General features: G+C 43.4%; 1 protein-coding gene across 1 annotated transcript; it reads left to right on the top strand.

Annotated features, from left to right (window-relative positions):
* Nucleotides 1-3,753: 3,753 nt before the first annotated feature.
* Nucleotides 3,754-51,864, top strand: KIF18B (kinesin family member 18B). The gene is made up of 16 exons (XM_075840159.1): nt 3,754-3,910; nt 8,269-8,610; nt 12,953-13,110; nt 13,798-13,902; nt 16,549-16,659; nt 16,774-16,971; nt 17,984-18,160; nt 18,885-18,959; nt 19,045-19,151; nt 22,758-22,884; nt 40,701-40,786; nt 45,275-45,507; nt 47,649-48,237; nt 49,556-49,666; nt 49,842-49,945; nt 51,064-51,864. Exons 2-16 carry the CDS (start codon nt 8,298-8,300, stop codon nt 51,189-51,191), a joined length of 2,622 nt encoding a protein of 873 aa, XP_075696274.1. The 5' UTR covers nt 3,754-3,910; nt 8,269-8,297; the 3' UTR covers nt 51,192-51,864.
* Nucleotides 51,865-72,089: the final 20,225 nt, after the last annotated feature.

Below are 72,089 nucleotides of genomic sequence, written 5' to 3' on the forward strand. Positions count from 1 at the left end.
CCGTGAACAAAAAATAATCGCGCAAAATGGCCTGGTCATTAAGGGGCAGGGGTGTAACTAGGAAAGACTGGGCCCCATAGCAAACTTTTGACTGGGGCCCCCCCTCCCCTGGGTATCACACAACCCTCCCTTGTAGATAGTACCTCCCTATATATTCCGCCACACAGCGCCCCCTATAGATAGCACCATACAGCCCCCTGTAGATAACGTCATACAGCCCCCTTGTAGATAACGCCATACAGGCCTCCCCCTGTAGATTACGCCATACAGCCCTCCCCCTGTAGATAACGTCATACAGCCCTCCCCCTGTAGATAACGCCATACAGACCCCCCCTGTAGATAACGCCATACAGCCCTCCCCCTGTAGATAACGCCATACAGACCCCCCCTGTAGATAACGCCATACAGCCCCCCTGTAGATAATGCAATACAGCCTCCCCCTGTAGATAACGCCATACAGTCCCCCCCTGTAGATAACGCCATACAGCCCTCCCCCTGTAGATAACGCCATACAGCCCTCCCTGTAGATAACGCCATACAGCCTCCCCCTGTAGATAACGCCATACAGACCCACCCTGTAGATAACGCCATACAGCCCCCCTGTAGATAATGCCATACAGCCTCCCCCTGTAGATAACGCCATACAGTCCCCCCTGTAGATAGCGCCATACAGCCCTCCCCCTGTAGATAATGCCATACAGCCCTCCCCTGTAGATAATGCCATACAGCCCTCCCCTGTAGATAACGCCATACAGCCCTCCCCCTGTAGATAACGCCATACAGCCCTCCCCCTGTAGATAACGCCATACAGCCCTCCCCCTGTAGATAATGCCATACAGCCCTCCCCTGTAGATAACGCCATACAGCCCTCCCCTGTAGATAACGCCATACAGCCCTCCCCCTGTAGATAATGCCATACAGCCCTCCCCCTGTAGATAATGCCATACAGCCCTCCCCTGTAGATAACGCCATACAGCCCTCCCCCTGTAGATAACACCATACAGCCCTCCCCCTGTAGATAACGCCATACAGCCCTCCCCCTGTAGATAATGCCATACAGCCCTCCCCTGTAGATAACGCCATACTGCCCTCCCCCTGCAGATAATGCCATACAGCCCCCCCCCTGTAGATAACGCCATACAGCCCTCCCCCTGTAGATAATGCCATACAGCCCTCCCCCTGTAGATAACGCCATACAGCCCTCCCCCTGTAGATAATGCCATACTGCCCTCCCCCTGTAGATAATGCCATACAGCCCCCCCTGTAGATAACACCATACAGCCCTCCCCCTGTAGATAATGCCATACAGCCCTCCCCCTGTAGATAACGCCATACAGCCCTCCCCCTGTAGATAACGCCATACAGCCCTCCCCCTGTAGATGCCATACTGCCCTCCCCCTGTAGATAAAGCCATACAGCCCTCCCCCTGTAGATAATGCCATACAGCCCTCCCCCTGTAGATAACGCCATACAGCCCTCCCCCTGTAGATAACGCCATACAGCCCCCCCCTGTAGATAACGCCATACAGCCCTCCCCCTGTAGGGAATGCCATACTGCCCTCCCCCTGTAGATAATGCCATACAGCCCCCCCCTGTAGATAACGCCATACAGCCCTCCCCCTGTAGATAATTCCAGACAGCCCTCCCCCTGTAGATAACGTCATACAGCCCCAAACCCTCCCTTGAGATAACGCCATACAGCCCTAAACCCTCCCTGTAGGTAGCGCCATGCAGCCCCAAACCCCCCCTTGAGATAACGCCATACAGCCCTAAACCCCCCTGTAAGTAACGCCATGCAGCCCCCCCCCCCCCAAAAAAAACGGCCTAGAGTTTGTCCTACAAAAGACATGCATCCACTAGGATACATGTGTGATCGCTGGCAGCGATAAGGAGAACAGGGGACCGAAAATCCCCCCAAGTTCTCCATGACAAACCTCGGACTTCCGGGGTCTGCGCAGTTGCATAAAAATGAAAGGAGCGCTGGTCACGCATGCGCACAAGCGCGACCGGTGCACAATTAATTTCTATGGAGCTGCCGACTGACTCCGGTAGTCCGGGGTCTGTCAAGGAGTACTTCGAGGGACTTTCGGTCCCCTGTTCTCCTTATCGCTGGGCGTCCCAGCAATCCCACATGTATCCCCTATCCTGTGGATAGGGGATGCATGTCTTTTGTAGGAACAACCCCTTCAGTGGCGTCGCGCTGTAGCAGCCATAGCAGCTGCTAGCGGAGCCTCCGGCCATGGGCCTGTGCCTCATGCTGCAGGCCCCGTAGCAGCCACTGTGGCTGCTACAGCGGTAGTTACGCCACTGTTAAGGGGTCAATAGCGTTTTTCCAAAATAATCTTTTTTTTTGTTTTTTTTAAATGTCTATAAAAAGCTATACAAAAAGTGTGTGTGAAGGAAGCTTACTTCATGTAATTTTTAATGGTTTTCCGGATTATTTAAAGGGTAAGTAAACATTCGACAAACTTCTGACATGCCATAGTGACGTCAGAAGTTTCGATTGGTGGGGGTCCGAGCACTGAGACCCCCACACATAGCTAAAACGAAGCGGCAGAATCGCTCGTGTGAGCGCTCAGCCACTTCGTACCTTTTCGGCTTTTTATGGAAATCAAGATCGGAGAAAGTCTATGAGCCCGTACTCCGATACATCTGCTTTTCCAGAAACTAAGCGGCTGAGAGCTCACGCGAGCGCTTCTGCTGTATCGTTTTAGCGATTGGTGGCGGTCTCAGTGCTCGGACCCCCACCGGGGTAAAACTTCTGACATGTCACTATGACATGTCAGAAGTTTGTCGAACGTTTAGTTACCCTATAAATGAGGAATGTTCCTAGAGCTGCTTCTAAGGAAAACCCAATCAAAGTACAGGTTATTACTCGCGGTTGGTTTTAAATGCCTTGATGATTAGGGAACGCTGCGTTTATCAGTCCCAATGCATGAACAGCATTTTAACAAATCTGTTTTCCGGTAATGTTAAATTTGGCCAGCAAAACCATTGTATGAGCGCATATTCTTATGTTTCGGATGGAAATACTATGCATAAAACCCCTTCGGGCGTGCAGCGTTATTCTTCCCATCAAATCTTACAGAATCTCCTACGAATTTTGGGACGCAGATGTGATCAGAGCCTTATAATGAGGTCTGTTGGGGCTTCTGTGGTTTTGACAGCAAGAATAGCACTGCATGCAGGTGTGAACATAGCCGTACTTGGCGAGTGGTCAGTATTTGAAGGCAGATTTAATTTTATTTTTTAATTGAATCCTTCAGACAGACTTTCTTCTAAATCCCAATCCAATCAAGGACAACATCTGTATGGAGTTTGCAAGTTCTCCCCGGGTTTCCTCAAGTACTCCTGTTTCATGCCATACTCCAGAAATCATACAGATAGGGAATTTACATTGTGAGACTGTGAATGATTGTTTAGAATCATGATGTCAGCTTCTGCACAGCACCCCGGAATATGTTGGCGCTCTGTAAGTAACAGAAATAAATAATAATAATAAATAATAATAATAATAAATGGAAACAAATTTATGAAGCACAGACTTCATGCATAAGGGCAGCATAGATACATGATTCAGCATGATATATACAATATACCGCACTGCGATGCTTTCTATCAACATTCTTGTGCGCTACAGCTTCCTCATCAACTTTGACATATGCCTAACACATTAAGACTACAACTCCCGACATACACCGCGCAGTTAAATTACGTCACATCCTCACCTATCAGCGTAATGGACTGGCTGTCCAATCAGCGTCCGCGTCTGGAAGAGCCCGCTTGATTTGAACTTGGTATGACGGATGTCTGAAGAGATGGGGGCGGGGCTGGCATTAGGAAATAATCGTAATTGTACAGAAGATCTATGCACATTGGAGACGATTGTTATCGGCGCTATTTATACTAGGTGAGTGGTCACATGATGCGTGGAGCTGCGATCACTCTGCTCAGTGAGCGGGCGCAGGGCTCCATCACCTGACGTGACAGTGATCTCATCCTGCAGGGCTGTAGAGCCTCCTGTGCCAGGGTTTACCCACTCAGGGCAAGGGTATCCCTTGATCTCAAGTCTTAACACTTTACTATAATCTCCATAGAAGTCAATGGAAATGTCAGGCAACCGCTTCTATTGACTTCTATGAAGTGTGACATGTTTGGGCTATACGGTGTAGTAGAGGGGTATGGTAAAGTTCCTCTAGGTTGCTATGGAGGAAACTCTCTTGGATACGTCTGACCCGTTTACATCCGGTTACTGGTCCCCATGAGACGACTAATCCATCCCCAAATAAGTGAATTGCGCATGACAGAAAAGACGCCATCATACGGATTTTCTATATTTTACATGTGTAGGAGATCTCTAGCTGTCGCCGCTGGATGTGCTGTGGTTTCCTCCCGCCACGACGTGATTGGCTGCAGTGGTCACGTGCGGTGATGTTATGACAGTACTGCCTGGCCTTCTAGACAGAGGACCTCAGTCTTTAGTCTGGATGATCAATGGTGTGCAATAAAGTCTGGTACTATGTGTAGCTCCGCTGCTTTCAAGTCAACGCAGGTGAGCTGCAGTACCAGACGCCGCTGCATGGACGAGAGTGGCGCTGTGCGGGGATGGAACTCCTATTAATCACACACCGATGGCTTGTCTGCACGGCCGCTATGGCCATGACGTGGGCAATGTGTCGCCCTTCCTACGTTGCAGGAAATGAAAGTAAATGTGGTCTTTGGCTGCGCGACCCGTGTCGTGGCTAAAGTCGCCGTGTAGCCCTGGCTTTATTGTTAAGGTGGCCAAACCCCTTAGGAAGTTGTTGAGTGACAGCTATTCCTCCTGAGTCCACCTCACACATGCACGTTTGGCTGGGTGGGGAGACGGGTATAAGCCACAGCGAGATACAAATGATGCTGAGCGTTGCAATCCAATCTGCCATCAGGGAAGAGTTGTGATAGCCCCGTAAACATTAGATCGTCGGCCGTTCCCAGCTAGTATGGCTGATGTTCCTCTGGTGGGTATGGGCACCTTTAGTCTCAGTGTCACTATAGGGCTCATGTCATGCAGCATCACTAGTCCACCCTAAGGCCTCATGCACATGACGTAGCCGTGTGCAAGGTCCGTGATTACGGCACGGGTGGCCCGAGGAGTGTCATCCGCGGTCCGTCCACAATCACTGACCGTGCACGTACAAGATGTGCATTGACTTTAAGGAGCCCGTCAAATGACTTGGCTTATTTTTCTGCGGTCCGGGCTCCCAGGCAATGCACGTACCTTGGAAGCCACGGTCCTGTGCATTGGCCCATGGGATACAATATGTCCTATACTATCAGAAATTGCAGAGAGTATGCGGACCGTAATGCATAGAGGCCTAACACCTCGTTCACACAAGTGTTTTGAAGTCCAGATATGTTCGTTGTGTATTTATGGGAATATTTATTTTTAAAAGGGTTGTTACACCAGGAAAGGGCAAATGGTCATCATGGTGTGGGGTTCGGGACCCACTTTATTAGCCAGAGGGGAGGGACACTTGATTGTGTTCTTTGGCAGCCTGAGCGCAACATATGTTACATGGACGGTCATACAGTACTACGTTTCTCCTGCAGCACACGGACCTATGCAATTCCATGGGGCTATTCAGACGACCGTGATTTTTCACACCGCGTATTTCCGTTGCGTAAAACTCGCTGCATGGCTTATTCTTGTCCTTTTTTGTAGACCACATCACCCATTCAAGGCGATGGGTGCGTAAAAATCACGGACAGCACACAGACGTCATCCGTGTGCTGTCTGTTTCACGCAACAGTTGCTAAAGAAATTCTGAGGAAAAAAAAGGTGCACCAACGCTGACATCAAAAACTCATGCCACACGGAACGCACACTGATGGCACACGGAACTGAAATGCATTAAATACGTGGACGCAAAACAGGCACGCTCGTCTGAATCCAGCCTTAGAAGGATCTGGCAAGTCAGTGGAACCGCATTAGAAAATATTCTGTTATAAGTTTTAGGCCTCATACACACGAACGTGCTTTTGCGGCCGCAATTCCCCCGAAAATCCATGGGAGAATTGCGACCCCATTCATTTCTATGGGCCCATGCACACGACCATGGTTTCCACAGTCTGTGCATGGCTCAGGAGCCCGGACCGCAGAAAGAACGGACATGTCTTATTACGGCCGTGTTCTGCGGTCCAGGCTCATAGGAAATAATGGACGTGGCCCGCGGGTGTCACGACACGGCCAGCCAACCCGAAAATCACGGCTGTGCACATGGCTACGGTCGTGTGCATGAGGCCTAACTGAATGTATTATCTAGTTAGTTTGCTTCCATTTTTTTTTTTTTTTGTTTTAAAGCGGCTCTGTCTCCACATTATAAGTGGCCTATCTTGTACATGATGTGATCGGCGCTGTAATGTAGATTACAGCAGTGTTTTTTATTTAGAAAAACGATCATTTTTGACGGAGTTATGACCTATATTAGCTTTATGCTAATGAGTTTCTTAATCCACAACTGGGCGTGTTTTACTTTAGACCAAGTGGGCGTTGTACAGAGGAGTGTATGACGCTGACCAGTGACCAATCCGCGTCATACACTTCTCTCCATTAATTTATACCGCACATAGCGATATAGCTATATAGATATGTGCAGCCACATACACACACATTAACGATACTGCAGTGTCCTGACAGTGAATATACGTCACTACCAGCCAGGACGTGATATTTATTCAGAATCCTGACACTTCTGTAGCGTCTGTGTGAGATTTAGGCTGAGTTCACACGTCGCGGATTTGACGCAGATTTTCATCGCAGATTTTACACTTTGCCATGCAAAAGGGTGAGATATGCGTCAAAACCGCAACAAAATCTGCTACAAATCCGCAACGTGTGAACTCGGCCTTACAGCAAGGCAAACGTACTCTCGCGAGATTACGATGTAACCTGTCATTTAAAACAAGATTACGTTTGCCTTGCTGGAAATCTCACAGAAAAGAGTCAGAATTCTGAATACACATCCCGTCCTGGCTGGAGGTAATGTATATTCATTCTCAGGACACTGCAGTAACGTTATAGTGTGTTTATGTAGCTGCACATAGTGATATAGCTATATCGCTATCTGCAGAGTAAATGAATGGGGAGAAGTGTATGACAAGGATTGGTCACTGATTGGTCAGCATCATACACTCCTCTGTACAACGCCCACTTGGTCTAAAGTAAAACACGCCCACTTGGGCATTAAGAAACTCATTAGCATAAAGCTAATATAGGTCATAACCCCGTCAAAAATGATCGTTTTTCTAAATAAAAACTACTGCTGTAATCTACATTACAGCGCCGATCACGTTATGTACAAGATAGGCCACTTATAATGTGGTGACAGAGCCTCTCTCATCCATAGTGACGTAATGACCTAATATCTCACCACCTCGCTACGGCTTAGATTATAACACTGGACTGAGAAATAATCGCTGAGGGAGAAGTCCGGCCCCATGCACACGACCGTATTTTTCGACAGTAATTACAGACCAATTCATTTCTATTGGCCACGGACACCTTTCAGTATTTTTACGGATGGGTGTCCGTGCTCAAAAAATTATAGAACCGGTCCTTTTCTTGTCCGTAATTACGGCAAGGACTCTCCCATAGAAGCCTATGGGTACTTACGTAAATACGGACGGCCACGGATGTTCATCCGTATTTACGGAAGCGTTGCAATGCAGCATGCTGATAACATCATTTGCATCCTCCCTTTTTACGGATCCGTATATACGGGTGGAATATGAATGCAATACGGACCGTATTTCCGGACACCCTTCTGTATATACAGATGAAATACAGATGTCTACGGATCTGTATTAACGGATAGTATTTCGGGATAGATGAAAATACGTTCGTGTCCATGGGGCCTCAGACAGTAAAGGGCTCTGTTCACATCTGCATCGGAGCCTCGGTTCCAGATTCCGTTTCTTCCCATCAATACGACGGACACTCGGAAGGCTCCCGTTATAAGTCAATAGGATTCGTCAGGCGCTGGTGGAATCCATCGTACCATGGATCTTGCTGTAGTTTTTATTATATTTGGAAAACCATGATGGAAATCTGAACAGAGCCTAAGTATGTTAAAAGGTTTTTATTCGTATTAAGTCACGAAAGACTGGACAATGTCAGCAATGTGTAAACGAGGCCTTGGGCCAGGGATAAGGACTTCCATAGATATCAGTAGAAGGCAGTGTAATAATCGGGCAGAAATAAACAGCGACTTTTGTTTTTTGCCCCCGCAGGAGAGTCTTAACAGTCAGATCTCTGTAGTATGGCTTCTCCTGAAGAAGGGAACGTCTCTGTGGTGGTCCGTGTCCGTCCTCCTAACTCAAGGGAGCAGGAAGGAGTCCAGTACCCCGTGGTGCAAGTAGTGGATCACAATATTCTGGTATTTGACCCAGATGAGCCTGAGACGTCCGGCGTCTTCTCCAACCTTCGAGGTCACGAGGGAACGAAGCGCAAAGGAAAAGATCTGAAATTTATATTTGACCGTATCTTTGGTGAACAAAGCTGCCAACAAGATGTATTTGAGCACACGACTAAGCAGATCCTCAATGGAGTCCTGAATGGCTACAACTGTTCTGGTAAAAAAATAAAACAAATCAAGTTAACATTTATTTGGCTTCGCAAACAATTTCTTTAAATATTTAAAGGGTTATTCCCATCTCGCCCTTTTTTTTTTTTTTTTAATTTTTGGTCCACCTCAAGTCCCTATTAAAAAAAATAAACCTATTGATCTGCTCCTTGGATCACGTGTGGTGCTAATGGCGTTGTGATGACTCCAAAATGAGCGATTTGCTTTTTCTTGCGTGCTCCCGATGCTACACAACATCTACGTGCCGTCACTGCAGTATAGAACGGATCCACTGCTACATCGCATGCACGGGAGACGCCTTATACACCTGTTTAGAGCTGCCGGACAGGGAGATACTGCGCACACCGTAGCATGTGCGCTCCCCGTTGCCCAGCCGTTCTTAGTGAAGGGCTCAGTAGGAAGTGAGCAAGCGTAGCCACTGCTGACGGACTGTGGCCACAACCAATGGCAACAGCCAGAATACACAGATAGAGAAACGGGGTGAAGAAGCAGCAAGATCTACAGAACGGTACACTTTTAAAAAAAAAAGTTAATGCAAAAATCATTATTTACACGTTAACTTAGATAGCTAAGATGGAAAAACCCTTTAATTAAAATACTTGCCCTGTTGTAAATGGCAAAAAAACAGTCAATCAACTTAGATGTGATCGTATTTATTGTGATCCTATGTGTTAAAAACACACAGGCTTCACACGTCACTGATGGACTCAATTGATAGCGAACAATACAGCTTCTTTGTATAGAGGATACATAAAAGCTGTATCATAAAAACAAAATTTCTATATATATATATATATTATACACAGAGGAGGAAATAAGTATTTGATCCCTTGCTGATTTTGTACGTTTGCACACTGTCAAAGACATGAACAGTCTAGAATTTTTAGGCTAGGTTAATTTTACCAGTGAGAGATAGATTATATTTAAAAAAAAAAAAAAATCACATTGTCAAAATTATATAGATTTATTTGCATTTTGCACAGAGAAATAAGTATTTGATCCCCTACCAACCATTAAGAGCTCAGCCTCCTCCAGACCAGTTACACGCTCCAAATCAACTTGGTGCCTGCATTAAAGACAGCTGTCTTACATGGTCACCTGTATAAAAGACTCCTGTCCACAGACTCAATTAATCAGTCTGACTCTAACCTCTACAACATGGGCAAGACCAAAGAGCTTTCTAAGGATGTCAGGGACAAGATCATTGACCTGCAGAAGGCTGGAATGGGCTACAAAACCATAAGTAAGACGCTGGGTGAGAAGGAGACAACTGTTGGTGCAATAGTAAGAAAATGGAAGACATACAAAATGACTGCCTCAAGAAGGCACATGTACAGGCCCGTCTGAAGTTTGCAAATGAACATCTGGATGATTCTGAGAGTGATTGGGAGAAGGTGCTGTGGTCAGATGAGACTAAAATTGAGCTCTTTGGCATTAACTCAACTCGCCGTGTTTGGAGGAAGAGAAATGCTGCCTATGACCCAAAGAACACCGTCCCCACTGTCAAGCATGGAGGTGGAAACATTATATTTTGGGGGTGTTTCTCTGCTAAGGGCACAGGACTACTTCACCGCATCAATGGGAGAATGGATGGAGCCATGTACCGTCAAATCCTGAGTGACAACCTCCTTCCCTCCACCAGGACATTAAAAATGGCTCGTGGCTGGGTCTTCCAGCACGACAATGACCTGAAACATACAGCCAAGGCAACAAAGGAGTGGCTCAAAAAGAAGCACTTTAAGGTCATGGAGTGGCCTAGCCAGTCTCCAGACCTTAATCCCATCGAAAACTTATGGGGGGAGCTGAAGATCCGAGTTGCCAAGCGACAGCCTCGAAATCTTAATGATTTACAGATGATCTGCAAAGAGGAGTGGGCCAAAATTCCATCTAACATGTGTGCAAACCTCATCATCAACTACAAAAAACGTCTGACTGCTGTGCTTGCCAACAAGGGTTTTGCCACCAAGTATTAAGTCTTGTTTGCCAAAGGGATCAAATACTTATTTCTCTGTGCACAATGCAAATAAATATATATAATTTTGACAATGTGATTTTCTTTTTTTTTTTTATATAATCTATCTCTCACTGGTAAAATTAACCTAGCCTAAAAATTCTAGACTGTTCAAGTCTTTGACAGTGGGCAAACTTACAAAATCAGCAAGGGATCAAATACTTATTTCCTTCACTGTGTGTGTGTGTGTGTGTGTGTGTGTGTGTGTGTGTGTGTGTGTATGTATATATATATGTATATATATATATATGTGTGTATATGTATTTTTTATTTTTTTATATAAAAGTCAATTAAAAAAAATGACAATCATTTAAAATAGATTTGATTAAAAAAATGCCTTTAATAGCCTTTAAATTATTTTTCTAATGAACATTTATTAAAAATTGTATTTTCGTTTTTGCCCTGCAGCTTCTATGTTTCCACTATACATACAAGCTGCATAATGGCGCTATAGGCCGAATCTGTCAGTGAGCTGGACTGGCGGCTCAGCTTACAGCGGCTCCAGTGTGCCTCTGACACACAATCTAACACCATTCTTTTAGTTAGATCTCATGGGACTGCTGACAGAGGTACGGAACAGAGCCTCTGATGACAGTGTGAACACAGCTTAAGGCCTCTTCCTCATGGCAGTATTTGTAAGCCAAAACCTGGAGTGGATTAAAAACGGGATCAACTAATGGAAAGATTTGTAACTCTTCCCTGTTTTAGACCCACTGCTCGTTTTTTGACTTAGGTCTTGTCCACACACAACGGAATTGCTGCGAATTATTGACATGCTGCGGTCCAAAAAATACACACGACCGGTCCTTTTTGGCTCGGAAATTTTTACGCAGCTGCTACTGTATTCCACTGCGTTTTTTCCGGTCGGAATTCCAGCCGGAAAAAACGCGGCATTTCCATTACGTGTGGACGAACCTGAACAAGTACAGATCCAAAATTCTGCCGTCTGAAAGAGGATTAAGATTGTAAATCTTGACGAATATCAGGAGAGCGCGGTGTTAATGGTGTAAATGTCATTGACTGCGCTCCAGCGGTTCAGCGTGCAGGGACTGGTATTGAATTCATGTGAGCGATAATCCACAACAATGGATTTATCTTGAGCAATCGGACGTATAACGAATATGTCTGCTTGTTCCCGGCTGCGCCTCATTAACACTTTAGTAAATAATCCCTGCTGTCTATTATTCATTTTATTGCATCTATTGGTACATTGTGGCGTCTGCTTAGTGATCACATGGAGGCAGAGTGAAAGGAGTTTGTTGCTTGTCAAACATAAAATCGTACAGGAAAATGTTATTTAGGCCTTGTTTACACAGTGCAGATTTTGCATGTATATTTTAAGACCTATATTTAAATTAAAAGTTCTGTACTACATAGTGCGGTTCAAACCTGATGAATTATTTAGGAAGTGCTGGAGCTTTTCTAATAGTGATGACGCTCCGACACGGCCCCATGTGACTGAGCTCTTGCTTCATGTGCTGTTCGTGAACATGACCGCAAGGGGCTGTCACATTGCCTATAGCGCTTTGCTCGGGACTCCAGGACTTCTGCCCACGTGACTGTCACTATCCATATATGGGCAGTGACCGCAACCGTACTGGAGTCCCGGAGCAGAGCACCAGCTGATATTCTACCCGGGGACTCCAGTACTGCTACCCACGTCATTGTCCATATATGGACAGTGACAATGACGTGGGCAGCAGTTGTGGAGTCCCCAGGCAGAGCACCAGTTGATGCTCTGCCCGGGGACTCAAGTACTGCTGCTGACGTCATTGTCCATATATGGACAGTGACCTTGACATCGGCAGAAGTTGTGGAGTCCCCAGGCAGAGCATCAGCTGGTGCTTTGCACGGGGACTCCACGATCGGAAACCCCTGAATTGACCAAATATGGAAGTCGGGAGCAGTGCTGGAGTCCAGAGCAAAGTGCTAGCTGATGCTCTGCTCGGGACTCCCAGCAATAGACAATGTGACAGCCCTTTGCGCTCATGTTCACGAACAGCACATGAAGCAAGAGCTCAATCACATGGGGCCGTGTCGGAGCGTCATCATTATTAGAAAAAGCTCCAGCACTTCCTGAATAATTCATCAGGTTTGAATGGCACTATTAATTTTTAATTAAAGTATATTAGTAAGTTACTTCGTTTCACATAAATATATTATTACAGTGCAATTTTTGGTCCCCGGATAACCCCTTTAACTTCAGTGGAGATTCCTGCAGTGTGAGAGACATGTTAGACGTGGCTTCAGTCCATACACGAGTTCCTATGTACGAGGTGCATTAATCCATCACTATAACCATTGACTTCTTACCTTCTAGTTTTTGCCTATGGAGCTACTGGAGCAGGGAAGACGCATACAATGTTGGGTAGTGAGACGGACCCTGGAGTCATGTATCTCACCATGGTTGAACTATATCAGCGAATAGAAGCAATCAAGAAGGAGAAGTCGTGTGAGGTGCTCATCTCCTACCTGGAGGTATGGACTGTGTGATCCTTCTTAGGAAGTGATCTGGAAACATATTTATATAAGACCCCATACACACGACCGTGCCCGTAATCGCGGTCTGTGATTACGGGCACGGACGGCCTCGGACACTCACCCGCATTTCCGGGCCGTGCTCACATTATAAAGTATGGGAGCACGGTCCGTAAAATAAAAAAATAGGACGTCCTAATTTTTATGGAAGCTTTCTACGGCCCGGACACCGTCATGTAAATAGGCGGGAAGGTTTCCATCGGCCATAGAAATCAATGGGTCCATAACCCCCACTGATCATATACTGATGACCTATCCTGTGGACAGTTGTCTGTGCGTGGACAACCTTTAATGGCCAGCTAAAAAATTTTCGTTTCCTGTCTGAAGTGAAAACTCCGCTAATAATTAATGTAAGTTTCTGGCGTAAATTATGGTAAATTTGTCAGGCCGCGACACACCAAGCCCCCATTCGCTAAGCCATGTGCTTAAATTGGGACTTTTGATGCATCTGCAACTTTTCTACACCATAAAACTGCCGTAGAGTAGATAATAAATCCCCCCCCCTATGTTTCTATGTTTTGTTCCACCCTACGTTGAGTTTGTGCTTTATTTTCAGAATTGTCATGTCACCCCCAGAATATTGGAGCAGAATTTTATTTTCACAAAACAAATCCCTCGTTTTTTCAGGTCTACAATGAACAGATCCAGGACTTGCTGGAACCCAAAGGCTCTTTGGCAATCAGGGAAGATCCCCAGAAAGGGGTTGTAGTTCAGGGTCTCTCCTTTCATCAGGTAAGTGTCTTTGCTTTCATCCTTAGGCTGAGTGCAAACAATGCGTATTACGTGCGGTTTTGCTGAGTGTATTTGCGTCCGTCAAATCCGCAGCGTAATACACTACCAGCAAAGTAAATGAGACTCCAGGAAATCTCATATACATGCTGCGTTTTTTTCTGGGCACGTAAATTGACCCACGGTGCGTATTTTAAAATCCGCAGCATATCAATTTATCTTGTGTTTCCGCTTGCGAATTGTATCTGCTTAGTTATAAGGAAAAACGCACCAAAACCCGCAGCATGAACACGCACCGATTTACGCATCAAAATGTAAAAACCGCATCGTAAAATGCGCAATTAAGTGTGTTTTTGGGGGGGGGGGGGGGGTTTTATATCTGCGAATTTCCTGCGGTTTTGATGCGTATATTCCACGGTAAAATACGTAACGTGTGCATATAGCCGTAAAGTACAAGTCTGAGGTGTTCATGCCATTTATTAGCAGCACTGCTGGAAGTGGACTGGGTTGAATACGTAGTATAGTCCCTGCTGGGGATGTGGACCGATGACCTCATGTAAGTGACAAACAGGAGTGTAGCATGTAAGCTTCATTGGGATATAAAATGATTCCGCTTGTCTGAGTAAGCACATATTTAAAGAGGTTTTCCAGTTGTAAGAAATTGATGGATAGGCCTTATACATGATCGATGGGGGGTCCCTCTCCCGGCACACCCACGATCAGCTGTTTTGAAGGGCCCGCGATGCTCGTACGAGCGCTGCTTCCCCTTCATTCCTTACCTGCTCATACTGTGAATCGCCGATACACCTGTGTCGGTAGTTCACAGTATTACAGCCTTCTCCCATTTAAGTGAATGGGAGAATTGTGCAATACTGTGAACTGGCGCTACAAGTGTGTCAGCAATTTCAACCTCCTCGTAGTGTGAGGGGGAAGAAGCGCTCGTAGAAGTGTCGTGGCCTCTTCAAAACAGCTGATCAGCGGAGGTGCCGGGAGTCGGACCCCTACTGATTAGGTATTGATGGCCTATCCTGAGGATAGGCCGTCCATTTGTAGGACTGGAGAACCCGTTTTAGGTGTCGTTTACACATATCGGTGGTATAACCGCAGAGGACTGCACAACTATTCCGTTGGTTTTGCTGCAGCTGCACTTTTTGTTTAAGGTTGTCTGCGATTACATTTTTTGTTCTATTGAGTATTAGTGGCCATTTTAACACAAATATATTAACTTTCTAATAAATGTATGTAAACATTTTGCTGCCTTTATGATAAAGCCATTGCCCCTTTGCTAACCCACATGTAATCAATGTAGCTTTCGCTCAGACCATACATTGCGCCCACCCAACTACCCTCAGGCCTGCTGCGCACAGCTGTGTTCGGTCCGTGACATACAGACCACATGTCGGCCGCATTTCCTGGGCCGAACACCGTTCAGGGATCCGGACTGCCAGCATTATAGTCATCCATTCTGCTGGGAGTCACTGCCTCCCCGCGGGAATACTGTCCCATATTGTAATTATGTTTTCAGTACGGGACAGTTGTCTTGCGGGAGGCAGGGACTCCTAGCATCATGGATGACTATGATGCTAGGAGTCCATTTCCCTAAACTGTGTTCGGTCCAGTCCGTATGTCACAGACCGAATGCGGAGGTGTGCAGCAGTCCTTACATTGTTTATATCTCCGTAGCCACATGACCTATTTATTAGACCTGGTGCTGTATTTGTACAGTACCATGTCTATTACCAGTAGCAGCCATGTTACGGGGTCATGTGACTGCTGTACGGTGTTGTGCTGCGTATAATATACAGGTGAAGGTGGCAATGTATGGTCTGCCCCTTCAGGCCGTGCACTAGGTATAAAATTCGGACAGAACTGCTCCTTTTTCTAAATCCAGACCGTCTGGATATCTGCTGTACTCGGTAAGGGAAGCTGCATGTGGCCCTGCAGGGGAAATGTGGTATTACAAGGCGTCTGTACATTGAATGGGCGCCTGGGTCTGCCAGATTGGGCATCATTGTTTGAAGCGGTTAATGGAGAGGGTACCGAGCTTGACGTCCATATGCCCTAATAGTGCATATGGAAAGGGTTTGTCTTAATAGACCAAGTGAATATGGAAAAAAATAATATAGAACCGGTAAAGATTGGGATGATGGTAAATGTCTCCACTGCCCCTATGCAATGCTATAATGAACACTCCTCCGTGTCGTCCTTGAGAAGCCCCTGTTTCATAATTTTGCTCCCCTATATTTGTACTATGGTTTTTTTCCATGGGAAATAAATTTGGTTGTTGGGCATCAAACACATGGTGTTCTGTGTTTTATTTATAACCATCTGCAAATACTTAAATATTCGCCGCTATTTCTACGCAGCATTACACCAATGAGTTCCACTTCTCTTATCTGATGACCGGATTGGTTCTGGGCAGATATTCATCTGTACACGGGGAAATTAGACCAAACCCGGATCTTTCACATTCCAATAGTTACTCTTGCTTTAACCTCTCCTATACATAAATATGATTGCGGGTGATCTTATGATACATTTTGGATTCCTGCACGTTAAATAGACTGATATGTAACACACACGGCATATTTCCGGACATATTAACAGACAAATTGAATTATACGCTTTTTTTCCCCCTTCTATTCAAAGCCCAAATCCGCAGAGCAGCTACTGCAAATGTTGGCCAGTGGTAACCTGAACCGCACGCAGCATCCAACAGACGCCAACGCGACGTCTTCCAGATCACACGCTGTTTTCCAGGTAAACTTTACGTGTGACTTTTTAAATTTGGCTACGCATTTTTTTTTATTTACTTTTTGGCCATCTGACCGGTATAGGAAGTCACACCTCTCCTTTGTCTTTTCACTTTTTTAGATTTATGTCAAGCAGCAAGATCGTACGGCCAGTATCAGCCAGGACGTTCACGTGGCTAAGATGAGCCTGATTGATTTAGCCGGGTCTGAGCGAGCTTCGTCCACCAATGCTAAAGGCGAGCGCCTCCGAGAGGGCGCAAACATCAATCGTTCCCTGTTGGCGCTTATAAATGTCATCAACGCGCTGGCTGATGCCAAGGTACCCGGTGTCCTTTGATCTTTTATGCCTTTGGTGCTCAGCGCTGATTCTTTTCATATGAACACAATTCCTGATTACTTTCTTGTTGTGTTTTGAGCCTCATGAAAAGCCTTCGGTGTCTGTTGTGTATTAATTTAATTTGCAGTTCCTGGGCACGGAGCAAACATAAAGTAATCTTTTCCTTGCGTACACCACTCGGACACTTGGCCCAGATTTCTTGTGTTTACGTTGGGATGTTCCACAACTGAAGGGACAACATAACATCGTTTGTAACACATGGTTCATGTTTGTCATTTTTTATTTCCTTCAGAACTCCCAAGAATTATGTTTTTGGAGATTTCCCATACAAACCATTATTCTATAAATATTTCTTCTTACTGCAATGTAAATACATCTGGTGTTGCATGGCCTACACGTGTACTTCATTCATGTATTAAAGAGGTCAGGCCCTACCGATCACAAGGTTATGGCATATCTTAGGGATTTGCCATAACCTTCTATGATGGGAATACCCTTTTAAAGTGTCGCTAAATGTTTGACAAACTTCTAACATGCCAGAAGTTTGGATTGGTGGGAGTCTGAGCACTGCGACCCCCACCAATCGCTAGAACGAAGCAGCTGAAGCGTTCGTGTGAGCGCTCAGCCGTTTCGGTTCGGCTTTTTCCGGAAAGCTGATGTTTCAGATTACGGGCTCATAGACTTTCTATTGTGTCCGTACACCAATACGTTTATTTCCGGAAAAAGCCGAACAGACACGAAGCGGCTGAGCGTTCACACGAGCGCTTCAGCTTCTTCGTTCTAGCGATTGGTGGGGGTCTCCGTGCTCGGACCCCCCACCAATCCAAACTTATGACATGACAGAAGTTTGTCAAACGTTTAGCTACACTTTAACAGTCTGATCACATATGTCACAAATGACATTGAAGTGAATGCGGTTATCTTGTTTTTAGGTCCGTCCGTGACTTGTCTATGGCACTACAGTATGTCTAATTCGCAAATTGTGTTCCTGTAGAATAAGAAGGCGCACATCCCCTATAGAGACAGTAAACTCACCCGGCTTCTGAAAGACTCCATTGGAGGCAACTGTAGGACCGTCATGATTGCAGCAATCAGCCCTTCATGTCTAAGTTATGATGACACCTATAACACTCTTAAATATGCCAATCGTGCCAAAGAAATAAAACTGTCGGTGAGTACCTATTCTATCTATCTAATACATTTCATTTTATGAACCCTTTTAATTGCCATAGGGCTTCTCAAAGAAGTCCTAGGATGACCAAGCAGTGCTGGAAAACCTGAAAGGCTTATTAGCATAGCATAATTTGGTGATCTGTGGTAATGGACACGGAAAAGGAAATGCCAGTAAGGGCCTGGCAGACACCCAAATGGAGTGACGGGCTCCGCTTCGGGCTGGTTTACAAACTTCTATCATACGGTTCTATGGAGATCTATGTTTAGTTCTGTAGAGCTGAGAGGGTTCAAGGCTTGCAGTCGCAAAACATGTTAATATACGGCTGTAGAGCAGTCATCTGTACCAAGGCTGAATATGACGATCCGTAATAAAGAGTGCCACAGGCAGGTAGCGGGCTATGTCCGTTCTGCAGCGCCCTTAGGCCGGGTTCACACGAGCATGTTCGGTCCGTAAAGGACGCAACGTATTTCGGCCGCAAGTCCCGGACCGAACACACTGCCGGGCTCCTAGCATCATAGTTATGTACGACGCTAGGAGTCCCTGCCTCTCCGTGGAACTACTGTCCCGTACTGAAAACATGATTACAGTACGGGACAATTGTCCTGCAGAGAGGCAGGGACACCTAGCGTCGTACATAACTATGATGCTAGGAGCCCAAAAAAGTTAAAACAGTCCAGACATCTCCTTTTCAGTTACATTTTTTTTTTTTTTTAATATGTAGCTGAAGAGCAATGTCATCAACTTGGACTGTCATATCAGCAAATACGCCGCCGTGTGTGAAGAGCTGAAAGCGGAGGTGAGTGTCTGGTAAATCTGCCCTCAGCCTGGTGCAGGTAACTGGCCAGTAGTCAACCCTAAAGCATTGTCTTTGTATTGACTAGGTAGCGGAACTAAAGGCCAAGCTGCGCTCCTACGAAATGAAAGAATCCAACCACGACGCTAAAGTCTTGTCTCGCTCCTCCAGCCCTGTGCAGAGGAAATCCCCCAGGTAATCTGCCTATTACATACACGCCTGAGGGTAAGACTCGGATCTATGTTTTTTCTAGTAAGGTACTTGTTTTAGAATCTAAATGCAATTGTAATTGCGTAATACAGAGGCAAAAATGGCGCATGGCTTGTTTATATTGTTTTTAAGAGCAAATGCTGTGTCACCTCGACAAGTTCAGAACAGGTCAGCAGCCTCCGGATGTAAACAAGAATGTTTCTATTCACTGACAGTAAGCAAAGATCTTGAAACTGCTAAGAAACTAATACACCACTTATATGAGAAAGTGGAAGAACTTTTCATTATTCGCTGAATATCTATTTGCATATGACTGGTAAACGCTTTAACCCTTTGTAGCAGGGACAGTTATTTATGACTAAGCACAGCATAATCTATTCATCCTCAATAAGGAAAGTGTTCGGACTAGGGCTGCACAGCGACAAAATCGTGGAATCAACGCAATGCAATTTCATTGTGGCAAAACATTTTCCTGGTAGCCCCAGCCTAAATATTCACTAGATCATCTAGATTTGCAGTCGGCAGGCGGATACATGGGATATATTCCTGGGCCTGGTCCTGTGTGTCCAGCTGTCCGCAGTAGTTCCGTTCTCATTACCCGTTATCTTGTCCGCCGCTCACATGTTTGCACTCAACTCGGCGCTCCTCTCCAATCCATTGTTCCTCTTAATGACCGTTACATTCCACCCATCGGATCTGGGACCATTTAGCGAAAATGTGTTACATCTGCAACTGCAGGGCTTGGGAAACATTTCTCCTTTAAGTTATGTTTTTTTATTTCCTCTCCCTTTTATTTCTGGCCATTAACGTAGAATCCGGAACAAGTAAAATGAGAAAAATGTATGAAATAACACGGAGTAAGCAGCGGCGCGTAGCTATTTGCTTTGTTCTTTTTTTTAAAGTTAATTTGCTTTTTTTTAATTTCTTATTATTTCATGGAAAGTAGATTCCCGGCTGAGTCATTTTGCTCCCTCCCTTTCATGCCCGTCTTAAAATGTTTCTGTAACTTTTTAAAGTTCCTCTCATAACCGTGGTTACGCATTGAGCGGTTATTTGGAAGTTGTTCAATTACCTAATAATGTAGCAATATCAACATATTACTTTTGCCTTCATCCGCGACGACCATGTTTTTTTTGTTTTTGGGACCTTCCCTCTTTGTATTGTTTAGATACAGAAGTGTGTGTGTGTGTGTCACATTGTGCGTCACATTGTGCGTCACATTGTGCTGTTTGTTTTTGTCAGTTTTAGGGGTTGTCCGGGCACAGGGTGCTTGTTCATACTGATGACCGGATAGGTGATCAGTGAAGGCCCGACATCCAGACCCTGCACTGATCAGCTGTTCCGGCTGCCTCCTGGCACCAGATATTCTAAATAACAATAAATAAACAGCCCCGTGCCTGGACAAACCCTTAATGACCAGCTCAATTTTTCTGGTTTTGGCTCTCTGCGTTTCAGCAGCCATAACGTTTTTATTTTTTCATTGACGTGTCTGTATGAGGCCTTGTTTTATGCGAGAGAAATAGTATTTTTTTTTTCCCACAGTTTGGGGGTAAAAAATTTTTTTTTTACGGCGTGAATATAGGAAAAAGCGATTCTCGGAATAGTTTTTTTTTGTTTATTTTTTATCCCGTTCACGTTTCACGCTAAATAACCCATTAGATTAATTCTTCAGGTTATTACGGTCGTGTAGATACCTAATATGCGTAGGTTTTTTGTTTTTATTTAGTGTAGGGGCAATAAAATGTATTTAATGCAAAATAAAGACTCTTTTTGGGACTTTTTTTTATTTATTTATTTGTTTTGTTACTTTTTTTTTTTTTTTTTTTAATCCCATCAAGGGATAACTTTATTTTTTACTTGCAATGTATTAGCATACTCCTGTACGCCAATACATTACACTGTGTCACTATGACACAGGCTGCTGATCGGGCAGCACATAGTGTGCCCGAACAGCAGGCAGACGGAACAGACAGCCCTGGGGTCCTTTCTAGGTCCCCAGGGCTGACTGCAGAGGGATTCCCCATTGTTTGATCGCATCACTGGAATCCCGGTGATGCGATCAAAGAGGGGAATTCCCTTTGATCATGCCGCGGTCACAGACCGCGGTAATCAAAGGGTTAAACAGCTCACACGAGCGCTCATCAGCCTGATCTACAGCGACGCCAAAAGACGTCTCTGTAGACTAAGCACCCGCACCGCCTGACGTCAAAAGACAGTGGGCGGTCGGGAAGGAGTTAATGTCATGCGAGTAGTTGTATTCTGAAGTACAGCCCTGGATTTGGGTATCGGCGTGAAATGACTGGTGCACGATACAAATAGGTCCAGATGTTCGTACTTTTGGAATCTGTTCATGGAGCAGGAAGACTGGCAGTTTTATCAGGTGCAGACATATGTTTTTTGTATACAGTGTATCGCTATACTGGCTAGAAACATCGCTATAAGGGATTAAAAGAAAAAATACGTAGCTATAGATTAGATGTCCAGGCTATGCCTCTCCACTACAGTACCACTTTTAAAGGGGTTGACGTTTTTACATTTTTATTATTTCTTGCCTAGTATCCTTGTTCTTTTTTTAGGCAATTCTTCCTTTAGCTGCTGACATGAGTGATTTGAGACGCTATTGTATGGGACGTGTTACCTGTCAACTCCATGGAAAAGACAGTGATAATTAGGCAAAGTATCCTTAACAACTAGACGGTCAGACTCCTCTATCCAGCGCAAAGCTGGATCGGCACCACGCCGATGACGGAGGGAAAAGCTGCAGGGTCAGATCATGTAGGTTTGCATAGGAGCTGTGTACACTAGACGGTAGGATGTTTTCAATCCATGCTATTTGCTCTGGAGCAGTAAAGTATGGTTGAAAAATGGCACAAATCCTTTTAAATAAAGAGTTGTTACTTTACAGATGTTTTTGGCCAATTATATAATTTCATATATTCTTATACATAGTTCATTTCAAAATCCTGCTGGTTGCATTAGAAAGCCATTTATCTTTATTCCGCTATCAGACGTGATCTAGCTGCTGAGCTCTAATGCCATAGGCAAATCTGACGTGATTATTACAGGATCCACGGCAGAAATCTGAGGCTAAAGGCTCTTTTACACCGGTCGATAAGCGTCAGGTGCAGCGAGCGCCGATCAATGCCAGTTTTCTAGTACATTATATGGTACAACAACTTGTCCCCGCAAAAGATGGGACCTCAAACGACTATATAGATGGAAAAATAAAAAAAGTTATGGCTTTTGAACGGTGGAGAGGAAAAAATGAAAATCCAAAGGATCCTTCAGAGGGAAGGGGTTAAAACGACACCACTTTATTTTGTCAATTCATTTCATGCTTACTCAGATACAAAACACATAAACATGGACCTGTGTTACAATGAACGTGATTGTTGGAAGCACAAAAAATTACTTTCATGAGACCGTTTACCTGAACTGGGCTCTTTAGATGCTAATGTCGTGATCTCAGGATGTGCTCGGTTCTCTTTTATGTTAGATCATTTATTCTAAGAAAGTGGGAGTAGTAGTACATTTTATATGCGTGTTTCTTCACTCTCCATTGTCTTCTGTTTTGTTTGTTTTTTGCCACAGTTTAGATACACCTTTAGATACATCAAGTCCAGAGCAAGGTTCGAAGACACGACTGCAATCCCTGAGCCAGCTGTCTTCAGAGTATTTGCATTACAAGCGTCATTCCCAGAAGAAAAAAGAGAATCAGGTAAAATAGATGCCTGTATGTTCGACTTTCTCCATAAATATATAAGTAGAGCTAATAAAAATAAAATACGGGTCACCCGTATTCCACCCGTATTTACGGACCCGTTTTCTCTGCACTAATCGGCAGCCCCTTCTCTCTATCAGTGCTGGATAGAGCGAAGGAGCAGCCCTTTCGGGCAGAGTTTCTGCAGCGAAGTAAAAGAAGTTCATACATACCCCAGCCGTTGTCTTGGTGAGGCGTCCTTCTTTTGACATCCAGTCCGACCTCCCTGGATGATGCGGCAGTCCATGTGACCGCTGCAGCCTCTGATTGGCCTGTGATTGGCTGCAGTGGTCACATGGGATGAAACGTCATCCCTGGAGGTCAGACTGGAGGAAGAAGCAGGGAGTTCTGGGTAAGTTCACTTTTAATACTATTAACTCCAGCGGTAGTCACTGTCCCGGGTGCTGAGAGATTTACTGCCGATCAGTTAACTCTTTCAGCACCCTGGACAGTGACTATCCCCTGACGTCGCCTAGCAACGCTCCCGTAATTACAGGTGCACACACATAGTCACCCGTAATTACGGGAGCCTGATAGACTTCTATGGGCCTGTCCGTGCCGTTATTACGGCCTGAAATAGGACATGTTCTATACTTTTCAACGGCCTGGGCACCTTCCCGTACGCAAACGGGAAGGTACCCGTGGCCAATAGAAGTCTATGGGCCCGTAATTACGGGCATTTTTATGTTCGTGTGCATGGGGCCTAAGTTCACACTTGCGTTGTATAATACGTTACTCTGATCCATTTTTGGATCAGAATGAGGATAAAAACGGATCAGTTAAAAATACCTTTGAAATTAAAATAACTGATGCAAACGGTATACATTGACAACAATGATAAAAATAACCCATCCATTGGACATCTGAGTTTAAATCCTGTACTCTGCACTCGTATCTCAGTAAAAAAAAAAAACGGATGACTAGCGTAACGGACGCTGACGGATGCAATTAAAAATTCCATTCATTTCAATGGGATTTTTAACTGATCAGTTTCTATCCTTACTTTGATTTAAAAACAGATCAGAGTAACGGATTACACAACGCAAGTGTGAACTAAGGCTGGTATTACACAGTCCAACGTGGGCTGTGTAAATGAGCGCCGATCAACGAAACCGCTCATTCATCAGCGCTCGTTTGCTCCTTTCACAAGGGGCTAGTATGGGGACGAGCGTTTGTTCATCCCATCTCTCGTCTCCATACATTTCTATCATATCGGCAGCGCGTCTCCCTGTTTACACAGAAAACGAAAATAAATGACTTCAATAGAAAGGGGTTATGTGGGGACCAAAAAGTATTAGCAGTGTGAGTATGCGAGTACACTGCTAATATACGTTCCGATCCCCCGTCGTGCTGATTTTTATAGCGCTGCCGGCGGACATGAAGTCTAGGGGCACAGTCTGTCTTCATGATGGCACAGCCTTCGTCATGTTCTCTATGTACAAGCACAGCGGGGCCGGTCACATGACGAAGACTTGTGTCCTCATGAAGTTACAATGATATGTTCCCAGAGAACCTCTTATGAGACTATGGATGTCGTGAATAAGCGCTTTTGTCAGATGCCCATAATGGGTTAAACGCCCCCAAACCAGGGTTCACGAGCGGTTTACAATGCTTCTGAAAAGGATGTGCAGACGACACCACATCTGGAGGAGAGCTATACAGCGGGCATTCTGTGTTAACCCTTTATGGACAAAGCTGCTCTTCTTTCATGTGTCCGCTGAGGAGCCTTCGAAATGTTAACAGCCGCACATGGCGATGATGTGAGATTCCTGTTAAACTAAATGCTCCCACATATTAACTAATGATCACGGGTCCCGTTTCCCCCTGTGACTACAGAACAATCTTATGACCTCAATTCTGCACCTTGCACCCCCCCCCCGATGTCTGGTTTAGCAATCTCCCCGATCCTGTTATTTATGGCTCGGGGCAGGACAGGAAGTGCAGGTACAATATCGTTGACCTGTGGAAGGACTTGGCTGCTCTGTTTCCCCCCTTGTCAGCGGGCTGATAGTATGTTATTTGTATATGTCGGCTTTAGTCTCTGCACACAAATTACAGTGCGAGCGCTCCGACATCTAGGAATGTCTCCTGAACGTGTGGATACATTTATGTAGGGTGTGGGAGTTGTCGGACTGCTCAGCACTGAAAAACGTCCCTGATTTATAGGGCACCACAATCCCTTTGTGGTTCTGTGTGCCAGTCCACGTATCGCCTGTCTTCAAGCGCAGTAACCGCGTCAGACAAGGTCATATTTTTCATATGATCAGACATAAAAAAAACACTGTATTACTCGTCGCCATAGACTGTCTGCATATTAAATGACACTTGGAATATCTAATGCAGAAAGAAATGCAGCCGGTCTTGGACTGGCCAAATCTCCCTGGATTCATTTTGACCTCTGGTGGGGTTTAAATATTTTACTGAGACAGGTTAAAGAATTGTGATATAACTCACTGCTTATTCCTGGCACTTTCACGGTAAGAAAAAAAAATCATAGTGTATGACCCAAAATAAAAAATGTGTATTCAGACTTTACCTGTATAAGGCTATTTTGAGTGAATTTCCCTTCCCCCCCTATACTGGATGAAAATGATCTATCACTTGACTGTGCATATCTAATATGTGTGTGTGTGTGTGTGTGTGTGTGTGTGTGTGTGTATATAATATTTTGACACTCCTGTGTAGGGAAAGGTTATTAAAGGGGTTGTCCAGTCTTAAAAAGTTGATGGCCTAACCTCAGGCTAGGCCATCAATATCTGATCGGTCGGGGTCTGACTCCCTGGACCCCCGCTGATCAGCTGTTTTTGAAGGGGCCGCAGCTCGTGTACGAGCGCTTTCATTCCTTATGTGCTCGTACTGTGAATGGTCGACACACTTGTAGTGGCGGTTCACGGTAATACAGCCTTTTACCATTCACTTGAATAGAAGAAGGCTGTAATACTATGAACCACAGCTACAAGTGTGTTGGCGATTCACAGTGTGAATGAAGTGGAATAAAGGGGTAGCAGAGCTCGTACAAGAGCTGCGACGCCCTTCAAAACAGCTGATCGGCAGGGATCCAGAGAGCCAGACCCCGAACTATCAGATATTGATGGCCTATCCTGAGGATAGACCATCAATTTTTGTTGGAGTGGACAATCCCTTTAACATACATGTGGGGAAAAATGGATCATAAATATAATGGCCACAAGCTGCTGCAATGTAGAAACCGTACTGTAACACATTCGCATATGCCTTATTTTATTTTTTTAAGTGTTTGTATAAGGAATGATAAATAAAAAAGGAAGCAAGTATACTTCTCAAAAATCTGCAACAAATACACTGTGAGGGAATCCAGCCTTACAGGTTTCAGTTGGAGAACAGTGCCTGGTACTGTATACTAGTAATCTGACTGAGCTGCAATGCCAGGCAGAGCCACTACCAATAGTATGGAGCTGTGCCTGGTAAGCAATGAAGAGGCCGCAGCACTCACCGTAGTGCCACAACACCTTCAATCAGCTGATCGGTGGGGTCCTCGGAGTCAGACCTCTACCGATCTGATATTGATGACCTATTCTAAGGATAGATCATTAATATCAAACTCCTGGAAACCCCCTTTATGATGGATGATTTTTCATTTCTGAATTAAGTTTTCCCTAAAGTCTATTAGGTGACTAGTAATCCTGTTGTACAGGAGAGGTTCGCTCTGCCCTTTGGGACTCAATATCCGCCCATAGGACTTCCCTGTGAGTGGCTACTACCAGTGGCCACTGCATTTACATGGGATTTATGGAAATATCTTTTATGATTAGACAAATCAGAAGTTGTAGCTATTATTCCATCTACAAAAAAAGTTTGGGTTCATTGTGGAGGGGCAAAATATCTAGTAGAGTAAATACACAGTCATGTCACATTTTTCTGACCACCTCCTACTTTTGACGTCGGCAGCGCGTAGCCCATGAAGGAAGTGATGTGTCGTGGCTTGGTAGTACATAAGGTGTGCGATAGGCTGTCTGAACACATATCACTCATTGTTGTCATGGGTAAAAGGGCGATTTATCAGAGTTGCAAAAAGGAATGACTATCGGCTTTTGGCCCAAGGGTGGCGGTATTTCTCACACAGCGCAGTTTGTAAACTGTTCGCGTGCTGCTGTGGTGAAAGGGTAACGTGAGCGGGAAAATTGCATCATTGGGAATAACCGATGTGGAAACTGGAGCGTAATAAGCCATTGATGTGAGAGCTAAACGTCGGATACGAAGGTGTGCGGGGGCTGAACAACATGCTACAGTGGAGCAGCTCACCGTGAAAATCAACCAGGGGGCTACCCGACGTGTGTCAAAAACAACAGTTCAGCGAACCCTACTGCGTATGGGGCTCCGAAGCAGACGAATGATCACTGATCCCATGTTAACAAAGGTGCATCGGAAAAAAAAAAGGTTTTAATTTTACATGGCTGTATCGGATTTGGACTACCGATGATTGGCAAAGGGTTGCCTCCTCCAATGAGTCACGTTTTCTGCTTCATCGAATGAATGGACGTTGGCGTGTCAGGCGAAAAACTTCAGAGAACCCCCTGCAACCATTGCTGGGAGAACACAAGCTGGTGGCGGCAGCGTTATGGTCCGGGGAATTTTTTCATGGCATTCTCTGAGCCCACTCATCCATGTGGAAGACTCTGAACCGATTTGGGTATGAATCCATCGTTGCGGATCACGTCCACCCATACATGCTGTTTGTCTTCCCTGGGGAAGATGTTCTCTTCCAGCAAGACAATGTCACATGTCACCCGGCTAGAAATGGCCGGCAGTGGTTGGAAGAGCACGACAAAGACTTCCAAGTACTTCCCCGGCCCCCCTAATTCACCAGACTTGAACCCAATTGAGCATCTGTGGGACCACCCCGATCATCTTGTTCGCTCTATGGATCCTCCCACACGCACCCTCCTGCAAATGTGTGATGCTCTGCAGTCAGCATGGCTCCAGATACCCGAGACCACCGACCAGCACCTTATTGAGTTACTCCCCGCCCATCTAGCTGCTGTCCGTGCTGCACACGGCGGTTACTCTGGATATTAGCTGGTGGTCATAATAATGGGACTCGACTGTGTATCTAGTAGTCATCAGCACATGTCTATATAAGTATTACACATCTCTGGAATTATGGATACATAAACAACCCGAAAAAGACAAATTCTTGATAAACCTGCATGACCCCTTCAGTACTGTAGAAGTCATTCATCAGGTTGGGGCTTCATAGGTAATGTCCGGGCCACTTGACTTGTTTACGTTCTCCTAATGTCTTTAGCATCTGTGGGTTGTTTTTGGCTCTTGAAGGAAATCCGGTTCCTGAGGCCTCTCTACCATGTGGGTGTTTGCTCCCTGGGTTGAACAAGGTCACTCGCTGGGTTACCTGTGCCTGGAGTCTTTGCCTGTAAAGTATTTTCTTCCATTTAACTGATGGAATGTTCTCCGCTGAGGGATCTACATTTATGCAAAATGCAAATGATCGTACATGAGAACGACTACGGGAAGTCTGTCCATATTCCTGTCATCCGTCTCTACATTAGTTTACAGTCATATGAGATCATGGATAACCCCAATGGCAGCCATTTATAGGGGTGATGAAGGGAGTTACCCACCTGAATGGCATGAAAGTCTGCAGTGTTATGTAAAGTTACCTTCCTCTTGTCACTATAAAATGTAGTAAATTCAAGTATTCCCTATATAGGCTGGCAATACACTGCAATAATGAATATGGATCAGAGTGCGGGGTGAAATTGGGCAGTTTAGCTATTCGGGAGTCTAGGAAAGCTGTGGGATCTGTAATGGCGGCAGTACTGCCATCCAGCCTTCCTTTTAAAGGTTACTCCTAAAATCTGCAATTATCACCTATCCACAGGATAGGTGATCATTATCTGATCGCTGAGGGCCCCACCTCCATTGATCACAACAACCCCCTTCTACTCTTCACTACTCGACCGCAGTGAGCTGGAAGTTAAATGAAGACGGTCAAGCATGTGTGCTTCCACTCCATTTAAAGTGACGGAAAAAGGCCAGTACAGTGTTTGGCTGTTTCAGTCAGTCCCATAGACATTACATGGAGGGTGGTAGGTGCATGCTCGACCCCCGCACCATTTAAGCTCCTCACTGGGGAGGTACAGTGAGGCGGATCTGGGGGTTTAGGACCTCCGTTCTTGTGAACGGTAGAGGTCCCAGCCATTTATGACCTATCATGTTGATAGGTGATTATTGCCCCTTTTTTTTTCTGTAACTCCAATAATCGTCTGTTATCGCCAGTTAAACCTGCGTCTAGTTATATATTTGCAGGAGAAGAGAGTGTCGCCCTCAGGCGACCAGCCTAATTTCCCAACTACCCTACAGAAAAATTAAAAGTATTTCTTTATTGGCTACTTATAGCAAGACGACAACATACACACATTTAAAATTCTCACTATCAGATGACCGGATGACAATATTTTGCCTGTGGTGCAGGCATGAGATAGCTACCAATAAGGTACGCATTAGCAAGTGTAGCAAGTTAGATTGTTAGATAATAGTCAACTAATGGATAACCAAGTGAAACCGGTCAGTGATAGGATTTAAAAATTAGAAAGCCCCCCCGACATGTTTCGCTACAGAGTAGCGTCCTCAGGGGTACACGGGGCTAATGGCGACGCGGCGAGACGGAAGCTCTTGATATGGGCCAGTAGCTGACGTTTAGTGAGGGTGTGTCAGCAGGACAGCCAATCCCGTCAAAGGAGACATATCAGTAGCGTGGAGAGGGAGATACAACAAATGAAAAACTATATGAGTTTAACCAATAGCGCAAGGGCTATGGCGCAAGCGCAGAGGCACAAACTCGGACTTAGTCTGTGTATGACACGCTAAGCGTAGCGGCGCCAAACGGCGCATGCGCAGATCTCGTTTACACTGACTCAGAAAAAGAATAGCAAGTTGCCATCAGCTAACAACAGAGGCAACGTAGGCACAACCGACAATCTATATATACAAATAAGAAGGTAAGTATAATATAGGAATAAGTGGAAATAAAAGTATTAGCGTAAACAGATGATTTTAAATTTAGTATAATATAGTAAACCAAATCGGAAGTGAACGAGGCATGCATAACAAGTTCACGGCTCATTGGCGCATGCGCAAAGCAAATTTTTGTACCTCGAACGAAGAATGACACATATAATAACAAAGGAACAAAAAGCCCCCATTATCACTACGCCACCAAAATGACAGGAGAGCATCAACCTATAATAAGTTAATGCAAAAGATCCATCCAGTGCGGCATGATAAAAAAGGTCCACATCAAGAGAAATAAGTCCATTCATAAATAAAGGAACAGTAGTACCGTCCCCTATAGAAATAATTCTTAATATGTCGCCATAATTGTGTAATACTCGTCATAAGAATAGATAGAGTACACATGTATGTGAAACCCCTACGTTAAAGTGTGGGGACAGAGAAATAATCCCCAGGGTATTACAATACCTTGGAGAGGATACGACAGGGGAAAGAGCTTCAAAGTAGAAAGTAAAAGGAACAGTGTCAGTCAAGTATCCACTATATTTTACTGATGATAGAGTAGGTCCAGAAATGCTCATAGGAAGGCACTGAAAGTGAAACCCTCGTTAAGACCCCTAGGAGACATGGTATTCAGGCGATAAATCCACCGCGCTTCCTCCTGTAGGAGTCTGCGGTCTAGGTTACCTGCTCTGGGGCCCATTTTGATCTGGGTAACCCCCCAGAATTTAAGCAGCCCTGAATTACCCCCATGGTACTCGTGGGTATGTCTCGAGAGGGTGGTGTCCTCCTTGAGCCTGATGGTACTTAAATGTCTGGATATACGTCTTCTCAATTCTTGCACTGTTTTTCCCACGTACAGTTTGGGACATGGGCATCTAGCAATATAGACAACCCCTTTGCTCTGACAGTTAAGAAACTGTTTGACAGAATAGGTTTTGCCATCGGTCGGGTTAATGAAATCCTTAACAGTGGGCATATATGAACAAAAAGAGCACCTACCGCAGGGATGAAATCCCTTTACTGACGATGTAAGCCATGTAGATGGAGTACTAATTCCAGTGGAGTAATGACTATGTACTAAAAGGTCACGTAAATTCTTCCCCCTGCGGTAGGTAATACTAGGACTCTTCATTAATGTGCCTGCCAACTACCTGGGGTCTTTTTCATCTTTTTGTGTTCTATAATGCTGGGTTAATTACCCGTTATATGACCCCGTTCCTAACTGGAACAACTTACTGAGCGATTTGTGTATTCGTTTTGATATGGCAGGGTTTTTGTCTAAAAGACCTAATATAGAGACACTGTCGGCTGATGCTGCCATCGTTTTCTCTGTTGAGAACATCCCATTGCACCAATTTGACGTATTAACAGCTTTTAGGGACCTTCAAAAAACATATCAAAAATACGTACGATCCTGTTGGGAAGTGGCCAGCTTAGAGACCTATATACAACAAAAAATAGTATATAGGGGTCTAAGAATTAATATTTCACCTAATTCTTATAGGGACAATACTACCTTTATTAAAGGCTGGGAAGAACTCCTTACTGATAGCTCCATACGTATGCTGCAGTATTTGTTGGACTTTGAGAGACAGAACTACAGCAAGATTAGTGTTCAATTAGAGAAAGAAATTGAAGACATACAGGTTTTTCATTCTTGCCCTGAATTTAGCATCTCTGAAATTAAATTGCAAAAAAATATTGAAAAATTACAGGGAGAAATTAAGGAGCGGAAACACCGGAAGTACATCCGTGACCGCAGGGATTTTGACTTGGGACAGGTTTATACATATAAAACTAACTCATATCCTACCTCAAAGCGTACCACTGTGTACACAGATTTCTCAGAATCGGATACTTCTGGTCCGGAGGAACCGAGACATATTGACAATTCAAGACTGGGTACGAAACGCAAAATTAGGAATAGTAGACCTAGTCTACCTAAACGAACATTTACTACATCTAAACAAATAAGTACTAATTACTCTAACCGTACCTCAGGATGTCCATCTACTACTACCAGCTTTTTGTCTATGCCTTCTGCATCCTCCTCAACATCTATACCAAATATTACGAACACTCCGATCAGTCATATACAGTCACGTTTAAATCTGAGTCAGAACCCTGGGGACAACATGGCCAATTCTGTCGCCGGCCCCCGGGCTACTTTTCCTTTTTTAGGCCCACCCAGTCTAAACTGGGGGACCAAACCTTAACATCAAATACATTTTTATTAAAAGACGAAGAGTTGCAGATATTCAATTTATCCTCTAGTCATTTGAATACACATCAGTTAACTTTGCTGAAAAAGGGCCTTTCCTATACCCCTACACCAGGTTTCGATGAATTTATATGGGTGAAGGATATAAACCTATTCGCAAGAAAACTGGCCTTATATAAATATTTTAAGGGCAATGTTTCAGATGTTGCTCGACAAGACCGTTTGGAGTCTAATACCTTGAGGGACCTGGAAGGCCTCCTCTATGAGAGCGAATTTGGTGTCACTGATGTTGTAGGGCCACTCTCATCACTACGTCCTAAGTCAAAATTAACCCCCCCCTTTTCTCAATTTAGTCATATTGACACCTTTGTCAGAATGGTATGTAACGATCTCAAAAAATTGAAGGGTGGCAGATCCAAGACCTTTGGCAATCTTAGTGACGGTGAAAGAATGGCACTGGATGATCTGTGTAAAAATGACAACCTAGTCTTGAAGCCCTCTGATAAGGGGGGCAATATAGTGGTGATGGACCGTACTGACTATGTCAGTATGGTCCATAAACTACTGGATGACACTACCACCTACGCCATCTTGGAAAATAACCCTACGGCCACTTACTTACCTGAATTGTACAATCTCCTAAATACTGCCAAGAATGATAACCTCATTACTACTGAAGAGTTCAAATTTCTCTATAATGCTACTCCCACCTTAGCAACTTTTTACGCATTACCTAAAGTCCACAAAGCAGTTCTTCCTCTCCCAGGGAGACCCATTGTGTCGGGTAATGATAACTTGACCCAAGGCATTAGCCTCTATGTGAATGAAATATTGTCACCTTTTGTTTCCTCTTTATCCTCATATCTTAAGGATACTAAGGACACCGTCACCAGGATCCATGAGATCAATGTCACCTCCACTACTATGATAGCGAGTATAGACGTAGAGTCACTCTATTCTAATATTCAGCACGATTTGGGACTCACTGCTGTAAAATATTATTTGAGCACTAAAGGTACTCAATTTCTACAACATAACAATTTTGTGGTATCACTTTTACGTTATTTACTTACACACAACTATTTCACTTTTGATAAAGTATATTATCATCAAATTAAGGGCACGGCTATGGGCACCACTTGTGCACCCACTTATGCGAATCTTTTCCTGGGGTGGTGGGAAGACACTATGGTTTTTTCCGATGATTTAATTTTTTTCACTTCACATATCTCCTTTTGGGGTAGATATATAGATGACATCCTCATCCTTTGGGATGGGGATGTCAAAACTTTCACTGACTTTATGTCTATACTCAATACTAATCATATAGGCATGAGATTCACATATGAGATACATGATCATGTCATTAACTTCCTTGACCTCAAGATCTCTTTGGATCCTGGTGGCGGTGTCCAAACTGACATATTTCGTAAGGCCACAGCCACAAATAATTATTTACATTGGGAAAGTCATCATCCCCCAGCCCTTAAGAAAGGGATACCTATGGGCCAATACCTGAGAGCGAAACGGAACTGCTCCTGTGAAGCATCATTCCAACTGGAGTGTGATAAATTGTTTCATAAATTTAGAGCAAGAGGATACCCTAAGAAATGTTTACACAGGGCCTACGCAAGGGCTAGGGCTACTCCGAGAACTGACCTTCTGTCCAATAGGGAAACTATAGTTGCTAAGACCGGATCATCCAGTGCCATTCGTTGCATTGGCACCTTTGATGCTTGTTCCCCTCAAGTTTCCCAGATCCTACGGAAGCATTGGGATATACTTATTGCTGACCCAGACTTGGAGGGGGCAATCTCTGAGAGTCCTAGTATTACCTACCGCAGGGGGAAGAATTTACGTGACCTTTTAGTACATAGTCATTACTCCACTGGAATTAGTACTCCATCTACATGGCTTACATCGTCAGTAAAGGGATTTCATCCCTGCGGTAGGTGCTCTTTTTGTTCATATATGCCCACTGTTAAGGATTTCATTAACCCGACCGATGGCAAAACCTATTCTGTCAAACAGTTTCTTAACTGTCAGAGCAAAGGGGTTGTCTATATTGCTAGATGCCCATGTCCCAAACTGTACGTGGGAAAAACAGTGCAAGAATTGAGAAGACGTATATCCAGACATTTAAGTACCATCAGGCTCAAGGAGGACACCACCCTCTCGAGACATACCCACGAGTACCATGGGGGTAATTCAGGGCTGCTTAAATTCTGGGGGGTTACCCAGATCAAAATGGGCCCCAGAGCAGGTAACCTAGACCGCAGACTCCTACAGGAGGAAGCGCGGTGGATTTATCGCCTGAATACCATGTCTCCTAGGGGTCTTAACGAGGGTTTCACTTTCAGTGCCTTCCTATGAGCATTTCTGGACCTACTCTATCATCAGTAAAATATAGTGGATACTTGACTGACACTGTTCCTTTTACTTTCTACTTTGAAGCTCTTTCCCCTGTCGTATCCTCTCCAAGGTATTGTAATACCCTGGGGATTATTTCTCTGTCCCCACACTTTAACGTAGGGGTTTCACATACATGTGTACTCTATCTATTCTTATGACGAGTATTACACAATTATGGCGACATATTAAGAATTATTTCTATAGGGGACGGTACTACTGTTCCTTTATTTATGAATGGACTTATTTCTCTTGATGTGGACCTTTTTTATCATGCCGCACTGGATGGATCTTTTGCATTAACTTATTATAGGTTGATGCTCTCCTGTCATTTTGGTGGCGTAGTGATAATGGGGGCTTTTTGTTCCTTTGTTATTATATGTGTCATTCTTCGTTCGAGGTACAAAAATTTGCTTTGCGCATGCGCCAATGAGCCGTGAACTTGTTATGCATGCCTCGTTCACTTCCGATTTGGTTTACTATATTATACTAAATTTAAAATCATCTGTTTACGCTAATACTTTTATTTCCACTTATTCCTATATTATACTTACCTTCTTATTTGTATATATAGATTGTCGGTTGTGCCTACGTTGCCTCTGTTGTTAGCTGATGGCAACTTGCTATTCTTTTTCTGAGTCAGTGTAAACGAGATCTGCGCATGCGCCGTTTGGCGCCGCTACGCTTAGCGTGTCATACACAGACTAAGTCCGAGTTTGTGCCTCTGCGCTTGCGCCATAGCCCTTGCGCTATTGGTTAAACTCATATAGTTTTTCATTTGTTGTATCTCCCTCTCCACGCTACTGATATGTCTCCTTTGACGGGATTGGCTGTCCTGCTGACACACCCTCACTAAACGTCAGCTACTGGCCCATATCAAGAGCTTCCGTCTCGCCGCGTCGCCATTAGCCCCGTGTACCCCTGAGGACGCTACTCTGTAGCGAAACATGTCGGGGGGGCTTTCTAATTTTTAAATCCTATCACTGACCGGTTTCACTTGGTTATCCATTAGTTGACTATTATCTAACAATCTAACTTGCTACACTTGCTAATGCGTACCTTATTGGTAGCTATCTCATGCCTGCACCACAGGCAAAATATTGTCATCCGGTCATCTGATAGTGAGAATTTTAAATGTGTGTATGTTGTCGTCTTGCTATAAGTAGCCAATAAAGAAATACTTTTAATTTTTCTGTAGGGTAGTTGGGAAATTAGGCTGGTCGCCTGAGGGCGACACTCTCTTCTCCTGCAATTCATTAATGTGCCTGCCAACTACCTGGGGTCTTTTTCATCTTTTTGTGTTCTAGTTATATATTTAGCATTGTATGCCAGCCATTCAAATGAGTTACGAACCATGTACTGTGTGGACGGCCCAGGTCCGCCAGAGCCGGGGCGGCTCTCGATTCAGGTTCTTAGAGAGACCTGAACGGTACCCCCTCCATGACCATAGGGCATATGGATAATGGGTTGTCCTGATGGGACAACCTCTCCTAAAGACGTGTGCCATTTTGGTGGAAAACATTGGTGTAGATGTACACTAGCCATAAGGTGGTGTAACGAAGATAAATTTTTCTACATGCCTAGCACATTTGCACCATTGTCAACCAATTGATGTATTCTATGTAATTCGAAAATTTGCCCCGTTATCATCTTGTTCTGCTATCCCTTTAAATAGTCTCCCTCTAATAGTAAACCTTGATCTCAAGCATTGGGTGAGCTGTTTTTTTTTGTTTTTTTTTGTTTTTTTTTTTAATAAACCGTTTATACATTTTATTTTTAATGCCTGAAAGAGAATTCAATTAATAACCCGTAAAATGTTTAATTGGCCGATGTTTTGGATGTTATTTAATCTGCCTGACAAACAGTACGGGCGGTCGGCGCTTTCCATGTTTTGATGACTGGAGCTGCGATGCAGCTGCGACTAATAATCGGGTACATGCTTTCTGATGCCGTGTACCAGTGGCAGGCATCATTACCAATGTGTTTCCTATTACTTCAATACATTCCTATGATAAATGTCTTCAGAAGAGTGAACGCTACAATGTGCCTTCTTCCTTCTGCTGCCAAGTACAGTCTTTAGGGTATGTTCACACAGGACGGATATGCTGCGTAAAAGCACACAGCATTCCCATCCTTGGCACCGCAGTGAATTCCGGCCGAAAAACTGCACTAAATTGTGGTGCAGTTTTTCGACCAGAATGTCCGCAGTGGAAAACCTGCACATAAGAAAAAAGTTTGATACTTTTTTTTTTTATATGACGACGCGTCCCTTTGCCAGCCTGACATGTTGCGGATTAAAAAACAGCACCGCAGGTCAACTTCTGAATGTGTGTTTTTGCGCTCATTATTTATGCAGTGTGTGGATGAGATTTGGTTAAATCTCATCCACATTGCTGCTACTGTATTATGCTGCGGATTTTCCGCAACTAAATCCGTTGCGGAAAATCCGCAGTATCCACTCTACGTGTGAACCGACCTAACACAGAGGCAAGGAAGCAGGAATCAAGTAGGAATTTTGTTGTAGGGTGGAAGTTGTTTGGGGCCATCAGGTGCCTTTTGTTAGGGTTGTCCCACTTCCCTTTGACGTTTATATTTTATTTATAAAAGCTGTGTTCACATCGCACCAAAAGCTCCGTGCAAACCCTCTGTCGCAGATTGTCATATTTAACAAGAAAAATAATGCAGCGCTATTCTTCCCATCAAGACGATGGACACCTAGACAGAGCTTGACAGACCTCATTAGAAGTCACTGGGTTCTGTTGGGAGTCAGTGGTATCGGTCATATGGGGGGATCCATCACTGCGTCCTGGTTTTCGTTATAAACGGAAACCATGACGCAGATGTGAACAGAACGTTCTGAAAACCTTTGCAGATATTTTTTTTTTATTATTTCAATGTATGGATTTTGTTAAATAGGTTTATATTTTTGTTTTAATTAAAAATGTAGCTCCCTTTGTCTTCTGCAGCTTCTATGTTTTACAATACAATACAAGCTGCTGGATGCCGCTCAGTGTGACAGACTAGTTTATTGTCGGCTCCTCTCTAGTCTCTTTCCCTGCTCTCCTGAACGCTATTCTAGGGTCGTTTTGGCCATTCGAACGAGCACCTATTAATAAGACGTTGATCGGTGTTAGTTTGCATTGATTGGTAATGTATGGGGACAAGCGCTCATTACTACGATTGCTCGTCCCCTTACATTTCTATCATGTCGGCAGTATGTTTGCCTGTTTACACAGGGAGATGTGCTGCCGGTAACGATGATCATTTCTGCTGCTGACGAACGAGCGTTTTCTCGTTCATCGACTGATCGTTGCCCTGTTTACACAGAGCAATTATTGGGAACGAGCGTTAATCCCGATAATTGCTCCGGCTGTTGATTTATGTTTATTTTCTTGGTTGTAAAGATGTCCACTTAAATTAGTGTTCAGCGGAGCAGACATAGAGGCTAAATAGAGACAAGCCCACAATGATCTGCTCTATCGGACTAAGCAGTGAACGGCATCTAGACAATATTGTAGACATACTGTACAAGCTGCAGAAGACAAAGGTGCAAGATTTGTATTTAAAACCAATAGTAAATGTGTACGTAGGGACAAGATCATAGACCTGCACAAGGCTGGAATGGGCTACAAAACCATAAGTAAGACGCTGGGTGAGAAGGAGACAACTGTTGGTGCAATAGTAAGAAAATGGAAGACATACAAAATGACTGTCAATCGACATCGATCTGGGGCTCCATGCAAAATCTCACCTCGTGGGGTATCCTTGATCCTGAGGAAGGTGAGAGCTCAGCCGAAAACTACACGGGGGGAACTTGTTAATGATCTCAAGACAGCTGGGACCACAGTCACCAAGAAAACCATTGGTAACACATTACGCCGTAATGGATTAAAATCCTGCAGTGCCCGCAAGGTCCCCCTGCTCAAGAAGGCACATGTACAGGCCCGTCTGAAGTTTGCAAATGAACATCTGGATGATTCTGAAAGTGATTGGGAGAAGGTGCTGTGGTCAGATGAGACTAAAATTGAGTTCTTTGGCATTCACTCAACTCGCCGTGTTTGGAGGAAGAGAAATGCTGCCTATGACCCAAAGAACACCATCCCAACTGTCAAGCATCCAGAGTGACAACCTCCTTCCCTCCACCAGGACATTAAAAATGGCCCGTGGCTGGGTCTTCCAGCACGACAATGACCCGAAACATACAGCCAAGGCAACAAAGGAGTGGCTCAAAAAGAAGCACATTAAGGTCATGGAGTGGCCTAGCCAGTCTCCAGACCTTAATCCCATCGAAAACTTATGGAGGGAGCTGAAGATCCGAGTTGCCAAGCGACAGCCTCGAAATCTTAATGATTTACAGATGATCTGCAAAGAGGAGTGGGTCAAAATTCCATCTAACATGTGTGCAAACCTCATCATCAACTACAAAAAAACTTTGACTGCTGTGCTTGCCAACAAGGGTTTTGCCACCAAGTATTAAGTCTTGTTTGCCAAAGGGATCAAATACTTATTTCTCTGTGCACAATGCAAATAAATATATATAATTTTGACAATGTGATTTTCTTTTTTTTTTTTTTTTTATATAATCTATCTCTCACTGGTAAAATGAACATAGCCTAAAAATTTTAGACTGTTCATGTCTTTGACAGTGGGCAAACTTACAAAATCAGCAAGGGATCAAATACTTATTTCCTTCACTGTGTATGTATGTATATATATATATTTACACAATGCAATAATAAAACATGTCTGCAACTTCTATGTATACAGGATACATTAAAGCTGTATCATAAAAAACATTTTTTAATAACTATATCTTAAAGAGGCTCTGTCACCACATTATAAGTGCCCTGTCTCCTATATAAGGAGATCGGCGCTGTAATGTAAGTGACAGTAATGCTTTTTATTTAAAAAAACGATCTTTTTTCACAAAGTTAGGAGCGATTTAAGTTTATGCTAATGAGCTTTCTTAATGCCCAAGTGGGCGTACTTTTACTTTCGACCAAGTGGGCGTTGTACAGAGGAGTGCATGACGCTGACCAATCAGCATCATGCACTCCTCTCCATTCATTTACACTGCACTAGCGATATAGATATATCGCTATGTGCAGCCTCATACACAAGCCCTAACATTACTAGTGTCCTGATAATGAATACACATGACCATCCAGCCTGGACGTCATGTGTACTCAGAATCCTGACACTTCTGACTCTTTTTTTATGAGATTCCGGCAAGTGAAACCAAATCTCGTTTATCTCCGAGATCTCGCGAGATTTCGTATCCGTTGCTGGAATCTCACAAAAAAGAGTCAGAAGTGTCAGGATTCTGAGTACACATGACGTCCAGGCTGGATTTCATGTGTATTCATTATCAGGACACTAGTAATGTTAGGGCTTGTGTATGAGGCTGCACATAGTGATATATCTATATCGCTAGTGCAGTGTAAATGAATGGAGAGGAGTGCATGATGCCGATTGGTCAGCGTCATGCACTCCTCTGTACAACGCCCACTTGGTCGAAAGTAAAAGTACGCCCACTTGGGCATTAAGAAAGCTCATTAGCATAAACTTAAATCGCTCCTAACTTTGTGAAAAAAGATCGTTTTTTTAAATAAAAAGCATTACTGTCACCTACATTACAGCGCTGATCTACTTATATAGGAGACAGGGCACTTATAATGTGGTGACAGAGCCTCTTTAAAAGTTGCTTAAAAACACAACATATTCAATTAAAAAAAAATGCTTCTAAAGGTGTTCTATAAAACCACTAGTGATCCGGGTGTTGCAGCCTTAATATTAAGACTAACGTTTTGCCATGTGAACCCCGACTTCTGATTTTGCTAGAAATAAGCGGGTGCAGCACGGTGGCTCACTGGCTAGCACTATAACTGGGATTGAATCCAACCAAGAACAAAATGTACATTCCATTTGTATTTTCTCCATGTTTGTGGGTTTCCTACCATATTCCAAAAACATACTGATCGGCTTCCTATTAATTGTCTCCAGTAGATTGTGAGCCCAAATAGGGACAGGGACTGGTGTAACTGAGGTAATCCATGTACAGCGCTGCTGAATGTGTTGGCGATATAGAAGTAACAGGAAATAAATGAACGCTCTATATTTTGTCTTTCAGGATTCCGGCTCTGAGAGCTTTGAAAGTGGAGCAGGAGAGACCAACCTCAGTATCTTACGGACACCCCAGAATCATAGCACAGAAAAGTAAGTGGCTTGCAAAATCATTATTTTATTTTTTTATGTACATCTTAGGGCCCCATTCACATCGCGTTTGTGCTATCCGCCGGGCGTATACATTTTTAAACACGAAAAAAGTATTGAAAGTATAGCTCGGCGTATACATAGACTATAATGGGTCATACATAAACCAAAATAGCATCCGTTTCGTCCGTTTGTCTTGGATTAGCTTGGGATACTGCTTTTATTTTTTATATTTTTTTTTTAAATTTTTTTAAAGTACTGAAAAAGTAGTCTGCTACGCTATTTTGTACTTCTAAAAAAGGTATACGCAACGTAAAGTGTTTTTTTTTTTAGCATTGATCTATCCGTTTTTGTTTGTTTTTTGTTTGTTTTTCTATCACTGCTCACTTAAAAAAAAGTGTACTTTTTTTTTTTTTTTTGTTATCATTATTTTTTTAAGGTAAACTAACAAACGTATACCGACGTATGAGTATACGCTAAACGTACACGCTATAAAAAAACAGACGTAAACAGAAAATGGTACACTTTTGTATACATTTTCAATGGTCCACATTTTTATTATAAAACCATATACGCTCGGCGGATAGCACAAAACGTGATATGAATGGGGCCTTAGAATGATCTGGCTGCAAAAAAGTAAGGTTTTGCTGTTCTTGGGGTAAATTTCTTGAATCTGGCAGTCACTAGCGCAATTTTGTCAGGTTATTCATGAAACCGCACAACACCGTGAATTGATAGATGCATTCCTATAAACACTAGTGTTGCTAAGATTCAGTTACATGGTCCAAAATATGGTGTCCGGCTCAGCAATTCTCTTCACTGTAAGGATTCGTTCACATCTGCGCCGGGGTCCCGTTTCGTCGGAGTTGTCAAAACAACTGAACCCTTGCACAACTGAGACAAATGGAAACCATTGGGACCGGATCCGTCACCATTGAAATCAATGGTGATGGAGACGGAAACGTGTCAGTCAGGGTCCCGTTCCGACAGAAAGCTCCTACGGAACGTCAGAACAGGACCCTGTCGCAGATGTGAACGAAGCCTTAAAAGTTTATTTTCCATAGGATAATGCTCTACTTACTGCTGTAAAATAGAATATGTGACTTCTAATATTCTTAGTGGTTTTACATTTTTGTGTAAAAGCGTAATTCTATAATGAAAAGTACTGCAACTTTTATATGTTTTTCATTTTATCCCTTTTTCTAGGTTTGTTTGCTGTCAGTGAATGAAAACATTCTTGTTTACATCCTTAGGCTGTAAATGTATACATTAAATACGTCAGTAGGACATATCTCTACAAATATAGGCCTGTTTTACCCCTTCCCGACATTTGTCGTATGGATACGTCCTAGAAAGCTAGTGCTTCTCGCATTTTGCCATATCCATACGACAAATGGTGGACCCCGGCTCAGAAGCTGAGTCGGTGCCGCCATCACCGGGTGTCGGCCGTATGTTACAGCTGACACCCTGGGGTAATGGCGGGGACCGAAGTCTGCTCCGATCCCCGCCTAAACCCATTAAATGCAGCGGTCAAATGCGATCGCTGTATTTGAAATTGCCAGGGTGCCGGTGGTTACAAAGGCTACCAGAGACCTAGCACTAGCCTCCCGGTGTGCCTAACGCTAGCCTCCCGGTGTGCCTATTACAGGAGCCTTTCAGGTCCCGCCACGAGGCGGGTCATAAAAATGCTTCCGTAGCCACCGGCAAGATTGCGCTGGCTCAGGAGCTGAGCTGGCGTCATTAGCGGTGGATGTTAGCTGTATGTTACATCTGACATCCGCCTGTAACGTCAGGAACCGGCGCTAGCTCCAATTCCTGCCATTAAACCCTTAGAATCAGCGATCGCTGCATCTTAGAGGTTGGTAGCAGATCAGCAGCCCTGCCATGCAATCGCAAGGCTGCCGATGCTGCTATTGCAACAGGAGGCCTAACAATGGCCTCCTGTCTGCCATTACAGAAGTCGATTAGGCCCCGCCCAGAGGCGAAGCCTAATCGGCTTGCTGTCAGTTAATGACTGATAGATCTAATACATTGCACTACATAGGTAGTGCAATGTATTAGAAAAAAAATCTGACAGTTGGACCTTCAAGTCCCCTAGTGGGACTAAAGAAAAGTGAAAAAAATGTTGTCAAAAATGTAATAAAATAAAAAGATAAGTGTCCCATGTAGGGTGATTCTAAAATCGGGAAACACAGCATAATAATTAGAGAGCTGTCTTGTTATGGTGGCAAAAGCTGGGCACCACATATTGGCATATCTATGAAAAAAAAAATTCACTCTGCAGCATCGAGTGCCCACTAATTTCTACAAAACACCTGCGGGGTTAATATTCTCACTACGCACCTAGGTGAATAGCTTGATGGGTGTAGTTTCCAAAATGGGGTCACTTCTGGGGGGGATCCACTGTTTTGGTCCCACAGGGGTTTTGCAAATGCGACATAGAGACCAGAAACCAATCCAGCAATGTCTGTACTCCAAAAGCCAAATGGCGCTCCTTCCCTTCTGAGCCCTGCCGTGTGCCCAAACAGCAGTTTATGACCAAATATGGGGTATTGCCGTACTCGGGAGAAATTGGTTTATAAATGTTAGGGTTATTTTTTTTTCCTTTATTTGTTGAGAAAATTAAATTTTTTTAGCTAAAGCTTCGTCTTATTGGAAAAAAAGGATTGTTTTTATTTTCACTGCTCAATTCTAATAAAGTCTATGAAACACCTGTGGGGTCAAAATGCTCACTACACCCCTAGATGTATTCCTCAAGGGGTGTAGTTTTGTGATTGGAGTCACTTTTTTGGCGTTTTCACTGTTTTGTCCCCTCAGGGGCTTTGCAAATGTGACATTGCCTCCGCAAACCATTCCTGCTAAATGTGATCTCCAAATAGCGCTCTTTCCCTTCTAAGCCCGGCCGTGTGTCCACGCATCCGCTTATGACCACGTGTGGGGTATTGTTTTACTCGGGAGAAATTGCTTTACTAATTTTAAGTTGTTTTTTCTCCTTTAGTCCTTGTGGAAATGAGAAAAAATTAGCTAAACCTACATTTTCTTTGAAAAAATGTTTACATTTTCATTTTCAGGGCCTACTTCCAATAATTTCTGCAATAAACCTGTGGGGTCAAAATGCTCACTATACCTCTTTTAAAATGGGGTGACTTTTTGAGGGTTTCTAATATATAAGGCCTTCAAAGCCACTTCACAACTGAACTGGTCCCTGTAAAAATAGCCTTTTGAAATTTTCTTGAAAATGTGTGAAATTGCTGCTAAAGTTCTAAGCCTTGTAACGTCCTAGAAAAATAAAAGGATGTTCAAAAAACTATGCCAATCTAAAGTAGACATATGGGGGATGTTAATTAGGAACAATTTTGTGTGGTATAACTGCCTGTCTTACAAGCAGATACGTTTAAATTTAGAAAAATGCAAATTTTTTGCAATTTTTCACACAATTGTTAGTTTTGTTTTTTTTTTCACAATTAAATACTGAATGTATCGAGCAAATTTTGCCAGTAACATGAAGTCCAATGTATCACGAGAAAACGATCTCAGAATCGCTTGTATAGGTGAAAGCATTCCGACGTTATTACCATATAAAGTGAAACATGTCAGATTTGAAAAATGAGGCCCTGTCAGGAAGGTCAAAAGTGGCCAAAGAGGGAAGGGGTTAAAGGGTTATTCACTTCATAGACATTTATGGCATATCCACAGAATATGCCATAAATGTCTAATAGGTCCCACCTCTGGGACCCTCACCTATATTCAGGACGGGGTCCCCACTGGTAAGGCGGCTACTTGCCTCCGCATTCTGGCAGGGAATAAATGGAGAGGTTGCCATGTATGTGCTCATCGCTCTCCATTCATTTCTATGGGCGTTACGGAAACCGCCAATCTGCTATAAATGTCTATGATGGGAATACCCCTTTAACTCAGAGTATTGCCTAGACTGGATAGAGCTGTAACAGTCTCTCAGCTGTGAGTAGTCTGTCAGTATAATCTGCACATTGAGATATAATTTACAGACCTTTTAAAGGCTACGTACACCTTTTTGAAATCATTTTTGTTTTGTTTTTTTTAATAAAAAAAATCTATCTGCTTGGTGCAGCTTTCAAAATATTTTTTTGTTAAAAATATTTTTTACTCTTTGAGATACAGCTGCTTTATATCCTGTATACAGAGCTGCTGTATCATGTGCTAAGACCTAAATGCGTCAGGTCTGCGGGACTGACGGGTTCAGTGTCAGCGGGTCCTACGTGTCTCTGACACGCAGGATCCTCCTGTAATCTATCACATCTAAGTTATGAACTTGATGTGATTGGTAACCGCTCGATCCTGTGTGTCAGAGACATGCAGAACCCGTCAGTCCCGCTGACCTGACAGATTCAGGTCTCAGCTGCTCTGTATCCAGGATACAAAGCAGCTGTATCTCAAAGTCATAATTTTTAATAAAAAGTATTTAGAAAGTTGCACCATTCCTCTCACACACTGACTGATTTGTGTTTCCAGGCTGGTCACTGCTCTTCTGGATGTTGTGCGCAAGCAGTATGCCATTCTGAAACAAGCCAACCTGCAGACCCCAGAAATGGAAGCTGAGCTACAGGCTTTGGAGTTGTTAGCGGTGGGTGATCTGGGAGTCACTGATAAAGCGCAGTCCTATAAAGCGCAAAAATCAGATTTGTATGAAGAAGACCGCCGCATAAGCCTCAAAGGAGATGACAGTCAGCGGCCATCAATGCAGGGTGAGTTAGGTAAAGAATATTGTGGCAAGTATTGTGGAGCGTCGGATTCTGGGAAATGAAATATATAACGTTAGCAGGCTGGGAAGTGAAACCACTAGTTGGCAAGCGCAGAATACAGGCTGCCATAAATGACCGACTACATTTTACTGATTGAATAATAGGACAAAGATGGGCACTTCATGCTCCTTCCTTTTTGTAAACGGAGCAAATGCATTAATATTAGTGAGTCTTTTTACGGTTCTGTACAAAATAGAGCCCTAGTACAGCCGTGTGCATGAGGCCTTATGCGAGTATCACTTACACATACGTCGGTGGAAATTTCCATTTGTGTGTGTATATTGTAAGGACTGGGAACATAATAAAGCATTCTATCATAATCAAAAGAAGAATCCAAGACCTCAATGTACATGTGACGAGTTATGGCTCGTTCAGACCAGCGTAATTCCCGTCCCGTGTGTTGTGCGTTGAAACAATGGGCAACACACGGACCCATTGATTTCATTGGGGCTATTCACACCTGTGAGTTTTCACGCAGTGAGTGTCCGTTACGGGAAACTCACTGCATGTCCTATATTGGTGCGTTTTCACACACCCAGTCCATTGAAATCAATGGGTGCGTGAAAACCACGGACAGCGCACGGACGACATCCCTGTCCGTGTTTCACGCATCAATTACATTGAAAAAAAAAATAGATGTGCTTGTAATTTTGTGAAAAACACACGCCACACGCAAAGCGCACTGAGGCAAAAAACGCATAAATCTGTCACGCTGGTGTGAATGTAGCCTTGGCAGAGGTTGGAGGGAGAGTGGAGACGAGCGGCTGGGATAGCGGGGAGTAATACATATGGTTATCCATACAGTGAGTTGATAGATATATAGAATAGATTAACTGCATCTCTCCCCAGGGCAGCAATCATTTGACAGCTCTATGTGCGCTGGAGGTTGCAGGGCTGTTACTTCCATGGTTCCCCTCCTCACGGTGAGCGCGTCTCATTAAGATTGTAGTTTAAGTTTTAGCTTTCCATTTGTAATGCTCTATTGGCAGTGATGGCCGGAGAGCTGTAAAACCATCACTCTGCCTCCGCTACGCAACACAACCAAACTCTCTGGCCCGTATAGGTTTAGGTCTAGAGGAACTCAGGCATTTGCTCGGAGGGATTTTAAAATATTCATTTGTATTGATTACAGTGAGGCTGGAGCAAAGGGAAATTCATGTGAAATGGGGTTTTCCCCGGAATGTAGATTTTATTTATTTTTTAAAAATTTTATATAAAATGGTGCAGCTTCACATTAATTTTGTCACTTTTCCATATCTGCAAGTAAATCTTTAAAAAAGTACCTGGCAGCGCTCCCTTCGTGTCTGTTTTTAGTAAAGACTTCTATGTTCCCTATAAAATAACAATGCCGCAGCATTTGCTTAGAACTCTGCATTGTTGTTCCTCTTTTAATACTCCTGGAAATGTATGAATAAATGGACAACTGGGTGTTACTATTCCTATTGTCAAGAGTGTGTGTCCCTACACAGTCCGACACTGTCAACTCTGAATAAATAGTGTAAGGGTCCTTTAAGACTGGCCTTTATGATTGAGCTACGATCACCGAGAACTTGGTAGTCTGCGCTCGTTTGCCCCTTTCACAAGGAGCTATGTATGGGGACGAGCGCTCGTTACTACGATCACTTGTCCCGATACATTTCCATTATGTCGGCAGCGCGTCTCCCTGTTGTGCTGCCGAGCACAACAATAATTCATGCTGCATAAACGATACGATCAGCTTATTGAACGAGCGTTTGCTCATTCATGGGCTGATCATTGCCCTGTTTACACAGGGTAACAATCGGGAACGAGCTTTCATACGAATGCTCGTTTGCCCGATCATTGGCCCGTGTAAAAGGGCCTTTAGACTGTGTAGGGACACACCCTATTGACAAGGTGAATGGTAACACCCAGTTGTTAATTTATTCATACATTCGCAGTAGGAATAACAGAGGAACTGCAGAACACAACAATTCTGCATCATCTTTTCATAAACTGCTATTTCATGGGGTTTACAAGTATTTACTAATACAGACCGGTCAGGAGAGGGGACGGATCCTCTTTAAACTGACTTTTTTTCTGTTTTTTTTTGTATATTAATTCAGATATTAAAGAGGAGGAGCCAGTCGTTCAAGCACCTCCCACCAGGAAAAGGCAGCCAGCCAAACGCTGCCACCGTGAGCTTCTTCCAGATATCAGCCCCACACTCCGAAGCCCAGTGGTGCCTGTGAAAAGAAGACGACAAACTGAAACACACACCCCGTCTAAATTTAGCCAAGTCCTTCCCATCACCCCAGACGTCCAGGTTAAAAGGCCAAGAAAAACCTCCATCCCCAGCCGGCCAACCCTCCGATCGAGTGCCAATCTATTTTCTAATAAAGCCACTGACCTTTCTGGCACCAGTCAGTCTAAACAGTCTATTTGTACATCAAAGCATGTCTCACAAACTGTGTCAAGCGTGCTTTCCCACACCGTCACGAAAGCACGGGTACCACTGGGAACCTCTGCCCTCCAGAACATTGGGACATATCCAGCACCAGCTCTTAATGTCAGGGACATGAACACCACATTTGACTTGTCTGAAGAAGGTTTGATGATATCAGAGATGGACAAAACTGTGACTTTCGTACCCTCTGAATTCCCTGGCTGGGAAAATGTCGGCGTGCCACGGATTGACTGCGTGTTTGTAAAAAGGTTGGTAACGGGGCACCAGTGAATTTTATTGGGGCTAGTGGTCAGAGGTAGCATAGTACACGGAATATCGCTGTGATGTTATTTATCGATTTTAGATGTGAATATATCGATATCTAATAATTTTTTTTTTTCTGTGGGTGTGTAGAAGTGTCTTTTTAGATTGTTTTACTTTTCTATGTACAAAAAAATTCTATTAGATGATTCAAAAATCATTTAATCCGACGTGGGACAAAAATAGTCTCGTGCTTAACTGGATATCACTTATTTTGGGTTATGTTTGATGTATACGCCGGTAAAAGCTCCCAATGTATACGTTAAACGTATACTGTGATAGATGCCGAACAATGGCATCCATCACCCATAGGCTATAATGGGATCTGTGTAACGTGTATTTTATGAACGCTCATGGGCCTTTTTATGACACAATCGTTAAACAGATACCATTATAACCTATGGGTGAGGGACGCTACTGTTAGGCATCCGTTCAACTAATCAGTCACCCCTAGGGGCTATAATGGATGCCGTTTTAACATATACGCATTGAAATGCTCGTTAGATATCAGTTTATTAGATGTCTGTGATGGATGGCCAACAGTAGCATCCATCACCCATCGGCCACCATGTAAAAAAAAAATAAAAAAAAATGTAGGAATGGAATAGTGAAGTCTACTACGCTCTTCTTCTTCTTCTTCTTCTTCTTTTTTTTTTTTTTTTTTTGGGGGGGGGGGGGGGGTAAAGTGGCCAGACGGAGGCCTGACAATGGAGCCCTATGGACAGTTGTTGTGTACGTTGGGCACTTTTCTGTCGTACACGCTAAACGTAAACAAACAACCTGATGTGAACAGCGCCTTAGTCTGGCGCTTCAGGTCCTCGGCAACAAGTCCATAAGACATCTCTGGCGTCCTGGTTCCTATTGTTAGGGGCTCCAAAGTACAGACGCTAAGATGGCAAAGTCTAATGCAGGTGCATGACCGCTGTTATTCACATCAGCATCACCACTTTGAACCCCAAGACGTTGAGGGTCACCATAGACCCGCCACCCAAGTAGAGTTAAACGTGTCCACGTAATTTCCAGTTATCCACCACGGCTCAGCCCAGAGGATGCTGGATAATCGGACGCTTACTGGTTTACGTCTTGCACACAATCTTGTGTGTTGTCTATGTATGCGGCATTTGGACCATATGGAACAGTTGTGTGGACACACCGGCTATATATTTTAAAGCTTTTCAATATGCAGAGAACTTACCGCATAGAATCCTGCCAGCACATTGTACACGGTAAGAATAATGTAACACTGAGCATCTCTTTCACTCACAGTTCCGATATTCCAGTGTTTACCACAAATGGCCTCTCGGTAAAAGGTCCCAACTCTGCTTCATGTGCTTCAAGTGTAAAGTCGTACTCTCAGAGAAGGAGGAGATCTATGAGGTGAGTACTTGACTACTACCCCCATCTTTTAACCCATTTATTATTCCCCTTTCCTACTTATACTAAACTGCATCCAGTATATCAAGAAGCATTGTCCTCCTACCAGTAATTCCCAGTGATTTGCTATTGACTAGTCCTTTATACAAACCTCACTAATGTGTGTGGTTTCCATCAGCGCATCCTCCTCACGCGCGGGAAGTGGGACAATCGGCCAAAGTCGGATCGCCAGGTCACAGCTGAGCACAAAAAAGCAGCTACAACGGCCACCGACCATAGCAGGTGAGTAGGTTTGTTTTCTGATGTATAGACCGACATACAGTATGCCAGCTTGATCATCAAAAATGTATACTTGTTTTACTTCGAAAGCGTGCTCAAGACTAAGAACCTCTAAGCAGATCTGGTTGTTTTGTAGGCACAAAATGCTGATAATACTGCTCAACCAGGAGAAATGTAATACTCCAGGGTATTCAAACTTCTGTTCACGGTGTACGGTGCTTTACATTGAATCTCTATAGTTTATCTGTTTTTCTGATACAGTGCTCCAAATCCCCTGCATAGACATAGATTTAAAAAGCTAACATTCTAGCTGCCTGCAGTCACCACTAGAGGGAGCTTACTGCATACTGTTATAGAGTTCATTGTAAAAAGTCAGCTCCCCCTAGTGGTGGTTGCCAGCATGTTATCTTTTAGCCCTTTTACTGCCGCAACAATTTTTATACTTTTGACCTACACAAACAAAACTCAATTATAAAATTAAAATATTCATATTTTAACCTCGTACACGTATATATTATGAAATTAGACACCTTACACATTGTAAAAATGACACCATTTAATGAAATTTTTCATCAAAGTGTAACGTTGTGTACAAATTGCATGAATAGTCATGTTTGTGGATAAGTCTCATCCCAGCATGAGATGCACAGTACCTCCTAAAAATAAACGTTCACGATGTTCATACATCGCTTTTACGTCTATGTCTACATGCCACGTACCTTTACATAATCACCAGGACTGAAGAGACCAAAAATGTTAGCGATCCGGATGCCGGTAAACATCCGAGCCACTGAGTCGACAAATGGTCTGATCAGACGCAGGGTGTTAGATGTGCCATTGGGGGCTATAACAGGGGGGGTGAAGATAACAAGCTCTAGTCGTTTTTGTTTTTTTATCTTCCCCCTTCCCACCCCTCCTTACGGAGACACAAAACCTGGATGTAAAACTTTATCCTGCACTCTAACTTCAAAAGAATATTGCACCCGGAACTTTACGGTATCATGGGAAATGTAAGATTCTGGGCTTTAATATAATACCAAGATCTAGGCTATAGAACTCCTGTTTTAGTTGCAGCAAGCAAAATCAAATTTATATGCACTAATTCGGAGTTCTCCCTACAGAGAAAATATCCTGCAGCCCCCGGGGGCAAAGTACCAAGAAGACCGGAAAAGGAACTGTGGCCTTTGGCCGGTCATTAGGAGGCGCTCCAATGACTCGATTGATACAGCTGGCAGCAACCAGGACTTGAAGACTCTGTGCTGTCGAAATGATCAGATCCACTATTCTCTGCCTCTAGGTAGACTAGACTCTCGGTTTACAGGAGCATCGCCTCGCCGCTAAATGTTCCTTACAGAAGCGGTTCATCTCCGTGTCTATTGAATTTTGGCAATGTCAACACATTCCTGAACAAGTAACGCTTCCGGTCGGACCTGAATTCTAGTGTCCCACATGCCCGGGAAGGGGTTTGTTTTAACTAGATTTTGGCGTTATTTTAACATTTTATTTGCCGTAAACTGGAATAGATAGCGATATTGTGACAATCCATTTTGTGGCATGTCGCGGTTTGATCTTGCAAGGCTTTTATTTTGACCTTAGCCACTTGATAGCAAAATCATAGGGAAGGACGGCAGAACGACAGTGATTAGAATACATCAAATTGCATTCAATAACTTCCGTTTAGAACTGAAAATCTTGTTTTTTAAAACTGAAGTAGAGCTGAAAAATCTTCCTGATCTTGTCCAAATGGCACAGGTGCATGGTCGTTACAGTGTATCAGAGCGTTCTCTTGTAACAAGCCATTCACCTACGTCAGCAGCACATGATCACGACACGTTTTCAAGCTGTGGATGTAAACAATGAATATTTCCATTCGCTGAGCGCAAGCAAAGATTTTGAGGCATTAAAATACAAAGTCTATACGAGAGCTGCGTAACTTTTCATCATACAATTTACATCAAACCGGATCTTAAAGGAGCTCGATACGTTGTAATATGTATGCAGTAATCGAACCTCAAAATATACTCCCTATATCTTTTGAGACTTCAGTTGTGGGGGAGGGGGTATTGTTTCTGTACACTTTATGCGTCCGTAGGGAATTGTATACATAACACGGTCATATGTATATGGACCTATAACTCCCGCATGCTGCAGAGGCATAAATCAGAACTACGTATACGATGAACGTTTAGCACTACATGCTCATAAATACTAGTCTATCGTAAAGTAGTGAACCCATCTGTACCGTCTAATGTTTTTCATGTTGGTTGAGTTAACCAGAGCTTATAAATACAAGCGCAAAGGAAGGAAAACCGTATGGCTTATAATAGCCAATGCGACTTCAAATGTCACCTTCCTATAATAGTATACGATCCTTATACTTGAACATCACGTTCTGCCTCCGTCACATTATTGCAGTTAAAGGGGATGTTCATGATCGCGGCATCAGCCATGTATCGAATGTACATTGTCACCTCTCTGTAGGATATGTCTTTATAGGTCTGCATAGAGAATTTTTTGCGCAGGCTGAAATGAGTCTATCCCGTCTGTAGTAGTGACAGGTCTGTCTTTTGGGTAACCCCTGACCAAGTTCCAAGCAACCCTGGGTCGTAAAAAACGGCCTGTACAGTTATCTTAAAGGGGTTGTCCGGACATCTTTTATTGATGGACTATCCTTAGGATAGGTCATCAATATGAGATCGGTTGGGGTCTAACCCCCGACACCCCCGCCGATCATCTGATTGATAGGGCCGCCGCGTTCAAGTTAATGGGACTGAGCTGCAATCCCTGGCACAGCCACTACTGATGTGTATGGCGCTGTGCCTGATCGGCAGGGGAGCTGCGAGTGGGACCCCCGCCGATCTGATATTGATGTCCTATCCTAAGGGTAGGCTATCAAAAAAAAAAATGTCCAGACAACAACTTTAAGTTGACAAAGGTTTTGTCCATCACAACTGCAGATTTTTAAGGAAGAATTAAAAAAATGAGAGCCAATATCTGATCTCTCCCTACATAGGCAGCCGCCTCCACCTTATTTTGCATTCGTTTTTGCACATAAGCCATGGTGTATTTTAACAGAGGAAGTTACGTTAGATTATTCAAGATTTATAATTGATTTACTAATGAACTGGTTTTACCATTCTGGGTAGTAATTGTTTTATATCTCATAAGACCAGGATCACACATGCAGTTTTGATGCAGTTTTTGGCTCCATTTTTTTTTTTTTTTTTAAGCCAAAGCCAGAAGTGGATCCAAAATAAGGGAAATCTATAAATAAAGGAAAAACTGATGCATCTGCTTTGCTTTGTGTCCACTTATGTGTTTGGCACAAAAACCTGAGCCAGAAACTGCGTCAAAACTGTGTGTGATCCTGGCCTAAAGTGTGTTTCCAATATTGACATCTGTAGCTCGGGGCTCCTAGTGATGTTGGTACATTTCAGAATGTCTATGTGGCTCCGCTATTGGCACTACCCAACACATCAAGGCAAACTCCATGATTTTATTATTTTTTAATACATTTTAAACTCCTATAAAGGATAAACAGTTCACATGATCTATCATTTATAGAAATCCTCATTCTTAGGAAAGTGTATAATGAATGTGGGAGAAAAGAAAAGGGTGATTTAAAGTGAATGTTCACCCTAAATTTTTTGTTTAGTCCTTAGGGTATGTTCACACAGAATTCGGCCTAGAAAATCGGCTCCGTTTTTTTTTTAAGTGGTTTTGCACCACAGGCGTTTTTTTTACGTTTTTTTTCTCCATTTTTATTTATTTTTTGACGCATTTTTACCTTTTTCTTCAACAGGCAAAGGGAAAAATGCGAGCAGACGTTTGCAGCGTTTTTTTTCAGTCTCCCATTGATTTGAAGGGGGTTTTTGAGACGGAAAACGCCTCAAGATATAGGGCATGTCGCTTCTTTTTCCCCACGAGCGTTTTTTCTGCTCACGGGAAAAAAAATTCTCCACCTCCCATTGAAAACAATGGGAGGCAATTTAGGACTTTTTTGCCCCGGTTTCCACGGCAAAAAACTCATTGTGAACAGGGCCTTAAGCTTTATTACGGTTGGAGCTGTACAGATACAGAGCTCAAAATATTTTAGACCTAGAGGTAAGGGAATTTTTCCAAGCTTATATTAAAAAAAAAGTAATGTACCTATGTGTCTGCTCGCCAGCTGATGCCACCATATCTCATTATCTTACCCAGCTCTGTACAGAATCTTTCTTTTGATGCTGCCAGGGATTTCTGTGAGCAGAATTGTCATGTAAATGACTACAGTTCCCCTGATTCCTCTCCCCTCTCACACACATTGGATATATTTACAGCTGTCTGCATGACCCTTTAGTAGAAGGTTTAATGTAGTGCTGTAATTACTCATGTATGCCACTGAGACACACATCTACTGACACAGCTCTGCACTATCTGCTGCCCAGCTTGTGAAACACAATCCCTCCAGAGACGGGGAGAGCAGTGGAAATAAGGTGCATGTGATGTGTGACATCCCATACTGCAGGGAGAGGGGAGAAAAACGCATTTTCAGTGTATGGATCATCACACAAGGAGGAAATAAACCCTGGGGGCATGGACATGTGACTGCATCTGAGACTGGCTTACAGAGACATTTCAGCTACAGACAGCATGTTCGTGACTGATCTTATTGCAAATAATTCATCTGCTCATGTTTTTAACCCCTTTAAATGATAAAATTCTGGCTACCTGCCGCCTCCACCACTAGAGGAAGCTTAAAGGGAGTCTGGCAGTAGATTCTACCCTACACTGCCAAGTAGCTATCAGTAACTGATCAGTGACAAATTAGAGTATAAATCACAGCACTGTGGTATTTAATCATTAGGGGTGCAGGACTAGGTTTCCCAACACAGATCCAGTGTATAAAAAAACTGCACTTCCACAAAGTAATCCAATATATACAGGGTTTAATGTTTTCTTTCATATGACCTTCATCAGACCTTCAGATAGTCCTAAAATAACCTCATGGATAGGAACGTGTAGCTGGTATCTCACTGTTTTGAGAGAAATCAACTGGACACGAGAGGGGATGGGTTGGAGCGATGGGTGCCGGACTCTTCCTGGTTCGGTGGACGTGGCAGAAGAAAAAAAAAATTTCCTCATTAATGCAAGTCGTAACACAGGTATGTCCCTAATCCGTTACTCGATAGCTATCTAGCCGTGTCAGCCGTTTGGTAGTGTAAACTCTACTGGCAGACTCCCTTTAAGAGCTTAATACATACAATTTTATTATCTAGTTCAATTTAACTGTATGCAGGAAGATCCTAATCTCCCTCAAGAGCAGAATTTTATAATTTAACAACTATACAAGGTTTTGTATGATACAGAGATCTGACCGCTATAAAAATGTATTAAGAAACCGTGTTAAAAGGTGGACATTGCAGTTTTGCAAAGTCTAAGGCTACATTCCGACGAGCGTTGGCAACATCAGATGTGGAAAAACTGCAGTTTTTCACGTCGGAGGTGCTCCCGTGGGGGACGCGTTGTCACAGATCCCCCATAGACTAGAGTCTATGGTGGGATGCGTGACGCGCAGTAAAATAGGACATGTCCTATTTTATTGTGGACCCCGCACATTCTCCGTTGAAACAACGGTCGTGTAAACAGCCCCATTAAAATACATGAGTCCGTGTGACGGCCATCACAGATGTGATACACGCTCGTCTGAATGAGCCCTAACCCATTTTCAACCCTCAGCTCAGTGGTAATTCTGCCAAAACTGACTAATCTGATACAGACTGGTTACTAGGGACCTAATGAAAAGACTGTAGGTGTGATTCCCTAGCAACCAGACTGTCCGCTTGCTGTAGTCATGTTGCATTACCCTCTCTGACTTCAGTAGTAATCTAAAAATTTATTTAGGTAGAGTTTACATTCCAAAGAGGGTAAATTATCATTCAACGCCTATATTTTTTTTTAAAAATATTTAAATAAAGATGCCTTTACCTCGTACAGGTAGATTCTTCTCATTTGCCTGCATAAGAAAAGCCACATGAACTTGTCTGGATAAGTATATCATTATTATCAGCTGACCAAAAGAAAAACCTAATAGTTTACATGTGTGATCGCGCTGACGGACGGCAGTCTGTGTATGTTCTGGTGTTTGTTTTTACGTCCATGTATAATGTTTTGCTTTTTCTTCCCACTATTGGTTCCACTTTTTACATGGGCATTATTTTCTCATGCTTCACTTGCTCGAAATCTTTTTGTAATCTGTCCGAGGATTTTTGTAAACATTTTGATTTTTTTCCTGTGTTCTGTTGTACTTTGTAAATATTTAATTGTAGTTTCCTCGTGGCTAAATTTTTACAAGTGTTGTTACTTTCAATGTATATCTGAATGCTGTGTTTTATGCCTGTGTTTGCTGTAATTGTTTGTATAAACTCGATACATATTTTACAATATTTACTGGAATGTATGTCCATCATATTTCTTGAAACAGAAAGCAAGTGGCTAAAATCACTCCTAAGGTTATGGTGTGTGCAACAGATATCTATCGCCTTACAAAGGGTGCATACCAGAGGAAAAACAAGCTCTTCAGTCTGTTGGATATAAAAATGTGTTATTTTAATATCTCTTGTGCTGAGACATAATCAAATAATTGCACAGGCCCAAAGACGGAGGCTGCACTACTGAGAGATTCTGATAACATGTCCCCTCCTGATGTTGTGACCATGGAAACTTTTATGGGGGGTTTAATTTACCAAACACATTGATGTCCCCACTAGGGCTGGGCAATAAATTGAAATTCAGCGCAATTAATCAACGTCATCTAGCGACCTTCGGTTTTATCAATTATTTTTTCCCTTTTTAAATTGTATCTGCATCTTCAGGACGCAGATACAGTTGAATCCAATGGTAGAGCAGGGGGTCATAAGGTCCCTCTCTACCATTCTTTATGTATCGCTGGACTCGAGGCAGTGACGTCATCGCATCTGTCTGCGCCGAGCTGCACAGACCAGAGTAGCAGAGGGAACTCCTCTAGTCATTAGAACAGGGTTAGTGGAGTATGTATATTATCTTTATCAGGCACTATTGGGGGCATTTATACAGCGTGGGAGGGCAGCTATAGGGGCATTATACTGTGGGGGCAGCTATAGGGGTATTATACTGTGTGGAGAGCAGTTATGGGGGCATTATACTGTGTGGAGAGCAGTTATGGGGGGCATTATACTGTGGAGAGCAGTTATGGGGGCATTATACTGTGTGGAGAGCAGTTATGGGGGGCATTATACTGTGTGGAGAGCAGTTATAGGGGCATTATACTGTGTGGAGAGCAGTTATGGGGGGCATTATACTGTGTGGAGAGCAGTTATGGGGGCATTATACTGTGTGGAGAGCAGTTATGGGGGGCAATATACTGTGGAGAGCAGTTATGGGGGCATTATACTGTGTGGAGAGCAGTTATGGGGGGCATTATACTGTGTGGAGAGCAGTTATGGGGGCCATTATACTGTGTGGAGGGCAGTTATGGGGGCATTATACTGTGTGGAGAGCAGTTATGGGGGGCATTATACTGTGTGGAGAGCAGTTATGGGGGCATTATACTGTGTGGAGAGCAGTTATGGGGGCATTATACTGTGTGGAGGGCAGTTATGGGGGCATTATACTGTGTGGAGAGCAGTTATGGGGGGCATTATACTGTGTGGAGAGCAGTTATGGGGGCATTATACTGTGGGGGCAGCTATAGGGGCATTATACTGTGTGGAGAGCAGTTATCGGGGCATTATACAGTATGGAGGACAGTGTCAGGGGTATATTATATACAGTAGTATAAAGCAGGCTCGGGATAAATCAATGGCGTAGCATGCAAATTGGGGGGGTGGCATTTAAAAGGGGTGTGGTCTAAATAATTGTTCAATAATGGTAATCACAGGTTCAATTAATCGTGATTTTTATTTAGGTCATAATCGCCCAGCTCTAGTCCCCACAGATACTGTAACTTTTTCACTATTAGATATTATTGTGTTTGGGGATTTGGATCCACACAAGGTCTCCATGATTACACTGCACGTGGCAGAAATCAGCAGGGGACATGTTATCCGAGTCTTTCAGTAGTAGAGTTTTAGCCATTATTCACGCGAACAGCTGCATAAAAATCAATATAGTTCTATGGGGCTATTCACACAATCCTTTTTTTTAAAATATTATTTTATATATATATATATATCTTACCATGTATTTTTTTTAACAGCTTACATGAATCCCTCCATAGACTCAAGTCCATAAAGGATCTGTTAAAACGGTTCCTGTGCGGATGCAAAACGGCCAATTTTCACTGACTATTTGACACATGTTCGTGTGATAAGGCCTTAAGATGGTCTTACACGGCCCGACGTGGGCCTTGTAAACGAGTGCCGATCAATGAGACAGCTCGTTGATCGGCGCTCGTTTGCTCCTTTCACAAGGAGCTAGTATGGGGACGAAACTCGTTACTCCGATCGCTCGTCCCCGTACATTTCTATCATGTCGGCAGCGCGTCTCCCTGTTTACACAGGGAGATGTGCTGCCGACAACGATAATAATTTCGGCATTTAAAACGATACAATCAGCCGACAAACGAGCGTTTGCTCGATCATCGACTGATCATTGCAATCCCTGTTATCGGGAACGAGTGTTCTGTGAACGCTCGTTTGTCCGGTAATTGGCCCATGTAAAATGGCCTTTAGCGTCACGCAATGTTATCTTGGCACAGAACTAAGATTTATTTATTTTTTTTCAACGTACAATTCACACCGGGGGGGGGGGGGGGAATAGATTGCGGAAATCGGTGCATGTTCCGGATTTTCAACGCAGACTTCACCCTTTGCAATGCATAGGGTGAAATCCATGGCAAAATCTGCATGTAAAGTCTGCTAGGTGTGGACTTATCCTTAAAGGGGTGGTTTGCTTTGGACAATCCCCATTTGTTAAGTCTGATTTACTCGAGAATGGATCCTGTTTTCTTGAGGCTTCTAGGGCAAAATACCCTACCACATAAAATATTCCTCCACATACAACACCAGGGATTCCTTGAGAAGAGAAAAAAAAAAGCATGCAAGTACCGCTATAAAAAAATGATATGAGCGCCGTATTAGACGCACGACCGTGTGCATGACACCAAAGGCTAAACATAGACAATTTGTAATTCTTAGAATCAGGTGTCATGAACAATACACTCTTTACAATCAGACAATTGTTTAACCCCTAGATGACCATAATATGTATATTTATACGTGATCCTTTTTAATGGCAGATTGTGCTGTATAGCGGTCTGCCATTAACGCAATGCGTCAGCCCGATTCTCCTGACGTAACGGAGCTTCATTCCTGCATTTCCATGGAAACCTTGACGTTGTGGGCCTCCAATTGCCTTATTGGGGAAGGGAGCATGCTGGGAGGACATGATCTGTGTCCTCCCACCATTCCTCTGTATGTAGATCCCTCCTAATAGTTATCTAATGGCCATTAGATCACAATTTTCTGGGATCTACAAACGGAGAAATGCAGGGATAACACAAATTAAGTTTTCCCAGCTGCCTCCAACCCCAGGGGAAAAAAAAATAATTGTAAAAGTTGAAATAAAATAATAAATGTCTAACCCCTACCCCCCAATTCTCTAGCACTGCCAGGGACCATCCTCTATGACATGGACATCATGGACCCATATAATAATGCATCCATATCACAGAATATTTGTTATATCACACAAATTACCTCCTGTCGCTAGTTTTTGTTTTTATCTCCTTACCCTCGCCCCATCTGCTGTAACGCCTACAATTAAAATTTCTGTACGCCAGTTTACAGATCCCACATAACACCTAATGGCAGGTGGTGCGCTAGACAAAAAAAAAATGGAGAGCTGTGTTTTTGGGTATTATAGCGATAATGTAAATTCCCTAAAAAAAAATGAAGCTAAAGTATGAAAAAAAAAAAAAAAATCACGTGGCAATTCAAAAGGTGAAATTTGGCTGTGAACATACAGGTTTCTGAAGGGCTTGGTCTTGAAAGAGTTAAAGAAACAGGATGGCACACCACATTTGCCACCCTGCCTTGTGCTGTAGAGTCTGCAACAGGTATGACTTAGATCAAATAAATGTTATATTACCAAATCACATCCATCTTCTAAAAATAATCTCCTTATAAACTAGATACTATCCATGGTTTATGGGGTGCGGTCAGAGTGTTTAGAGGCTATGTACAGCTTTTTATTTTTAAATTAATGTTTTGTGTTTTTAAGGACTTTTCTTATTGACCTTTTTAAAAAATGTTTTACTTTCTACGATACAGCTTCTAATGTAACTTGTATACATAGAATATTGTTCTCTCAGCGGATTCCGTCAGTTTAGCTGAACGAACGACTCCGCTAAGGGTGGGTCCTGCTTGTCTCTAACACACGATTCACCTAATATCGATCACATCAAAGATATGAACTTAGATATGATAGGTATTAGGCGGATAATGTATGTCAAAGACACAAAGGACCCACTCTCAGCCGAGCTATCGGTTCCGCTAAACTGACGGAATTGGCTGAGAGACAACACATGATTCACCTAATATCAATCACATCTAAGTTATGGACTTAGATATGATCAATATTAACTGGATCCTGTGTGTCAGAGACACGCATGACCCGCCCTCAGCCACACCGTCCGTTCAGCTGAACTGACGGAAACGGCTGAGAAAGAATGATACAGCTACTATGTATACAGGATACATAAAAGGTGTATTGTAAAAAGTTAAAAACAAAAAAGTTAATTAGAAAAGTGCTTCAAAACACAACTGATTTATATATATATATGTGTGTGTGTGTGTGTGTGTGTGTGTGTGTGTGTGTGTGTATATGTGTGTATATATATATATATATATATATATGTGTGTGTATATATATATATATGTGTGTGTGTGTGTGTGTGTATATATATATATATATATATATATATATATATATATATATATATACACACACACACACGCGCGCATATAGATAGATATAGGCATCCATTTAAAGGTGTATATAGCCTTTTTTTACCCCACATCTATTTTCTACCGGCAATCATTTATTATAAATCTGGTTTTGATACATGAGGCCCTCTGGGGGTTGCAGGCTATGCCATAAAGAAGAACCATGTTGAAATATCAGATTTTCTCATGCATCCACAATTTGTATGTGTTTTGTATTATTATACTTATTATAGACCACGCTGATATTCATCTGAAAAATTGGTAATGGGAAGAAAATGGCAACGGGAGTGGAAATCCTTTCAGATGTTACGGAACAGCATGTAACTTATTTCCCTTCATTTAATGCTAATGTTCTGTCTGGAAAATTGATTTTATGACTTCAGGTATCAGCAGACTGTTCTGGAGCATAAAGGACCCACATGTGGTTTGGTTCTCTACAGCCTCCAGTGGTGTGATGATGATCATAAAATAATGCCATCTGGGCCCTCGGACTACCAAGCGTCTACCTTATGAACTGCCGTCCATTCATAACCCAAGTGTGATTTCTGTTTTATCAAAGCCACGTTGAAAGGGCCTGGTACGTGTGGGGCTGTTAAATGACAGCGCGTGTTGCTATGCTTTTTCCGAAAGTCTAGCCCTTCCTCTAACACAAAGCAGATGTGGATGATTTTTTGCTATAAAAAGTTTTAAAACAACATCAAATTGTTTTGAGAAGGTTTTTAGGGTCTTGTTTTTACGGTGTCTTTGTTCCCAGCCCCCTCCTATTACTTTATTGGGGCATGTTCTGCCTGAATTCATATCTTGGAATCTTGCACATGTAACGTTACCACAAGAATTATATTGTCCTTGCTTGAGGTTTAGCGCTTCTCACCAATTTCTGTACTCAATTTGTAATTTTTTTATGCTCTTTTTAAGACTACGGTTGAAGGAGGCAGCAGAATTGGGCGAATTGTTTTCATTTTATTATCCTTGGTGAGATTGGTGATAGTTAATATTGTAGTCTCATTACGGCAATATAGAAGATGACTTCCTGTTTGGAAAAAGAGTATTTGCCACAAGGTAGTTCAGATATGGAGAGAAGTAAGGCTAACTTTATATGGCAGTTGTAGGCGGCTGGCGGCCCAAGGTTGGCATGTGGCCCTTGGTTGCTCTTCCTGCCGCCCTTGGCTCCAGTCTTCCATCTGTCTACTGTAAAGTTTGCAGTGGAAACAAAGGTGACATATCTTAGTAATAGGCCATGTAGCTGCTATGGGTGCATGGAGAGAGGGTGCCCAGCCCTGGTTGGTCTCATTCCCTATTGGGTGATGAGGACCTATCCAGTACTCCCTTTACCGAAGAACTGCATAGTCCCTAAACGAGGGGATGGCGAATTGGCTCAAGGTTGACGTAGAGAGAGTGTGAAGGGGCAAACGAACAACAGGACCATTTTGCCTGGGTGGCAAAGCCCTGCACCATATTGAGGGGGCCCATTTTGATCTGTGCTATAGGGCCCTCTCTTATCTATGTGTGCCACTGAGAGCTGGACACATACCCGGTCACTCTCCATTATAGAGAACTGGAGAAATAGAAACAGCGGAGTCCATTCACTACTGTGTCCCATATAGTCCATAGACTGTAATGGAAAGTGACCATGTATGTGTAGCCACCTCTGCTTCAGGGGAACATAAAACATTAAATATTGAGTGCGCCCCCCAGAATGATTCATGGGTTGCATATGAGGCTTCCATTAAGTGGTAGGGTATATGGCCAAAACTATGTGGACAAACTTCCTAATTATTGGGTTTAGATGTTTCAGCTACACCCATTGCAAACAGGTGCATAAAATAAAGCACACAGCCATGCAATCTCCATAAACAAACATTGATAGTGGTATGGGTCATACTGAATAACTCAGTGACTTTAAACAGGGCACAGTCATAGGATGCCACCTTTGCCACAAGTCAGTTTGGGAAAATTCTGATCGTGTAGATCTGATCCAACTGTTATTTATATTATTCTAAAGTAGAAGTGTCTAGGCGCAGCAACAGCTTATCTACAAATTGGTAGACCACGCAAACGTAGAGTGGAGCCACCGAATGTTGAAGCTTGTGGCATGTAAAGTCGCTCACTCGCTACCGAGCTCCAAGCTGCCTCTAGAAGTGACATCAGAAGTGTAAGCCGAGCTTCGTTAAATAAGTTTCCATGGTCGTGTAGCAGCACACAAGCCTATTCTCACTGTGCACAGTGCCAAGCGTCAGCTGGAGTGGTGTAAAGCACGTCAACACTGGACTCTGGAGTGATGAATCACGTCTCTCTATCTGGCAGTCTGATGGATGAATCTGGGTTTGGTAGATGCTAGGAGAATGAGAAATCTTTCCTTTTATATTTCTGCATTTAAGAGGCACTCCTGGATTTGCCTACATAAAATGAATTAAAAAGCTGCATCAAAACTGCACTGTGTGAGTGAGGCCTTATAGTGTAGTTTGACCACCACTGCTATATGGCCTGATATTCTGCCTAGGGAACTGATATGAGCTGATCACATGATTTACACCCAATCATGAATACACTTCGGCCAAACAAACGTCACTTTGTCAAATCAAATGATGGCATCTTTATCAGCTGAGCTGAGGCGGAAGTCAAGGAAGATAAATGTTTTGGGGGGTGTTATTTAAAAAAAATTCAGACATATCATAATGACATGGGTGGGGGTCCAGGTGCTTAGATCCCCACTGATCGCTATGATCTGTAAGGATAAGCCACACATGTTTGTGTACTTGAAAATTGAACAAAGGGACAATGATCCTTTAAACGGTCTTTGTGTGAAGTGTCAGGATGACATATTAAAAAGGTGCAAATTTTGCTGCATTCAAGACTGAATTCTGACATTTCCCACTACCGTCACATCTTCAGCCCCAAGGTGTAGACACCCTAAATGTTAGAGTTCCTGAACAGTGGGTGTGCTTCTTAAAGGTGAGGACTATTTGAATTCAATTACTGCCCTGCAGACCTCACACTCTCTTAAGTCCAAATTTGCTTCTACTTGTTAAGCAATCTGGGGATTACCTGGAAAGTGTTATTTACAGAGTACTACTTGGCTATGAGCAGCTTTTTTGCCCTATTTAAGCAGAAGACTTCTAAGGAACGTGTGAATATATTTTTGCATCTTTCACTGAAAAGTCAGAGCTTGCAGTCATTACTATTCGTAACTTGTCCACACGTAGCGGAACTGCTGCGTATTTTCCGTCCGGGACGGAAAATACACAGCAGAATACAGTGTCAGCAAAGTCGGTAAGATTTAACAAATCTCATTCACACACTGCGTAAATATTCCGACCTGAAATTCAGCTGCAGTGCGTATTTTTCATACAGCAGCATGTTAATTCCTGCTGCGGAAAGTGGACTGAATTGCTGCGTTTTCCATAGGAGATGTCACTATCTTCCAGCATTGAGAAAAACGCAGCAAAATATGCACCATTAGTTGCAGTAAAAAACGCAGGAAATGGTGCAGGTTCTTCCGCAGCGGAAATCCTGCTACTTTCTGCGGTATCGCTGCAGACGTTTTCTGCAGCAATTTCTTTACGTATGGACAGGCCCTTAAAGACGAATACATGGTATTGGGGAATTAGAGAGACACTTGTCATTGTGTGGACCCCAAGTTTAAAGGGGCTTTGTTACCAGATTATAAGTGCCCTATCAGCGTCATACACTTCTTTAATTAATTTTTAGCAGTACTCGCAAGAGATCACAAGAGACACAGTACTCGCGAGATCACACTGTGCAGTCACATACTCCTACATTAACTTTACTGAAGTGTCTTAAGAGTGAATAGACATCACCTCCAGCCAGGACGCGATGTCTATTCACACTCTTGACACTTCGGTAACGTTTCTGTGAATGACAGCACAGCGTGATCTCGCGAGATCACGCAGTGCTGTGTGAGTAAGTCCCCAAGAAACTTTAACAAAGTGTCGGGAGTGTGTATAGACATCGCGTCCTGGCTGGAAGCGGTCTATTCACTCTCAAGACACTTCGGTAAAGTTAATGTGGGAGTATGTAACTGCACAGCGTGATCTCGCGAGATCACGCTGTGTTGCGAGTACTGCTAAAAATGAATGTAAAGAAGTGTATGACGCTGATCGGTCACTGATTGATCAGCGTCATACACTTTTCTTTACAACGCCCAGTTGGTAAAAAAGTAAAAAGAAAGTAATTAGCATAAATCTAAAATTGCTCAAACATAATTGTTTTTCAAAATAAAAGCCGCCGTTAACTACATTACAGCCCCGATCATATTATGTAGGAGATCGGGCACTTATAATGTGGTGAGAGAGACTCTTTAAGGCCCGTGGCCACTCAGAGAGGGTCGGATTAATAGCACTCTTTCAAATCTTTGCAGAAGACACCAATTTGAGATGTAATAGTCTATGGAGGATGTTTCTAAATAACAAGCAGACCTAGATGATGAGTTTTTCGCCATCTACTTGGTAAATGAGATACAATGTGGATAAAGTAAAAGTTATGCTGGGTACTAATATTCTGCATGTACCATATTTCCTTGGGGTTGTATAACTCAAAGAATCACTATTGGAGAAGGATTTGGGGTTAATTATAGATTGCAATGCAGGATACTGTCATGTAGTGGATCTCTCTGCTTAATATGTAAGGGCTGCATATTACAGCTACAAGTCTTTACTTCTAGTAGCCAAAACGGCACAAAAAATGTTGGGCAATTTGCTTAATATAGGATCGCTGAAAGAATATAGTGGACTCATAGCTATGAGTATGCTGTATTCATGAGGGGAGCGCTCTCCCAGCCTCCCCCGACCTTTGGGCCTGTGACTTGCAGGCTGCTGTGTATATGTGCGTATACAGCAGCCTGTAGGTGGCGGGGGAGTGCTCCCCTCATAATTACAGCAGACTCATAGCTATGAGTCCGCTGTATTCTTTCAGCGATCCCATTAGGCAAAAATGTTTTTGTGCCCTTTGAGCTACTAGAGGTACGGACCTGTAGCTGTGATATACCTCCCTCCAGTTCTTTTCTGTTCAGTTTTCGGAACAGGTTAGTAAAAAGGATGCCCGTGAGTTTGAAAACGAGAGCAATAAAACTGATAAGGGGCATGGAGAACCTGAGGAGTAAAAATATATTACAAAAGCTGTTTCATGTAATATCTCATCAAAAGACGAGAGGGTTCAATCTCCCGTTGAAAGACTTTTTTACTGTAAGAGCAGTGAAGCTGGTGAAAAGTCACCTAAGGAGCTGGTTTTATAAGATACAGTCGATGGCTTCAGCATAAACACTTATATAAATGTATAGAAGTCTTGTATGAATTTTTTTTTCCTTTTAGAATGGATTTACCCATGCCTTATGGGATTCCCTTGCTCTGGATTTTCTTTCAGTCTCCTCTCCCGTGGTTGAATTTGATAGACATGTGTCTTTTTTTCAACCATACTAATTATGTAAAAATGTGAAAACAATTCCCATCAACACACAGATTTCCACCCCTGGGACAAATACGGAAACTGCACTGGGCACTGTGCCAGTTTGGAATGTTAATTATTGAGGGAGGAATGAATGTTGCCCGTAAGCAATCTGACAATCATCCAAAACCAATAATAAGCTATCAACCCAACTGAACCTGCAAATGACACCAAGCTATGTAGTATAGTTCAGTCTATAGAAGATGTTCATATATTACAGGCTGATTTGGACGCACTAAGTATTTGGGCATCCACTTAGCAAATGAGGTTCAATGTGGATAAATGTAAAGTTATGCATCTCGGTACTAATAACCTGCATGCATCATATGTCCTAGGGGGAGCTACACTGGGGGAGTCACTTGTTGAGAAGGATTTGGGTGTACTTGTAGATCATAAACTAAATAACAGCATGCAATGTCAATCAGCTGCTTCTAAGACCAGCAAGATATTGTCGTGTATTAAAAGAGGCATGGACTCGCGGGACAGGGATGTAATATTGCCACTTTACAAAGCATTAGTGAGGCCTCATCTAGAATATGCAGTCCAGTTCATAGAAAGGATGCCCTGGAGTTGGAAAAAATACAAAGAAGAGCAACAAAGCTAATAAGGGGCATGGAGAATCTAAGTTATGAGGAAAGATTAAAAGAATTATATTTATTTAGTTTTGAAAAGAGACGACTAAGGGGGGGACATGATTAACTTATATAAATATATGAATGGCACATACAAAAAATATGGTGAAAACCCCCTCAAAAAACAAGGGGGCACTCCCTCCGTCTGGAGAAAAAAAGGTTCAACCTGCAGAGGCGACAAGCCTTCTTTACTGTGAGAACTGTGACTCTATGGAATAGTCACCGCAGGAGCCGTCACAGCAGGGACAGGAGATGGCTTTAAAAAAGGCTTAGATCATTTCATAGAACGAAATAATATCATCTCCTATGTCAATGTGTAAAATTATTGTTTTATTGTTGATCCAGTGTGATCACCACTTGGAATCAAGAAGGACATTTATCTTTTTTTAGGGCAGATTGTCTCATGCCTTATAGTTTTGTTTTGGATCAACAGGGTAAAATTAAGTTTTAAAGAGGCTCTGTCACCAGATTTTGCAGCCCCTATCTGCTATTGCAGCAGATCGGCGCTGCAATGTAGATTACAGTAACGTTTTTATTTTTAAAAAACGAGCATTTTTGGCCAAGTTATGACCATTTTCGTATTTATGCAAATGAGGCTTTCTAAAGTACAACTGGGCGTGTTTAAAGTAAAAGTACAACTGGGCGTGTATTATGTGCGTACATCGGGGCGTTTTTACTACTTTTACTAGCTGGGCGTTGTGTATAGAAGTATCATCCACTTCTCTTCACAACACCCAGCTTCTGGCAGTGCAGACACAGCGTGTTCTCGATAGATCACGCTGTGACGTCACTCACAGGTCCTGCATCGTGTCAGACGAGCGAGGACACATCGGCACCAGAGGCTACAGATGATTCTGCAGCAGCATCGACGTTTGCAGGTAAATCGATGTAGCTACTTACCTGCAAATGCTGATGCTGCTGCAGAATCATCTGTAGCCTCTGGTGCCGACACGATGCAGGACCTGTGAGTGACGTCACAGCGTGATCTCTAGAGAACACGGCTGTGTCTGCACTGCCAGAAGCTGGGTGTTCTGAAGAGAAGTGGATGATACTTCTCATCAGAAAGCCCAGCTAGTAAAAGTAGTAAACACGCCCCGATGTACGCACATAATACACGCCCACTTGGACTTTTACTTTTCAACACGCCAAGTTGTACTTTTGCAAGCCTCATTTGCATAAATACAAAAATGGCCATAACTTGGCCAAAAATGCTCGTTTTTTAAAAATAAAAACGATACTGTAATCTACATTGCAGCGCCGATCTGCTGCAATAGGAGATAGGGGTTGCAAAATCTGGTGACAGAGCCTCTTTAAAGTTTACCCATATCCCTTCCCTTTCTCCCGTCCCTTGGTTGAACTTGATGGACATATAGCATGTCTTTTTTCATACTAACTATGTAACCTGTAATAAATCTACATGTTTTTCTATTTGCACCACAAAAGTAAGAGCAGACATCCGAGATCATACAGAAAGTCCCATTTAATGATGTTCTAAAGTAATGAAAGTCATTTCATAGACAATAGCTTTACCTCAGAGTATAAAAGTTTTATAAAGTTTGGAGTTGTTCATGAAGTTGGTCCATAGTGAGGATCCTATGGATTCTGTATGGTGTAACTATATATAGTACAAATTTTCATATAGACGATTTGGCTTCTCCTAATTTTTGACTGTAGAATCATTATCGTTCAGATTTAAGCTTTCTTAAAGGGGGTTGTCCAGGATTATTAAAAAGTGTCTGCTTTTTTCCCCCAGACCAGAGCCACGTTTGTCCATGGACTGTGTGTGGTATTGCAGCTCATTTTTATTCTTATAAATTGGGCTAAGCTGCAATATCAGACCCTTTTTTCTAATCCTTGACAACCCCCTTTAATCATTGCCCTATCTGAGAAAAACGGTGAACAATAAAAATGTAATTTGAGAAAACAATCAATTTCCGGGTCCTAAATTATCCAACATACAGAATGTTCATTCCAATAAGGCTGATTTTATTGTGTGCAGGTAACCGTAAGTAAATCGTTTGTATAGGTTTTCTTTAAAAAGGGTTGTCCGGTTTAGAAACCCAATTTTCAAATACCCAATTGGGAAATTCAGACATAATAGAGTGGGGGATGGGTCTCCATTTTAGGGTCCTAATTAGAGATGCGCGAACTTATGAAAAGTTCGGTTCGGCAAGTTCGCCGAATTTCGTGAAAAAGTTCGATTCGGACCGAACTAGTTCTGACCGAACCTGCAATACAAGAAAGCCCCTAAAAGTGGTGTATAACACTGTTTAAAAGCCCTAGAAGCCATGTATAACACTCTTAGGTCACCCATGAGTGTATCCAAGTACTTTTGAGCTGTCTTTAATGCAAAGTTGGTGTCAAAGTTACGCCAACATGTATGGCTATAGGAAAACGGATGGGACACGGAGATAACTAACAGAAACCACTGCACTTGTGCATGTTGTATGCTTAATGCATTGTTAAAAAAGGTACACAAATTAACCATTTTTGGCGGTAGATGCCTGCCAGGGTTCATACATATAAGGTGGTAAAAGAAGAAGCAGTGGCTTTTGACAAGCCCTCCAAAAATTGACCCTTTTTATTGGCAGATGCCTGCCGGGGTTCTTCCATACATGGATGTAAAAGCAACAAGCAATGGCTTTTCACAAGCCCTCCAAAAATTGACCCTTTTTATTGGCAAGGGTGAGCAGTAGCAGCACATTAAAAGACACTGGACAGTCACAGGACAAAGCCCTGTGGTGGGGTAGGCCTGCTTGTAGCAGACGGGCGGCAGTGGAGGTGTATTGGTGGTAGTAGAGGTAGCCAACACAGACAGCAATGGTGGTAGTAGTAGTAGTAGTAGTAGTAGTAGTTGTAGTAGTAGCAGCACATTAAAACAGACTGGACAGTCACAGGAGGACAAAGCCCTGTGGTGGGGCAGGCCTCAGGCCTGCTTGTAGCAGACGGCAGTGGAGGTGTATTGGTGGTAGTAGAGGTAGCCGACAGACAGCAAGGGTGGTAGTAGTAGTAGCAGCACATTAAAAAAAGAGACTGGACAGTCACAGGACAAAGCCCTCTGGTGGGGCAGGCCTGCTTGTAGCAGACGGCACTGGGGTGGATTGGTGGTAGTAGAGGTAGCCAACACAGACAGCAATGGTGGTAGTAGTAGTAGTAGTAGCACATTAAAACAGACTGGACAGTCACAGGAGGACAAAGCCCTGTGGTGGGGCAGGCCTCAGGCCTGCTTGTAGCAGACGGCAGTGGAGGTGTATTGGTGGTAGTAGAGGTAGCCAACAGACAGCAAGGGTGGTAATAGTAGTAGTAGTAGCAGCACATTAAAAAAAGAGACTGGACAGTCACAGGACAAAGCCCTCTGGTGGGGCAGGCCTGCTTGTAGCAGACGGCACTGGGGTGGATTGGTGGTAGAAGTAGTAGCAGCACCAACAGCGGCACATTAAAAAAAGAGTGGACAGGACAGAATCCCGTAGTAGCAGGCGGCAGTAACAGGCGGCAGCAGCACCAGCAGCAGCAATGTCAGATCTAATCAGTGGCATCAGGCACAGGGGCTTTAAAATCCTCACCGATCCACGCTTGATTCATTTTCAGAAACGTGAGATTTTCCAAGCTGTTGGCGGACAATCTTGTTCGCTTAGGGGTGACGAAGCCCCCTGCCGCGCTGAATACCCTCTCTGACGCTACACTGGAGGGTGGACAAGACAGTACACCCATGGCAAACTGGGCCAGTTCTTGCCAATGATCCAATCTGCTGACCCAGAAGTCCATGGGGTCTGGGATCAGCATTTCTGAAGGAGAAAGGGCACAGTCCAGGTACGAGTGAACCTGTTTGTTTAGGTGCTGCACCTGGTGATGGTGAACATCCCTTTGGTGACTACGATGTGTGTCAGGTCGGGGTATTGGATGTAAAAATGTTGTCATCATATTTTCCAAACTGAATTGGCTGCTGCTGCTGCCGCGGCTGCTACCTATTGCAGAGGTAGCTCTGCCAGAGGCGGTGGAACGATGAGATAGTGGGGAGCGGAGAGTGGCCCCCCGGTCAGACATGCTTGCAGCAGGTGTTTGTCGTTTGAAAGCCGTGACAAGCTGGCTGCATAGCTTCTCTCGATAATAAGCCAATTTTGCCTCCCTCTCGGAAGGCGCAAAAAATTCCCCCATTCTGGCTTTATACCGAGGGTCTAAAAGTGTGGCTATCCAGTACTCATCTCTTTGCTTCATACTAACAATACGGCAGTCAGCGCGCAAGTAACGAAGCATACAGCTCGCCATCCTGGCCAGCGTTTCAGAGGGCCCGGTTGGTTCCATCTCCGCCCCATACTGCCATGGTTGTCCATCATCAAGGTCGTCGTCAGACTCGTCATCACCACCATCTCTGTCATGTTGTGCGGCTGCCTCGTCCCCTATCCCTTCCTGTGATTCCATCTCCAAATCCAGCTCCTCTTCAGGTCCTGTTTCCTCATCCTCCTCCTCCTCCTCAACATCCATAGCCAGATGTGATCCTTCCTCCATCCTTTGCTGAATCAGGAGGGCGTGCTTAAATGCATACGAACGTCTAAAGCGAACGCAAACCCTCCTGGACATGGCCAGCACACCCTTCAAACCAACATATGACTTTAAGAAGCGTGTTATGACCAGATTGATCACCATGTGCCATGCAAGGAGCATGTGTCAGGTGACCTAGATGCAGTGCAGCCACAACGTTCTTGCCGTTATCAGAGACAACATTGCCCAGTGTGAGTTTCAGAGGAGACAGCCAGCGTGCGATTTCCTCCATGATGCACAGCAGCAGCTCCTGACCTGGCTGTGTCCATTTGTAAGTATGGCCTTTTTCGGTGTTTTTGTATATGTCCCTGTGTTTTTATCGGTTCTGTTTGTGCATCAGGAACGTTCTGTTCCAGTTTAGGAGTTAGGGACTCGCAAGTCTGGGGATCCTTGTCGTGGATTGCGAGCTTGCGTCCTTTTGGCCAAAATGATTACCAATACCCCAGGTATTTTTCATTATTATGTATATTCGCTTCTCTTGGACACAGCCAGGTCTTTGATGCTGGGAGAGCATGGTGTGTTGTTGTTTGGCATAGCAAGCAGGGTAGCCCG

Source organism: Rhinoderma darwinii, chromosome 10 (genome assembly GCF_050947455.1).
Source record: "Rhinoderma darwinii isolate aRhiDar2 chromosome 10, aRhiDar2.hap1, whole genome shotgun sequence".
Classification (NCBI taxonomy): Eukaryota; Metazoa; Chordata; class Amphibia; order Anura; family Rhinodermatidae; genus Rhinoderma; species Rhinoderma darwinii.

What these genes read in the sequence shown, in the direction of transcription:
- KIF18B (XM_075840159.1), top strand. Translation starts at nt 8,298, where the DNA reads ATGGCTTCTCCTGAAGAAGGGAACGTCTCTGTGGTGGTCCGTGTCCGT. An exon ending in ACGCGCTGGCTGATGCCAAG is followed by an intron (nt 16,972 to 17,983) that starts GTACCCGGTGTC and finishes GTGTTCCTGTAG; the next exon opens with AATAAGAAGGCGCACATCCC. An exon ending in TCAGCGGCCATCAATGCAGG is followed by an intron (nt 45,508 to 47,648) that starts GTGAGTTAGGTA and finishes ATATTAATTCAG; the next exon opens with ATATTAAAGAGGAGGAGCCA.